Here is a 72089-nt window from a genome sequence, read left to right on the forward strand (position 1 = left end):
ATTTAGGATACAGTATCGATTAGGAAAAGTATAAATGATTTTACAAGATTGTTTTAAGGATACTGTATCGGTTATTTTTAAATTGATGTACCATGTAATGCCACTATCTTGGATCAGTATTATATTATATTATATTACATCACGTTGGGTTGTCATGGTATTGTGAGGTTGGGCTCAGCCTACAGGATAATATTGCCACAGACCGTAAGGTCGGGTTTATCCGACGGTTTATTGTTATTGCCACGGTACCGTGAGGTTGGGCTTAGCCCATGGGAGATTATTGCCACGGACCGTGAGGTTGGGTTTATCCCACAAGTTATTATTGTCAAGATACCGTGAGGTTGGGCTCGGCCCACAGGATATTATTGCCACGGACCGTAAGGTTGGGTATATCCTGACGATTTACTATTCCCACGATAGGTTTCGGATATTAAGGGTCATGAGGTGGGGGTATCCCACGGTTTACAGATTGGTACATCATATGATACATTGTATACATTTGAATATATTGTTGATTTACAAATATGTGGTGATTTCTACATTTTCATATTTATCTTATGGAACTGTGGTTATAAAATTTTATGCTCGTAAATTACATCATATTCATGGTATTTTGTAATATTGTATTGATCGTTTATTTTGTTCCTTTGAGCATCAAATTTTTGTGAGATTAAATTAGGATACAAGTTTGGGTTTTGTAAAATAATTTTTAAATGGGAAACTTTTCAAAAGAGCGGAACAAGAGGTCTTGAGAGAAAGATTTTTGCAGAAATAAATTATTATTTTCATATTATACTATGCCACTCATTGAGATTTCTTTATCTCACGTTTTATTGTTTTAAATTCGTTCCCCTAGGCCTAGACACCTAGTAGCAGTCTACCTCGCACATAGCTTATCATTTTATCCTTCCACGACAACAGTCGTATTTATCCTTTCTTTATCTATTGTTATCTTCTAGGCTTATTTATTACTTATTTATACTTCTAGACTTCATTGACACTCTTAGAATGCTCTGATTTTAATTATGGGACTCAGTAGAGACCATGGTACTTATATGCATAGCTATAGTCTGTAGTACAGTAGACCGATTGTGGACTTTATGCTATTGTGGATTTATTTTTATATTTATATTTTGAGGTATTATTGTTAATGCTAGTGTTTGGTTGTCCATGTTTTAAGTTGAGGTTCCATTAGATATTCTCTAGGGATTATCCAGTGGGATTTCACTAGGCGGGACCATCCGGGAGATCTTGGGAGGGTTCCCAAGGCAGGTCCTGTTAGCTTGGTATCAGAGCTCATATTTGGATCGGTGTGCCAGCGAGGACGCTGGGCCCCAAAAGGGGTAGATTGTGAGGTCCCACATCGGTTGGAAAGGGGAACGAAGCATGCCTTATAAGAGGGTGTGGATACCTTTCCCTTGAGAGGCCTTTTAAAACTGTACGGGCGGGGCCCAAAACGGAAAATATCTCATGTGGATGGACTGGGCTGTTATAGCTTGGTATCAGAGCTTTAAGTTTTAAATTCCTAGGGGTTGTGTATTGCTGAACGACTCACCCTGTGTTTTGCCTTCCATACCTACCCTTTTGTTGGTGTTGATTATATTTTTAATGATTTTATCATATAAAACATTTTCTTGATGTCGCGAGAAGGTAGACATGGTCACCAGCATGCTACAGCTGGAAGTACAGATGCATCCACTTATGAGAAGTATCTTGTCGAGTGCCTGGTTCCATCACTCAAGAGGAGTGGGTTTAATAGGTATTCTATTAATTAGGCTCGTAACTTAGAGCATTGGGTTGTAATGGCTCCACGGATCCTATACAATGTTTGGGCGAGGACAAGACCTCATTAGCTAGCTTTATGCTAAAGGGAAACTCGAGGAGGTGGTAGACGTATGAAAGAACTAGGAGACGTCACCCTTGGACATAGTTTAAGACTACATTTCACACAGAATTTGGTCCTCCAACCTTTGTTAAGATTAAGAGGTTAAAGTTGAGACACCCACTTAGGATTCAAGATAGTGGACAATGAATAACAATAGTGACCAATTTCAGAGATCTACTGTTCGAGATAGTTTATGTGGTAAGTTTCATGATGGACACTGTGAGGGGGATGAATCACATTTTCATTAGGTAGTTAGAATACTTTACATAGGATTGCCTCTATCAAGGACATAGTCATGCTAGAGCTTTAAGATCAGGTGCACAATTTCAGCAGATTGCTGGATACAAAGTACATGATACATAAACAGGCCAGACTTTAGGAGATTCTACCAACATTAGACAACGGTCTTCGTCCACAGCCAAAGCAGAGGTCAAAAGGGACGACAACTTACCAGAGGTAAGGTATATGCTATGATCAGTTAGAAAGCACAGGTCACCCCGATGTTGTGACAGATACATTATCTATGCATGGTAGTGATGGATATATTTTAATGGCTCAAGGACTACACGCTCTTTTATTTTACGTGAATATGTTACACAAGTTGGGATGGCTCTAGTTCCTTTGCATTGTTACCTAAAAAGTTCCACATCCTCAGGAAGATTCTTTTGACCTCGTCAGATGTTTAAGAGTAGTTATCTTTGTTGCATGGAAATTAAGATCTTAATATTAGAATCTGGTATAGACAAAGTTTGGTTGATGCATTTTGGTGATCTTGTGTGGGACAACTTGCTGATAATTAAGCGGTAAGTTCCATAAGTTGGTTTTGTGGCATCTGCTTTTGGGTGATAATTTTAGATCTTGGTTTTGATATTTTATTTTCTTGAAGATTGAGGGCTTTATGCCAATGATATTTTATGGATCTAAGGTGATTAATATTCTTGATGATAACTTAATCTCCTAAGGAATATGATTTTTGGGGCATAGCTAAAATATAAAAAAGTGATGAATGTTTCCTTATAGTTTGAGGATCTAGCAACTAGTTTTTAGTACTTGGTTGTGATATTAGAATTAAGATTTAAATTTCTTTATTGCTCGAGGCATGTATTCTTGGAGTCTGTTTGGAATTGGAAGAATTTGAAATTTCTTCAAGAATGATATTTGAGATGACGAGAGGACTTGGACTTGATCTTTTGGTTTCATATTCTTGGTGTTGACAATCTTAAGGATTTTGTTAGACTTTATAAGCAATCTAAGGCTCTTCATTAGAATAAGTATGAAATTTTTTTTGTTTTATGACTTTGATAAAGTTGGTTAAAAGAAATATGTTTGTCAAGGTTAAAAAAAAAAATTGGATAATCAATAAGAATATGGATCTTGTAATTACAAGCATTAGAGTGTAATTGGAGGCCAAAAAAGAAAACAAATAAATAAATAAAAAAAGAAAAAGAAAAATCTCAGTTTTAACTTTGTGATACTGGTATTTGGTTTGAAGAAATCAGATTTAAGTTTTAAACTTTTTTTTTGAATTAAGGGACAGATTTTTTTGAGAAAATCATGAGTTGTTACTTATGCTTCTAGGCAGTTGAAGAAGCACGAGTTAAATTACTCGACTCATGATTTAGGGCTTCCTGCAGCAATTTTTATATCAAAGTCTTGGGGGCACTACTTGTATGGATTTGCTTATCGGACCTTCACCGATCGTAAGAGCAGTAAGTATTTGTTTACTTAGAAAGAGTTGAACTTCAGGTAAAGGAGATGGATGAGGTTGCTTAATGATTATGATCATATTATTCCTTTGATGTTTGAGTTGTAACAGTTGGGTGTTAGTTCTTGGATGCATACCTCATGAGAACTCTTTACTAGCTTCTGATTATGACCGATACTTATGGATTGTGTTCTTGAGGTCCAATTTGAAGACCCTTACTTGATGAGCATGAGAGGGAAAATTAAACAAGGGAGAAGTCAGATTTCGCTATTAAAGGCAAGGGAGTCTTGGTAATTGGTTCTAGACATTGTTTTCCAGCTAATGAAGAGCTAAAAAAGGATGAAAAGAGAAGTTGTTGAATATGTATCCAAATGTTTCTTTTGCCAACAAGTGAAGATAGAGAGACAAAGCCTGGAAAGGGAGAAGTAGGGCTCGAAGAACAAGCCGAGCTGTGCAAGAATGCGGGGATATCCTGAAGAAAGCTAAAAAACGTTGTTTGATGAGCCTGCGTAGTATTAGGTAGTTGGTCAGGTAAAGGCTGACCAAGCCAATGATGCTTAGCTGGTCTTTCCGGATGATCAGCCACACTGGGACTGAGACATAGCCCAGACTCCCACGGGGGGCAGCAGAGTCTAACACCTGCCCGGTGCTGGAAGGTCGGAAGGAAAAGTGTTATAAGCTTTGAATGGAAGCCCCGGTAAATGGCAGCAGTAACTCTAACTGTCCTAAGGTAGCGAAATACCACCTTCTTCTTTTGGGATTCCATCATCCAGTGACGGTGACTCTTGCTCCACTCCTGGCTCCTCTATCATTGGTTCCTCAACTATGGCTGAAGTGGATGGCTTCTCCCCTACTTCACTCCCACCTTCTTCACTAGTAATATCCACAACCTCTGGAGTGGTATCTTGTGTTTGGAGAGAGATGGGACCGGTTATATAATAAGGGGAGCGGATGCAAGCTTTTTCTTTCAATAGCCGGCCAAATGACTACAGGATCATCGGTCTACTCTACCTCAATTCACCATTTCGAACCTTATACAGAAGCCTGGGAATTGGTTTTGCCCGAAGCATCGGACCAATGATCACCCATGACTTCTGTGTACCACTAGTGCCACAAAGATTTCTACAGCCTTTACCCATCCCAGAATGGAAATGGGAGCGCATTACGATGGATTTTGTATTCAAACTTCCCCCCACAATTCAGAGGCATGATGGTATTTGGTTGATCGTGGATCGACTCACTACATTTCCTACCCATTCATGAGAAGTTTTCTCCTCAGAAGTTAGTGGAACTCTTTATGAATCATATAGTGAGCTTACATGGGATAACAATATCGATTATATCTGACAGAGATCCATGGTTCACTTCGAGGTTTTGGCGGAGATTAATGCATAAACTTGTTATCAAGTTGAATTTGAGTACCACTTTTCACCCTCAGACCGATGGGAAATCTGAGAGGACTACTCAGACCTTGGAGGATATGTTGAGTTCATGTGTCCTACAATTCAAGGGAAATTGGAATGAGTATTTACCTTTGGCAGAGTTCACCTGCAACAATAGCTAGCACTCTAGCATTGAGATGTCACCTTATGAGGCATTGTATAGTAGACAATATCGAGCTCCATTATGTTGGAATGAGATGGGTGAAAGGAAACTTCTAGGCCCTGAGATTATACAGGTGACAGTGGACAAGGTTAATATTATACGGGCCAGGTTGAAAGCAGCACAAGACAGGCAAAAGAGGTTTGCGGACGTGCGTAGGAAGGATCTCGAGTTTAAGGTTGGCGATCGAGTATTCTTGGAGCTCTCTCATTGGAAAGGTGTAGTACGTTTTGAAAAATGAGAGAAGCTAAGTACTCACTATATTGAACAGTATGAGATAGTTGAGAGGATAGGTCCAGTGTCTTATAAGTTAGACTTGCCGGAGGAGTTTTCTCGAGTCCATGATGTGTTCCACATCTCCATGCTCCGCAAGTATATCTCAGACCCATCACATGTGTTGGAAACACCAGAGTTTGAGTTGAGAGACGACTTATCTTATGAGGAGCAGCTAGGATAGCTTCTGAGCAGGGAAGAAAAAAAGTTTCTAAACAAGACCATACCCTTAGTGAAGGTTCCTTGGAGAAATCACCTAGTCTAGTAGGTTACTTGAGAGCTAGAGGATCAAATGCAGAGTTAGTATCCTCACCTTTTCCAAAACTAAAGGAGGAAATTTCTTTAAAGGGGGTAGATTGTAACACCCTGTATCGGAAAATATACATGATTAAACAAGTTTGACCAAGTTGACTAAGTTTGATCGAGTTTGACAAAGTGAACAATATGCAGTTCCAAGTTGACTTTTTCAATGGCCAATATTTTTTTGTTTGACTAAGATACCATTGTGTAGATCTCGTTAATACAAGTTCATAGACTGGTGGCACGTCAAATTTTGAGTTATGGATAAAAAGTTATGGTTCCAAGAAATTTTAAGCATAAATTTTATATCGGTGTCCAAACCAGTCTCCACTTTTTGTCTGTTAGTGATCCAAGGCTCTATATAAGCCTCAGTAAGTGTTCCAAACAGGAAGCAAAGCCTAAAATACCCATTTCATCTCCAAAACCCGATATATTCTCTCCCTAGACCCGTGGGTTCGAACTGGATAATTTTAACCCGTTTACAGTCGAACCGGGTCACCACCATTTTGCCCATTTCCGGCCAATCACCACTTACACATGCCAGCCAAGTAGAAAGGTCACTTGAAGACGAGCTCAGCCATGAAATTTCATCATGAGCGGTGGCGGGACACGCCAATATCGGGCCGGTGAAGTCCGCGGCGACTGGTGAGGTGGGTAGCCGGATTTTCTCAATTTTTGGCCATTGCAGGCCAACCCATACACTTTTTCTACTATTTTCAAACCTTATGAACTCATTCCCGTGGTTATTTTTTCCAGATTCCTCACCGTTTGGGAGATACGATGACTTGAAATTCGATCGAAGCTTTAACTGAGTTTTTGGGCCATCGGAGAAATCTTTGGACCAAGGTGAGCATACTGGTGGGTTCCTTGTCTCTTGGGCTTTCCATCAATATAAATTTTCTAAATTTTGGAGGTTGTTTGATAATTTTTCCATTTATGGATCAATTAGTTAATTTTCGAATAAATTCGGATTGTATTTGGACAAGATTGGTCAAATTGGTTAAAATTGGAGTTGGATTAGTGAAATTGGATACTATTAGGACCCATTAGGAGGTTCAATTTTGAAAGATTAGGCTTTGGGTGAGAATCCCTAATTTTAGGTACCAGGTCCTAAGGGTATGCGGTATAATTGGACTATTCGGTGTCCAATTTATGTAATTTTATAGTACTATAAATTATTTTGAGACATTTGGGTTATACAAGTGTCTCTGGTTTAGTTGTTTGGAGCCTAAAGAATATTTTATTATATTACAAGTACTCGAGTTAAGCTTGGAAGCAAACCTGTAGAGGAGTATGAGTGAGCGTGGCAATATTGTGAGTGGTTATAATTTTAAAAATGTTTTGGGTATATAGTATAATATATATGTGGTTTGAGTATTTTACTTATACCTATCGTTTGATTTGAATGTTCATTTTATGGATATAGGAGGATCTGCTTTTACCTATATGTGTTATCATTTTATATGACTTTTGTCAATATTTTAAATGTTTGGCGATTCTAATGAGTTCATGAATGAACTTGTGGTATTTAAATATTTTGGTATTTGAATTGAGGTTTTAAATCACTTTGGAAAATAATTGAATTGAGAAAACATATTAAAAATTATATGATTTTAAGCATGTTCAAATATTTTATAAATTTTTAGGTGCTTAAAATCGGTTTATGATAAATATATTTCACTGTGGTATTTCTGATTTTCGTATGAAATAATGATTTGAGATTTTTGAATATTTGAATAAGCGGTGGAATTTAAATATTGAATTATGATTTAGGATACAGTATCGATTGAAAAAAGTATAAATGATCTTACAAGATTGTTTTAAGGATACTGTATCGGTTATTTTTAAATTGATGTACCATGTAATACTACTATCTTTGATCAGTATTATATTATATTATATTACATCGCGCTGGGTTTTTGCCACGGTATTGTAAGGTTGGGCTCAGCCTATAGAATATTATTGTCACGGACTGTGAGGTCGAGTTTATTCGATGGTTTATTATTATTGCCACGGTACTGTGAGGTTGGGCTCAACTCACAGGATATTATTACCACGGACCGTGAGGTTGGGTACGTCTAGACGGTTTACTATTCCCACGATACCTTTCGGATATTGAGGGTCATGAGGTGGGGGTATGCCACGGTTTACAGATTGGTACATCGTATGGTACATTGTATATGTTTGAATATATTGTTGATTTATAAATATTGTGGTGATTTCTGCATTTTTATATTTATCTCGTGGAACTATGGTTATAAAATTTTATGCTCGTAAATTACATCATATTCATGGTATTTTGTAATATTGTATTGATCGTTCATTTTGTTCCTTTGAGCATCGAAATTTTTTGAGATTAAATTGAGATACAAGTTTGGGTTTTATGAAATGATTTTTAAATGGAGAACTTATCAAAAGAGCAGAACAAGAGGTTTTGAGAGAAAAATTTTTGCGAAAATAAATTATTATTTTCATATTATACTATGTCATTCACTGAGATTCTTTATCTCACATTTTATTGTTTTAAATTCGTTCTCCTACGCCCAAGCAGCTAGGAGCAGTCTACCTCGAGCACAGCTTGTCACGTTGTTCTTCCACGATAGCAGCCGTATTTATCATTCCTTTATCTATTGTTATCTTTTGAATTTATTTATTACTTATTTGTACTTCTAGACTTTATTGACACTCTTAGAATGCTCTGATTTTAATTATGGGACTCAGTAGAGAACATGATACTTATGTGTGTAGCTATGGTTTGTAGTACAGTAGGCCGATTGTGGATTTATTTTTTTATTTATATTTTGAGGTATTATTGTTAATGTTTGTGTTCGGTTATGCACGTTTTAAGTTAAGGTTTCATTGGATATTCTCTAGGAATTGTCTAGTGAGACTTCACTAGATGGGACCACCGGAGAGATCCTAGGAAGGTTCTCAAGGCGAATCCTATCAGCTTGGTATCAGAGCCAGTATCTGGATTGGTGTGCCAGCGAGGACGCTGGGCTCCAAGGAGGGTGTATTGTGAGATCCCACATCGGTTGGAAAGAGGAACGAAGCATGCCTTATAAGAGGGTGTGGATACCTTTCTCTTGATAGACCTTTTAAAACCGTACAGGTGGAGTCCAAAACGGACAATATCTCATGCGAGTAGACTGGACTGTTACAATTGTTTTTTTGTATGATATGGAATTTACTATGTTTAATTATTATTATTATTATTATTATTATTATTATTATTTTTGAAGCCTTACTAAGTTTAATTATTATACTATTCAGCTTATTTATTTATTTGTTTTATGATTTCAGCTGAGAATGCTAGAATTGATGCAAATGGTTAGAATGCTTGGAGACGTGGTGGAGATCATGGTCATGGGCTCATGACTGGGAACAATAATTTAGACTTCTTTTGGCAATATTTTGAGAACTCTTTAATCTTGTTTCATCGTTTCATTGATGTTTTAGTGTGTATAAATACATGATATAATATTGAGATGCAATTTCTATTCAAGAGACCTAATTTTATGCAACAGAATATACAGTATTTCTAATATATTACCAAATATACATCTAGGAAATCAATCTATGATTGTTTCCTTTCAATCTAAATTATGTTTTGAAGTTCCTCACAATTTAGAGATATTATTTTATGAGGTTAAAATAAAGTGGAGTTTTGGCTTGGTGGAATCCCTTATTGGAAACTACAAAGTTTACCACCCGAAATTAAAAATTAAAAAAAAACTCAGATTGAGATGTGAAAAGGAACCGTTGAAAAGTTTAGAAGGCCTCCTTATTGCTAATATGGGCCTGATGGGCCAAAATTGTCTTCTTGGTATGACGATCCACCCGTTTCCTCTTCATTATCTCAATTCTCAAAACTAGAACCTGTGAAAAAAGCGACTGAAACACCCCCTCCAACAATGAAGGTGCTGACAATCGGTTAACAATGGTAGGAGTTGGACTTGGTCTACTCGGTTCTTCATTGACCCACCCATTTCCTTCTTCTTCCGCTTGTTCTTCCCTTTTTCCACAGCAACCACCACCTCCAACAACATCATCAAGTGCTAATTTCTTGGTATCTTCATCTTCGATTGCAATTTTCCATCGCCACCAAGAATGTATACCTTTCTTGAAGTTCAATGGAACCCCAAGAAATGAACTGAAACCGCTTTTGTCCCAAGAATCTTTTCGACCCAGTAGACAGCTTTCTGTAGCATGCAGTTGCATCAGCTCGCTTCCCAATTCTCGCATTGATTTGGGTGAGTAAATCTCTGGGACATATCCTCAAACACCCTATACTCTATTATACGAAATTGACGATTTTTCTTTCTAAAATGCATTGCTTTTTTATATGTTCCAGCAATGTTCTTCTCCTTCTTTCGCGAAGTTGGGCTTGACGAGAAAGAGATGGGAATTCTTCTGGACAAGAACCCTTCTCTTTCATTGGTTTCGTTGGATTCAATACGTAATCGAATACTTTCTTTACAGTCGGTTGGGATTGATGGGCTTGCACTATCTTATTTGATTACCAAAAATCCATATTTATTAACAAGTGAGGAAATTGGCCCGTTCTTATGTTTTGTGCGTGATGGTTTGGAAGGAAAGATTGAGGCTTCACGACTCAAACGCCTTTTGAGTAGCGCAGAACCAAGATTCTTGGTGGGTTTTGATCAAAAGGTCAGATTGCTTCTTCAGAGAGGGATTCCCCAAGAAAAGATTATTCATGTTCTCAACAATGTGAATTTGTACAAGGCATTATGTCGTAAGCCAGTTGAAGAGATTGACATTACCATCACTTTCTTGAGCCGCTTTGGTGGGATTGATTTGATAGTAAGGCGTCCTGTGATTCTCGACTATAATTTGGAAACCCAGTTGATTCCAAGAGTTGGTTTTCTCACAAAGCTTGCTGCTGGAGATGAGCGTGCCGCAGGGAGCGTATTGCGTAAGCTACCGGCGATTTTGAGTTACAGTGTTGAGCATATGGAAGGCCATGCTGAGTTATTGAGGTCGTTTGCTGGCCTAAGCGACGAGGAAATATTCAAGATTGTGCTTGTTTTTCCAAATGTGATTAGTGCTAGCAGGGAGAGGAAATTACATCCTAGAATAGAGTTTCTCAAGCAGTGTGGTTTGAATTCCAATGAGATCTTTAAGTTCTTGATTAAAGCACCCTTATTTCTAGGCCTTTCATTTGAAGAGAACCTTGCATACAAACTTGTGTTCTTGGTGAAGATTGGATATAGATATAGAACTAAAGACTTGGCACTGGCAATGGGATCTGTAACCAGAACAAGCTGTGAGAATATGCAAAAGGTGATTGGGCTATTCTTGAGTTATGGGCTGTCTTGTGAAGACATTATTTCCATGAGCAGGAAGCACCCTCAGATACTGCAATATAATCATAGTTCTCTAGAGAAGAAGATGGAGTACTTGATAGAGGACATGGGTCGAGAAATCAGAGAATTAATGGCTTTTCCGGCCTTCCTTGGTTATAAACTTGATGATAGAATTAAGGCCAGGTATGAATTAAAGAGGGAGACTCTAGGGGAAGGAATGTCACTCAATAAGCTATTAACTGTTTCAGCTGATAGATTTTCAAGAAAGAAGAATGAGGAAAGGTCGGTAGTGACTGGGGACTGATAGGTTGACTAAGTTGGATAATAACTATGATGTTCATTTCAATGAGTAATTGAATTCGATTACTCTATTAAATTGTTAAAAGCTTGGTAGAAGCTGCTTCCTTAGCAAGATGATGTACACAAACTTCATGATTATTAACTACCTCAGTTGGGTCTTAGAGAGATTGATTTGTTCAGATGAATGAAGATAGCTTCTCTCATAATGACTGAAGCTTGTATGATAGGAATCTGCTATCAAGTATGTCAAAACTGGGTACATTAATGAGTCCTCTTTGTCAGATACAAATAGTTTTAAATCCACAACTTTGTTCATTATGTACACTTTGAATGATTTTGGCAAATTGAGTTTATAGAAATTCTTGAGATAATAAAATTTCAAAGTGCAGGTCTGCAAATTTCAGTCCATGTGAAGCATGACCACCAACACTGTCCCCTTGCATCGTCTCATTGAGAAGATGGGAGGGCCCATATGAGCAATTCTCAAATGAATTTAGACACTCTTGACATTATTATTTGTTCTCATTTTGGGTGGGTCTGGGCATAAATCAATTGGAATATGGTTTGCTGACCTTGTTTACCTGCAGTCCATATTGTATAGCAAAACAAAGTGGGAGGGTAAATGGTGGAGCCAATGCTTGAATCTGGTCAGCCATTTTTATTGTTTTTATCCCTTTTTGTGGCCCTTTTATACAACACCCACAATATTTCAAAAATGGGTGGAAAGTGCAAGAATGATCTCCAAAATGAAGACCCAACAACAGTTCTTTTGTGAGAGTGAAGCTTAGCACTTCTATGATCAGCACAAGAGAGCAAATTCCAAAGCACGGTAGGTTTTACCTCAACTTAGGCCAAAGATGATCCATTCCTTTCCAGTCAAGCTAACTAAAAACCCAAAAATTATAAATAAAAAGTAAAATTATATACAATAAAATTCAAAGATACCCACTTGACAGGACAACCTAATTGACTAACTGAAGATGGTGCTTTATCAGTCAGAGAGGAATCAGTCAAAAGAAGCCTTTTAAGGGAGTAGAATATTGAGAGTCTTCGTTTAAGGAATTCCTACATCAATTAGGAAAAGTTGTCAATCAGATTAAGGCATGTGGCACCAGTTCATTGGCTTAACTATAAGTTATCAGAACTTAATTCTTGCCTACCTGGCTAATTTTCTATTAATCTTTTTTTTTTTTTTTTTTTTCTTTTTGGGTAGAAGAGAAGTAGGTATCCCAAGTTCTCTATTTGAAAGGAGCAGTTCTATAAGTTGGCAAAACTCCTTGCAAATTACTGGAGAAGAAAACTGACTTTGGCCAGCTATCAGAATTCAGAAGGAATTTGGTTGACTTCACAGTACTGATAATCCCCATGGTTCTACCCCATAGTGTAGAATCTGTACATCAAACAATATTTTATTGAGATAAATTTGAGCCCTTAAAACATATTTTCCCCATATATCTGTTTTGGCCGATAAGAATCTGATCTGACTTATGCCAAAGGATCTATATGGCCGCTGCAATGGATTGTCTTCTGTACTGATATGGTTTCTGATATTAAAGCTTTCACGTTGTGACCCATAAACTGTTTAATCTTTTATTATCATGTTTATCTCCATTTCAATATAAGAAACTTCTATACGTGTTTTGTTGCTTAAAAGAATAAGGAAAAAGTAATAGTATGATCTTTCTGATCTTTCTACATTTCCTTTTGTCCTTTTTGTTATTAATCAGACAGAAGTTGAAAATCACACTACTAACTTAGAAAGACAAATTGTATTGGAGGACTTGATCTAGTGAAAGATCTTTGTCCATTATTATGTCACAGATTTGGAGTTCTGTTTCACACTTCTTTTGGAAAATTCTTACTCAAGACTTTATTATTCACAGTTTTGAAATGAATAAATACATATTATTTTTCACAAGTAAAATATAAAAAGAAATTAATGGCCATATAGCCAATTGTCATATGTTCATATGTACTTATTAAGTTATTATTCTATGACAATTTGAGTCTTTTTTGGATGCTACAAGAATAATAGTCAATTGAAAAAGTAGCACTGGGGTTATGCACCAATTTCACTTTATACATTCTTTTTCCTTTCAATTAAAAGATTAAAATAGTTTCACTTTATACCATTTTCCTTAAGTGAAAAAACTATAGTATACCAAAATGGGGTCAATTCAAAGGATAAACAAATCTAAGTGGAGTGTGGACTCCAGAAACCTGCACTAAAATCTTTGGAACCTTATTAAGAAGGCACTTAAAAACAATATAATAATTTCCTTCACAAAACATTTCTTTCTTGATGCTTGCTTCCTAAAGCACATACCAAATTCAGCTCAGGACAAAGTCTCTGCTTTTTTACCATCCATAGCCACTAAATGCAGAAGCATATAACAAATCTTTATAGGGATAGGAAAGAAAAGCAAGACGTGCAGTAAGTATACTGTCATTAATTGGGACCTCAGAAAGTAAGTGTTATAAAGATTATTCTATTCTCACTAGTGCTAGTTTTTTCTTTTATCTCGTTTTCATCATTACACAATTGATGAATTACATATATATATAAATAAATAAAAGTAGAAAATACAATCATAACATTGAGAAGAAAAGAGTAGAAAGTATACTACGACTGAGTGCTTTGAACAATGAGTATAACGTGTGTTCAATATGCACCGCTGATTCATGATAGGCTTTGTATGAGACCTTTCACTTAAATACTGGTTAACTAATAAAACAGTGAAAAATTGGTACTCACTGTAAGAATTTGTTGAGCAAAATTTTTCTGAAATGATGAATTTGGCACTGAAAGATAAACTTTTTTAAGGTAAAAAATGACATAAGGAGTTATGGCATATAGGTGTTGCAGAGTGAGGTAATCACATTATTTATCATTACAGTGAAAACCCACATGGAAGGGACAGGCAAGCAAAGCATCATTCGTTCTTTTTTTTTTGTTTTTTTGGTCCATTTGTTTATAAAAGTTCCATTTGTTTTCTTTATTTTTTAGATGCTTCTTAATTTTCTGAATCAAAGTCTAAAACCACCAGCAATATTTCTTTTTTTGTCTATATAAAGAGAGGTGGTATACAAGGGAGAGAACCACACAAATCTTCCTCTGTCTCTCTCACACAACTTATCTTCGCTTGCCCCATCAGCACCACGTGCTGAGAGACACAAAACAATGAACTTTTTTCCACAAATTAGAAGCAAAGCAAGACTCTTACTTGTATTCCTTTCTCTTTTCTCATTCGTAAATAAACACTTGCTCAGTAGTATTGCTGCAGATGTTAAAAGCAATGTAATAAAGCTGATTTCTTTGGTCTTTCAAACCGATTTCTTTATTTTTTCTTCTTAAAACCTTTTCCATATTGGGCACTAAATGTACTAACTAAGTGAATAATATAGCAGGTTTATATAGTTCATATGGGGAAAAGACAACATGATGAAGATATACAGCTGCTCAAGAAAACCCATCACCAAGTGCTTGCTACAGTTCTTGGAAGGTACATATACTTGATGGAAAACTGAAATGGTTTATTGAATTGATTAATTTACAAAGTTGCTAATTCCTACATGCTTAATCTTATGTGATACACAGTAAAGAAGCATCTGCAGATGCCATGATCTACAGCTACAAACATGGCTTCTCTGGTTTTGCAGCCAGGCTAACAGCAACTCAAGCCAAAACAATTTCAGGTACTACAGGAGCCTCATTGTATGTAACATGTGCATAATTATAGACTAACTAAACATTTTTTTGTTTCATACCGAACTAAATTCCAAGCTTAATTAAGTGATATGCATGTAAAAAAGGCTTCTAATGTATGAAATGGAACTTCATTTGTTACTTCTTTATTTTTAATCGGTTTGATAAAAGTATCCTTCCCTTTGATGGCCGCATGTATGAGCTCAGTTCCATTCATGCAATGAAAGGAAATTAGTAGATAGTAAACCAATAACTTGAAGATGAGAGGCACAAAATCCCCTGAAATATTTCAACCTTATATTTATATATCAGTATGTGTACAAGCTGCAGTATATATCCTAACTACAAATTTCTTACAGAGTTATCTGGTGTGGTTCATGTCATACCCAATCAACTTTATAAGGTCCAAACTACCAGAAGCTGGGACTACCTTCGACTCTCGTCACATTATCCCACTGAGTTCGTCCAAAAATCCAAACTGGGTGATGGTGTCATCATCGGTCTTATTGATACAGGTTCGTCTCTCTCTCTCTCTCTCTCTCGCTATATATATATATATGTGTGTGTGTGTGTGTGTGCGTATATATATATATGTGTGTGTGTGTGTGTGTGTGTGTGTAGACATACAATTTCTGCATGTTTTCTCACCAATATAAGCACTTAATGACAAGCAGGGATATGGCCAGAATCCGATGTTTTCAGCGATGAAGGACTCGGACCAATCCCCTCTCGTTGGAAGGGAGTCTGTGAGTCAGGAGAGCAATTCAGTGGCGAAAAACACTGCAACAAGAAACTAATAGGAGCTCGTTACTTTGCCAAGGCACTAGAAGCTGAATATGGACAGACATTGCCATTCAACACTACAGAAAACCCTGAGTATCTCTCTGCAAGGGATGCAATAGGACATGGCACACACACCTCCACAACCGCCGCTGGTTCCTTGACAACCAACAAGAGCTACAACGGCTTAGGTGTTGGAACCGTGAGGGGTGGTGCCCCACAGGCAAGGCTTGCCATGTATAAAGTTTGCTGGAACCTGGATGGAGGAGTGTGTTCAGGAGCTGACATACTGAAAGCCTTTGATGAAGCAATACATGATGGTGTGGATGTCATCTCAGTGTCCATTGCAGCCGACATGCCTCCGAACCCCGAGTTCGATGCTAAGAATGGGATTGCTGTTGGTGCCTTCCATGCAGTGGAAAAGGGGATTGTGGTGGTCTGTTCAGCAGCAAATACAGGACCAAGTGCTCAAACGGTCCAAAACGCATCACCATGGATTTTGACTGTTGCAGCAAGTACTGTGGATAGGTCATTTCCTACACTCATCGCGCTTGGAAACAACTGGACAACAATGGTAAAAGTTATATATTCTTCCTTCAACTTCATCATTTGCCGCATAAATGGAAGACATTAAAAGTAATTAGTATGAAAGAAGTGGGTTTTGATGGAGCAGCAATATGGGTTATTGTCAATAAAAGAAAAAAGAGTACATTTTTCATTAGTTTAGTGAATATAAAGTTATATTGTATTATGGCATTCCATGACTCATTCTTAGTGGTTACTGTAGGGTCAAGCTATGTTTACAGGAAAGGATACAGGATTTGTTAGTTTGGTGTACCCTGAGGTCTCAGATCTTGACTATCCCCGGTAAGTATATTTATTCCGCAACTTACAGATCATCAGCTTTGGTCCTATACTTTTCCTTTCCTATTTCCTGAAGCTAATAACAAGGTGTTTATATATATATATATAGTGATTGCAAAGGACTTGCAGCAAATAGCAGTGCTTGGGCTGTCGGGAAGGTGGTTCTTTGCTTCACTTCTGAGTTCTCTCATGGTCCGTCAATAGATGACGTTGCTTGGTCTTTAAGAAAGACAGGTATTCTGGCGCTGATTGTTGCTGAAAATCCAAGCAGATCCTTGCATTCCTGCCCTGATAATCTCCCATGTGTTCAAGTAAGCTATGAAATTGGCATGAAGATCCTCGCCTACTTTCGTTCTACTAGGTACAACATTTTTTCTAGCCTTTTCCATCAGAGAAGGTGAAATTTTGATCACCATACTTGCTGATATAGACATGATCATATGTTGATATTGCAGTAGTGATGCACAAGTGAGGATTAGCCCTACCAAGACACATGATGGCAGACCTGTATCGACCACCCTTGCATACTTCTCTTCTCGAGGGCCTAATTCCTTCTCCCCTGCTGTACTGAAGGTATTTTCTTTATAGTTCAAGGCTGAAAAAGAAAACCACGATAAAATGGTTTCTGCAGTTACGATGTATAATCTCATTTCTTTCTGTTTGGCACAGCCCGATATAGCAGCCCCTGGTGTCAACATTTTAGCAGCAGTTTCTCCATCTGAACTAGAATTGAAGAATGCATTTGCTTTTATGTCTGGAACATCCATGGCAACTCCTCATGTATCAGGGATCGTTGCACTGCTGAAATCCTTGCATTGGGATTGGTCTCCTGCTGCTATCAAGTCAGCAATTGTCACAACAGGTACTTACAAATTTCTTCCAATCCGTAGCTATCTATTTCTTTAAAGATATGCAGTTTTGCACATTATATTGAGGCAGTCTATTATTTATGTCCATGATTAACAGCATGGACCACTGATCCCTCCGGCGAGCCAATATTTGCAGAGGGAGAGCCAATGAAGCTCGCGGATGCATTTGATTATGGAGGTGGAATTGTGAACTTCAACAGGGCAGCAGATCCTGGTCTTGTCTACGACATGGGATCGGAGGATTATGTCAAATACCTCTGTGCCATGGGATACAATAACTCTGCCATTTCCCTGCTTAGAGAACATTCAACATCTTGCCCAAGCAAAACACCCTCAGTGCTGGACATAAACCTTCCTTCTATAACTATCCCAAACCTTAGAAACGTGACCACTATAACCAGAACTGTCAAAAATGTTGGAGCTGTTGACGCCCAGTATAAGGTGGTGGTTGATCCTCCGTTTGGTATACAAGTATCGGTACAACCAGATATTTTGAAATTCAACTCAACAACCAACACCATCTCCTTCTCTGTAAGTGTTTTCTCGACTCATAAGGTGACAACAGGCTACTATTTTGGGAGCTTGACTTGGACAGATGGTGTGCATGAAGTGAGAAGTCCTATGTCTGTGAGAACTGTGGTTACACTCTCTCATGATGGCTAACAGTTATTGCAGAAGGATCAACCATGTCCATGCAAAATCTGTATACTAATCTAATGTGAATAACTTATTGTGGCGGTCTCTAGGATTTTGATTAATGCTAAGTAGAGCCTTTTCTGGTTTTTCCCCATAAAGGTTTACTCTTATGCTTCTTCTTTTTTTTTTTTTCTTTCTTTTTGGTGGCAATAAAAAGGTTTACTTATATGAACAATCTGATTGGTTTACTTGTATGACCAATCTGATTGATCCAATTATGCTCCTTAGCACTACGTTAGCAGACTGCGCAGGCAATTAATGGCAAAGCAATTCCACTCTCAAGCAAAACAAACGGCTTATGGATATAACAGAATTGACTTTTAAGTCGTAAAAGTGGATTTGGGGGGGAGGGAATGAAGAAGAAGAAGACTATACAGTAATTAAACCAGACAAACCAAAACACAAATATATTACTCGGGTAAATAATTTGTACGTATAAGAGATAATAGGCACAGTACATTACATTTGATCTCTGTGTTAGACACTATATAATCATCTGCATAACATTTCTTCCGACATTTTAAAAGTTTGCCTTTCTTATGAGCTCACTAAAATTGGAATTGTCCTGAGTCTCCTGACAAGCCTTTGCTTTTAAACGCTGCCATTAAGATTCTGGAAATGTGATTTGTAATAAGAGTTATACAAGAGGAATTTGGCTAGGCCCATCTATTCCGCCAAGGAGTGTTCTCTAACTGGTTCTACCACCAGAGTCTCTAAATTAGCAGATTCACCATTACCTTTGGGAATAATAAGCCCATAACCTCCTGCCTTTCTCTTGTAAATGATGTTAATCTCACCTGAAGCGCAACAAGAAAAGATATATCAACCACTGGATGACAGATTGTTGATATTAGAAGAATGATAGCAATATTGTTAGTTCTTACCAGTCTCTTCATTTCGGAAACCATAAAAGTCATGATCAACATTTTCCAGTTGTTCAATTGCTTCAAGGACAGTCAATGGTGGCATGTCAAAGTATTTTGTGCGAACAATCTAGAAAGACAATGAAATAGTGAGTGAAGTGCTGATGAGAATGACGTATCAAGGTAAGCATTCAAATAAATTATCAGCAGAAATCCAACAGCTTAAATCAAAACGAGGCTATGAAATCCAATAAGACAATGATTCATGGTAGAAAAGTCAAGTGACCACCTCGTTGATAAGGTCCCCTTCCTCTTGTTTAGGAACTGTTTCTTTATCTTCCACTTGTTGAGGAACTGGTCCTTCATCTTCCACCAATACTCCTACTGAAGGTTCCCTGAACTTCAACCTGTTAAATCCCTTCATGTGTCGGCCATGGTCTGATTCCTTCTCCTTGATTTTCCTTAACTTCCTCTGAATAAGGGAGGATGCAAGATCTATGCTTGCATAGAGTGTCTCACCTTCTTCCTCAGCCCGAACTACTCCATGCTTCTTTGTGAACAAAGTCACCTTAAACAAGCACAAGCCTTTAAACAATGATAAATTCTAGAAAACCTACAACCAGTGCAAAAATCTTGTATGGCATCATGGCCAGCAATACCTCACATCTCCTAGTCCTTGGACCTTTTCCAAACTCTCCACCACGAACTGACAACCAAACATCGACTTCCCTCACTAGGTGGCTATGCTTTAGAACAGCCTTGCCAACTTTATCTTCGACATGCTTCTTAACTGTATCTGTCAACTGAATTCATAAACTGAACTTTATCAATTCAAATGCCATACACGATTGATTAAAGAGAAAAGCATTTTGAATATGCACATAAGAAAGAGAAAAAGAGAATTATATCCCAGTACATTGACTCAAGAAATTAAAACGTAGGATCATTGGAATTTAGTAAAGGATGTTCTGGCAGAATCCTGGAGATTAAAGAAGAGCTCAAACTTGAAAATATTCAAATTTGGTCGCATATTCTAACTGCAAATACTGTTCCACACTATGTGGGACCACAGATTCAATAGAGTTAGGAGCATACTAAATAAAAGGAATTGAAACTCCTTGGTAGGTGAAAAGGATGGTTAAGACAAGTGTAGAATGCTCATTCCCTTTTTTTTTTTTTTTTTTTTTTTTTTTTGGGGTAATGACTTTGGCAGTAAGATTTAGGAATACAACCGTTTACATTCAAATCCTTCCAAACAAAAGGTATACAGCAAAATAATTGGAAGGGATTAAGCTTTGCAAAATGACTTGGCTTTTGTCCATTTCAGACAATGTCGTTTATTTTTGTTCTTACGCAATATACCTTGGACAAATCACGTTAAGCCAACTAATTTACCATTTGTTTCAATAACAAAATAAAATGTTATATTATCCTTATCCTAATCAATGCTGCTTTTTCAAATGCCAAAATAAAATAAAACAAAATTAAGAAGACAATAAGCATCACAAGGACGGAAACTTTTCCACTATATACTAATAGTAAACAGCCATTTAGAAGAAACCCAGTAATGGGTAAAGCATTTTTAAAGCACAAAGCATTTTTAAAGTACCTCCAAATTCTTGCCCTGTATTATCAGCTTGACCGCACTCAGCGGACCGTCCCACGACATCCGAACAGACAGTGAGCTGCCATGGAACTTCTTCTGTCTGGGTTTTATCTCAATCGAAATGGGTACCCGAAAGTTACACGGGTTCAAGAAAGTGGAAGCCTTTGATGGTAAATTGAGGGTTTGAAGCTTCACGAAAGGTCTGGTTGAACAACTAGCAACTGAAGAAGAAGAAGAAGAAGAAGAAGAAGAAGAAGAAGGATGGTAAAGGGGGTGAAGAAAGTTTGCCTGTAATGAAGATAAGAGCCTAGCCATCAACAATATTCAAAAGAAGTAGAATTTCTGAAAGCTTTGGAACTGTTTGGATTGAGGAGAAATCGGGAAGGAAAGTAACGGAAAATCTAGGATTCTCGGGGTTTTCACTGTAGACATAAATGGGGATATACTGAAGCGTCTGACGTGTCAATCTTTCATACCATTATCCAAACAGGTCACATTCTGGAAAATCCGAGGATTCCGATTGTATGCAACTTTGAGTATAAAAGGTGCATAAATCATAAATCTGGACCCTCTATATCAATGAAGAAAAAATGTAGGGTACAGATTTCGGTACAGCCTGTCTGTACATGTATGACCAAATTGGCCTTGTCCTGAATGGGTGTGACAAGACAAGGATGCCCCTATTCTCTTTATGATATTCCTTGTCCTGGCTAGTGGCTAGTGCCTAGTGGCTCGTGGCTAGTGCCCAATGGCTGGCAATTAGCTATTGGTTATTGCTTCTAGGCTAATGAGTGGCTGATAGTTTGTGGAGCCCAACCATTCTGTTCAGTGCCCTCCACAATTTTTACTTTATTTTGACATTAAGGGCTTTGGTACACTTGGCGGAATTTCATACACTGAATCTTGAAATAATTGAACTTTTGTTGTTAGTGTCACCACTCCAACCCGAAGATCTTTTTTGATATTTTTGCCTTTCTATCTTACCAGTCTCTTCTCTTGGAGAAAAATTGTGTGATTCTTTCTAACAAAGTAACTATATATATATATATATATATATATATTTATTTATTTATAAAAAAGTAAGGGTGATTTACTATCCAAAAAAAACAAAAAAAAAAAAAGAAAAATCAAAACATGTTAAAAATAGAAAATATTAAAAAGATTAAAGTTGCGAAATTTTTTTTAACAAAAAGAAATATTTTGCAATGCAATCTGCAAGAATGGAATGAAAGCATTAATGGAACTACCAGCCACTTGTCAAATTTTTAATAAAAAATCTTTATAGAACTAAATGGTCCCAGAGCCAAAGGATTTTTTCTTTTTTCCCCTTTTTTGTTTGAGTTTGATTTACGAAAGTCTACACACCACTGAATGCGATTTTCTTTTTCTTTGTTCTAATTTGTTGAATTACGTGTGGAAGTTGTTTTCCAATCACAAAGTAACATCAAACTCTTTGTGATCATGCTTTTCTCATTTATTTTTCTCTTCATTAATTTTTTTTTTTCCTTTTGAGTTCTTTTTTAGTTATAAATCAATCACGGAGTAGGAAGTTTTTTGAAAAAAAAAAAAAAAGGGGATAGACCCAAACTCACCATCAATTATTAATATAATAAAACTTTAGTGCCATGCCCCACTATTGAATGAGAAGAAAAAAAAATGCACTAATAAGAAAAAGAGAAAAAAAAAAAATTTCAAGTGGATGTTAGGTGGCAGGGACGGTTTGAGGTATTTAAATTGGCATATTTATTATTTTAAATTTTTTTTTTTTTTTATGGGGTGAATTTTTAAAAGAGATGTTATTGTACTTGTATGTTGGAAAGCTGTGGAACATGCCAAACAAAAACGAGGGTTTGCTAGTCCCAAACTCGTTATTCAAGAAATGTTAATGTTTGGTAATAGATTCTAGTTTAATTGAGCTTATTATCTATTATGTGAACAACTTTTGTCCCAATTGCAAGCAAAAAGTTGTACAAAGAGCTTTTTGGTAATAGTTGTACACAGAGTTTTGTATATAATATTCCAACCACCTTATTAGCCATTATTATGAAGCCATTAATTGTTTTGATAATAAACATGAAACCATTAATCCTTGTTGGAAAAGTTAGCTTTGTCCACTACATCAATAATTTAAAATAAAAAAATAAAAAAAAAAGAAAAGAAAAGAATATCTTTAAAGCTTCTTTTTACATCCAAATATTTTTCTATGCAGAAATTTGAAAATCAATTGGATCAATATCACATAACAAAAAGGAGAATCCATACTATATGCTATGGCATTATTCTGTGGGAATATAAAAGAAAATATTGGTTTTTTCTTTTATTATTATTATTATTATTATTAACCTTAATCAAGGCTAAACATCTAACCCCACTCGCTGATATTAAGGTTTGAATCCACCACCTTACAACAGGCTTCAAGAGCCGCCGCGTATGACGAAAGAATTGCCCTGAGCCAATGGGTGGGTAGCCAGCGCATATCAATGTGGAAACTTCATCCAATAGAAAAGCGATTAGAGTACACCTCCAACGAATAGAGCGAGTAAGATATGAAACTCAGAGGAAAAAAAATAAAAAAAAGATAGCATTTGACTAATTCCAGACCACAAAATAAGACCATGCCCCTACGAAATGCACACGTGTCAAGATATTATCCATGAGATGTATCGGTCTGGCTCAAAGCACTGACACAAAATATCTGGGTATAATATCTACTATTATATCAAGGGAGGTGGGACCCAAGAGCCAAAGTAGACCCCACAAAGAGAAAAATATCCCGAATAAAATATTACCAGATGGTCTCCTATATTTTTCACTGGCTCTTCTCTACAGCCTCTAAGCAGCTACCAACCACAGAAACCAATGACGCTTTCCCTTTAGATTCATCATATGGGCTCTGTGTGTCCTCTAGATTGGTTCGCTTACGTGGCATCAATGGGGTCCACTAAGAAGTGGGATTGAGATATTTTGCTTCCGCAAACGTTGAGGTGGAGGTATTTCTTACCGTAGGATTTTAGGCGGTTGGCGGTGGACTCGGTATCTCCGCCGTCAGATATTTTGTTTAAAGAAATGGGATTTCCAGATATTTTTATCTTTTGGTATTTGGGAAAGAAGAAGAAGATTTTTTTCAGTAATATCAGAGGATGAGATTTCCAGCTCTGTTGAGCTTCTTCTTCACTGAAACATAAAAAGACTTTGTTTTTTTTTTATTTTTTTTATTTTTTTTTTGGGTTCTTGGTTACAGAGAGAGTGAGATAGAGAAATGGGAGAGGTGGTTCTGAGCAGTGAAGATATGGAAGTGAAGGGTTGGAATGAAATAGAGAAGGAGAACACAGAGACAGAAAGCGGGACAACAATGAAGATGAAGAAAGATGGTTGCGGTTCAAGTGGTGTGGTTGTGAGGTGGGAAAAATTCTTGCCCAGAAGGATGATGAGGGTTTTGTTGGTTGAAGCCGACGACTCTACAAGGCAAATTATCTCTGCGCTTCTCAGGAAATGCAGCTATAGAGGTTAATGGATCTTCTTCTCTATCTTTTTTTCGCTTAGATTGTTTGTTTCCTCAATCTTTTTGAGCTTCTTTTTTTAAATGGTGAACTGGACTTCAAATAGCTTTTTGTTTTAGTAGTCATTTTTTTGAAGTTGCCAACTTTTTAATGGTTCATTGGGTTCTGGCTACCTAGTCACCTTTTAAGAGCAAAGTTAGAGTTTCATGTCTTTTGTTTTTGGATTCTTCTTTATGTAAAGCTTTAAGATAAAAGAACGACAGTAATTGAGGAATTAAGTGTAAGATCGATTCCTTATGGTTCGTTTACCTGGAACCTGGTTTCTTCTTATCCAGTTTGATGGATAATTAGTTATTCCAAAAGCTGAAGCTAGAACAAACGGTGAGTTTTAATAATTTGATAGAACACCAAGCTGAGATCTAGTTTAAATTACAATGATAGAATGTCTCTCTGCTACTTTCAGCTAGTCCAACTACGATTAATAAAGGAAGTTATAACTCAAAGTCACTTTTTTTTGGGTTCCTTTTTTTGCTTTTATCTGGGCCTTACCTGAGCGTACTGCTATTTTTTATACAAGCCCCAAAAATTTTCATCTGTCAAAGAGGCATATATATTTTTTTGGTTAAAGCATTAGTTTGTTAAGACTATTACTACAAAGGTTTCTGTGGATTATTTTGTAAAACATTTTGTTTCCATTTCCAACATAGAGAATGAGGCAAAATCAGTATGGCAACAGGACTGAAACTTAATCAGTAGATGGATTTGAAGTACTCTTTTTGTTGATTTGACCACTAGATAAGAGTTTAGCTTTTTTATTTTATTTATTTAATTTTTTTTTTCTCTCCCTTCTTTAATTCTATATATTGAATTTATGTCGTACAAACTTTTTGGCTTGTTAACCCTATAACTGAAAAAAAATTTGTTTCTGGTTTCGACCAGTTGCTGCTGTACCTGATGGCTTAAAGGCATGGGAATTACTGAAGGGAAGACCCAATAATGTTGACCTCATATTAACAGAAGTGGATCTCCCATCGATTTCTGGATTTGCCTTGCTCACGTTGATTATGGAGCATGAAGTTTGCAAAAACATCCCAGTCATAAGTATGATTCTTGGAACAAATTCATATAGATTTGTGTATCAGTGATTTTCATTATGTTAATATTTAATTCTTTTATTATCATGCAGTGATGTCTTCTCAGGATTCAATTAGCACAGTCTATAAATGTATGATGAGAGGTGCCGCTGACTATCTTGTCAAGCCAATTAGGAGGAATGAGCTGAGCAATCTGTGGCAGCATGTATGGAGAAGACAATCCGTATGTCTAATCCTTTAGCTTTCTGAATTTTTGCTTTTCTTTTAGACAGCTTGAAAAATTTTTCAATCAAGTCTTGATTTAATTGTATTGTTCTTCAGTCGGCTGTAAATGGCCCCAAAGGTGACAGTGTTGCGCAAGAAAAGGTTGAAGCCACTTCTGAAAACGATGCTGCAAGTAATCACTCAAATGGATATGTGGCATGTGTTCAGAGAAATGATGAAAATATTGATAAAGGGAGTGATGCTCAGGTTAGTGTTTTCATATAATTAGTCTGCATTCAGTCTTTGGTGAAATAATGTAATAATATCCAGTTGAAGGTCAGAATTGATGAAACATACCTTTTGAAGAAAATCTAATTCCAAAATCTACTTTGCTTGCTGAAATTGCTTAATGTGTTTTATCCAAGGAAAATGTATTAATGTGTTGAAGGCTGCTTATGGTTAGAAGAAATTTCCTTTCAGTTTAGGTTGATTTGATGAAATTTTACATAGAGACTGCATGTTTGATGTCTCTTGCAGAGCTCTTGTACAAAGCCAGAAATGGAAGCTGAGAGTGTTCACATGGAAAATATGCAGGAATTGTCGCAAGCAGTACAAGGAAAATCTTTTCTGGATGACTTTAGAGTACAGAAAGACGAACCAAACATCAATATGAGCAGGAAATTGCTTGTCCATGGAAGTGAAACTGGAGGTAAAACATCTATACATTTTTTAAGTTGGCATACTTTGTCTGTAGAGTTCTGCAGAAGAAAACTAACATGTATATATGTGCCTATCATAAATTTAGGATTAATGGCAACCACTTATGGGGATACTGGAGCAGAAATGACCCCAACCAAGGGTTTCAATCCAGAAAGCTTGAGGGATAGTAATATGTCTAGTGCAGCTGGTGACAATAATGATGTCTCTGTCAACTGTTCTAGAAATGTCATCGACTTAATTGGAGCTTTTGATAATCACCCACCTCACAATTATAAAATTGCTTCTAGTAATGTAACTGGCAAGTTTGATTGTGATCCACAATTGGATCTTTCATTAAGAAGATCACGTTCCAGTAGCTTAGAGAATGGTGAGAAAAAGCAGAAGCTTGGGCATTCTAACTCCTCAGCCTTTACACGGTGAGTCTCCTGTTTGAACATTCATACTTATGATCAGCCAGTGGCTTCGTATTTATCTTTCATGGTCATTCTTTATTATTATTGTTCTTATTTAGCAACATCTGAACCTAAAATTTTTACCGTGGATGCCCAATTACTACCTGAGCGGAGACCAAAAAACCCAAATATTTCATTATTCAACTTTTATATGTTTTTGGAGAATGGAATGGATTTGTTTACTCCTGATGAATTATATGAAAAAATGTGGAACTTTGTTGTTTTTCCACTCCTTCACTGCTTTGGATTCTAAATGCTAATCAGTTCATTGATTCTTCTTGCAGATACACCAACAGGCCAGTGCAGTTGCTAAATCCAACATCAGCCAGTACTTATGATCAAGGAAAAGAATGTGCAACAACATCTGAGAATCATAGATTGAATGTCGGTACTGGTTACAGTTATAATTCTGATACTGTGGCTCCCACATTAAGTACTCCAAAAAGTGTTATCACACGGGCTACGGGTCAATCTAACAATTCTGAAATTGCATCTTTGTGTCCTCAACGGAGAGTATATCCTGTCCCGGTTCCTGTGAAAGGTGTAAGGTTTAGTAACCTACGCACAGGTTATGGTTCTGTACTTCCTCCGGTATTTTGTTCCCAATCAGGTCAATCATCCATGCTCAGTCCAGGTTCTACAGCCCGACAGGAATCCTCATTTCTAATTAATTCATTTTATCAGAAGAATCTTGAAATAAATAAATCTGAGCAGGTGTATGATTCACAATGCCAAAACACCAACATCGCTACCGACCAAAATATGCACAGGCAGGAACACAAATTGGATTCTTTGGAGGATAGGGGGCACATTTCTCCTACCACTGATCAGAGTGCTACCAGTAGTTTCTGTAATGGCAATGCAAGTCATCTTAATAGCATGGGCTATGGAAGTGCTTGTGGAAGTAACAGCAATGTGGATCAGGTTTCTATCATTAGAACTGCTTCAGATGCAAAGAATGATGAATGTTTTCTTACACAAAATGGAAACTCTCATCGATCCACACAAAGAGAAGCAGCTCTAACTAAATTCCGCTTGAAGCGAAAAGATAGATGCTATGACAAGAAGGTAACTTCATTGTAGTTCTTCTTCTATTTAACTTTAATCCAACCTCTGAAAAAGGAAGTGTTCCTCTCTAATGGGAAATTTTTATTTCAGGTTCGTTATGAGAGCAGAAAAAAACTTGCAGAGCAGAGACCAAGAGTTAAGGGACAGTTTGTCCGGCAAGTGCAAAATGAAAATCCACTTGCAGAAACTGATGGGAATTTCTATGATGGTTGACTATTTAGCTTCAGACAGTTAGGAAGAGGAGGGTAGGAAAATCTGGAGACCTCAGAAATCAGAATGGTGAATATATATATATATATATGTATATGTAGCTAAGCTTTTTCTTCAGAGACAAGAGGAAGCCTGAAGGCCTTGACATGCTTTCTAACAGCACTTCCTATTCATCCTATTTGTGAATAGTCACTCACTCGCATGAAATTTTTATTGTAGGGTAGCATTTGTAATTTTATTCGTTTTCTGAAGAGCTTTTTTTTTTTGTTTTTTTGGGTTGTATGTAGATTCGTTGAAATACAATCTATAGAGGTCCTCATATTGGTCCACCTATTTTATTTATACATGTATATCTATGTTCTTGTTTAACAAGAATTTCGTTGGTACTTTCAAAATTTGTTACTCCAAAAGCACGCAAAGAGGTATCTAATCCATAGAAGAAACCCAAAACCTGTGATTATACTGCATAATTTTAGTTTGTGCATACAAATATTCCATTCCAACGATAACGACATAGAAAGGGCAATAAAAATTTCTTATTATGCTTTACGCCCCATGTTATTAGAATCCATAGCAAGTGTAGACAATGAAACCATTAGAAATCTTTTCTCTTGTAGCTAAGAAAATGGACACCAAACTTTCTGCCTCATGGTCAAGGATCTCGTTGCCCCGGCCACAACAAGTTTCACAAAGTTATTATGATGGTAAATATCTTTTTTCACCACTATTTATGGTGTGGGTATTTCCCCATTTCATGCAGAATATCTCCCACTTATTTTCTAGTATATACAAGGTGATGATGACTTCTAGTCAAATTCAAAAAGCTTCAAAAAAAGGTGTCTTATTTACGGGCCATTGTCGGGAGTCTCATTTGTACAAAATGGCTTTAGAACAAAAGTGATACCGTGCCATATTTGCTATCAAAGTGTGCCACTCAATCAAGCATTATGACAATAATGTCGGTACTCGGTTGGGTTTTACATTCCCACAGACAGAAACAAACAAATGCATGAAAACAAACGATGAAAATCCCTCTCCATCATTGATCACTACCATTAAGTTTGTCCTTATATTAGAGTTTGATTGACATTTTCGTCTTGAACTTTGATACTCATACTTCGTTCTCTTACTGAAATTTAGGTTTGTGATTATCCGGCAGATGAATATATCTTCATTTTTTTTTTTTTTCCCCTGTTATCCATAATCAAACAAACTCTTCCATCCCTTAACGTCTTCAACCTGTTCTCTACCTTTTTTACTTAGATTTAAAGATGGTTACATAAAAGTCTGTATCATGGGGTGTACTTGGTCATATACATAGATGACTTGTACAAGTTTAACTCCCTCCTCTTAGCAATGTGAACTCTAATCAGAACAAAAAAAGTGTAAAAGGAATGAAGAATGTATAAATAAAAATTTATTAATGTCTGAATTTATGGAAAAACAAAAATGAAATTCGACATTATTTTATAACTTAGAAACTTCAAAACATGATAACTTGTGTGGTCCAATTTTAGCTATTACTTTAGGTAGGACTTTGGAGTTTGGATCAAACCCACTTCAAGATTGTGCGTGAAAGAATTGTACACGGTATTTTAATGTTATGCTAGCTAATTTTCTTGTAGCTTAATTTTATCCATACATACAGTGGTAGTTTCAAAAATTTGGGTCCATGTCAAAGTCAGTGGAACCGATGGAGGTGCTACTATCATGAACCCCATCACCACATTCCTTTGCTTATCTCTTAAAAAACCCATAATGCAAATGAAAAGCTTAACATGTTTTTATTTCCTTTGTAATCAAAGACAATAAGGATCAGAATTTGGTCCCGGACAAAGTAAAAATTAACCCAAAAAAAAAAAAAAAAAAAGGACCCTAATTGCAAAAGCAAAAGCCGGATGAGAAGTCACTAATAAGTTGGCATTGGGTCCTCCCTTCTGCTGATTGAAGGGCTCAATAGCTGAAAAAGCCTTCGAAAAGCAAAAGAAAAGAAAAACAACAGCCACTCATTATTTTCGAACTCTCTGCCTTTTACTCTGCTGGGGCTTTGTAATATTCTCTTGCACATCCAAGGGGTGAGGGTCCCAAGTCCCAACCAATGCCTCTTTCATCAAATACAACACCAACATGGCTGTGAGGCTGTTATCAACCAAGAACAGTGGTCCACGTGGCACGCATCCAAGATGGATGGCCCATTAAATTTTTACTCAACTTTGAAAGTGTAAGCAAATCAAATGGCTGAGATTGTGTGTTTCTAATGTTTTTCCCAACTAAGAGTTTTTGACTTAAAAATAACCCTTTTCTTAACTTAAAAGTAACGGCCATATAAGACATACTAGGATGATTCCCGGTGGTTTCCTAAAAGCTGTTTTTTTTTTTTTAACAGATTCTCCATGCTCTCTCTCGTTTTGTACCCCTTTTGTTGCAGAGCTCAATAAATTCAAGGCCCAGCCCAACAAAACTTGAAAAATTGCATCTTTTTATATAATAAATTAAACCACGATTAAACATTTTTTAATGTCTAATCACTGTTAAATTACCATTTAGCATTTACAATAAACAAGGCAGAGACATACCGAAGATGGGAGTTTCCACAATTTCACTTGGCCATTGTGCACCATATTTTTTTGACTAATCACTCTATCTCCTTTGGACCTTTTAAAAGCTTACTTTTCCGTTAAATTATTCCATAAAAATCTCGCCCAATCTCTAATTCAGGCTAAGAAAGAAAATATCCCGCAGATCCTCTCTTTCTCTATACTTCAATCATCATGGTTTTGCATAATTCAATTTTGTTCTTTTATACCATAAAAGCATTTTTGAAACACCCAGTTGCGTGTATAAAACTACTATTTTAAAGCTATTTCGTTTTATGGCTCTTTCCTTGTATAAAAGATACATGAAAGTGCATGCATATTAAAGATTTTGGAAAGAGGCTTATTAAAATAATAGTATTGGACCTTGGGACCCACTGAATGATGGTTGACCCTACATGTTTTCCGTCTGTAACAATTTCCATGGTAACAGCTGGAAACACAGGCGGTACCACCATGCACATCAGGCCTTTTGATAGCATTTGCTTCTTGATTGATCTATTATTAACCCACTATGCTATTTGTCTTTGTCTGTTCTGAATAGTAATGAAAATAGAACTGAAGTCTCTTCCTCCCTTGTAAACCACCACCACCACCCCACCCCCCCCCCCCCCCCCCCCCCAAAAAAAAAAAAAAAAAAAAAAAAAGAAGAACTGAAAGTGAAAGTGAAAGAACATGAGCAACAATCTCAAATTATATCCACACACGCACACCAAAAAAAAAAAAAAAATCTCAAATTATATCCATTCCTGGCTTATAATTTTCATTCTTTATGTTGCTACAAAGAGTTGGTGCATAACCACACGCTGCTTGAAGATTAACAAAACATTCGGAAAAGGAAATAAAAACTTTGGAATTTTGTACAGATTGGAAATGAAATTTCTACTACTTGTAAATTTTATCACACACCTATAGTACTATTGATCATAATCTCTGAAATGAAATTAACCAAGTTACAGTTAGAAGTGAAAGTGCTATGATCAAAGCAAAGAAACCGAATAGTTTTTGAAATCAACATAAGGGCTCGTTGTTATTACCAAAAAAACATAAGGGCCTGTTGAAATAGTTTGGAAGCATGACATCAACATCTTAAATGAAAGAAAGCAATTTGATTTTATTAGCTATCTTTGTGGACTTTAACAACAAATCAGATCCTCATCGATCTCTTTGTATGTTTTGACGTCCTTGCAACTCTTTTTAACTATTCATGCATGAAAAAACTTATTTATTTATTTATTTATTTTATAAATGCTAGTCAATTTATTATTAAGAAGGAGTAGCAAGCTCATTTGCTTTTGAAAAAAAGGCTAAACTCGTCCCGCACCAACTCGCCACTTTTATCTATCTTTTTCCACAAGGCACATAACCCTATGTGATGCGCTGGATCAACAACAATGTGGAGCATATGAGACTTAGTCAATATCAAGAGATGGTCTACCAATCTAACGGCTTATATGCATGATTTACTCAGAACAAGTAATTTGGTTTACACCCTCGTGAATTAAAAGTGAATTCCACAAGCTTACAATCAAATATCTTAAGAACCCACTTCCTTTTCAAAAGCACATAATAGAAGGGAAATAATTGCTGCTTTCTCTGCTCCTTGTATATAACCCCCTATCAACCTCCTTTCTTTCATAGCCTTGTAAACCTCCTTTCTCTTCTCTTCTCTCTTCTCCTCTTCCTCTCTCTCTCTCTCTCTCTCTCTCTCTCTCTCTCTGTGCAAATGTCTCAATTCTATACAAAATCTCCAAAACACTGTGGCAAACAAGGTTTCAACGTTGACAAGCTCTACAAGAAGCTCTTCTTTGGCTTCTCTGTACTCTTAACCTCAATTCTAGCATTGATATTCCTAATTTGGCTTATCCTACACCCTTCAAAACCCCAATTCTCTCTGAAAGAAGTTGACATCTACCAGCTTAACCTCTCAGGCTCTCACCTGCTCAACTCCTCCATCCAACTCACTCTTCTTTCAAAGAACCCGAATCAGAAAGTAGGCATTTACTATGACGACCTGCAAGTCTATGCAGCTTACAAAGGACAGCAGATTACTATGTATAGCTCGCTGCCTCCATTTTACCAAGGCCATCAAGATAGCAATCTGTTAACAGCTTCTTTGGTTGGTTCCGGTTTGCCTGTTGCTCCTTCTTTTGGTTATGAAGTGGGTCGTGATCAGACTGCTGGTAGACTGGTTTTGAATCTCAGAGTTAATGGAAGGATTAGATGGAAGGTTGGAACTTGGGTCTCTGGAAGATACAGATTGAATGTGAACTGTGTTGCTGTTATGGCTTTCGGTCCTACCATTCCAACTGGACCTCTGATTTCCAGGCAAGGGACTGAATGTTCTACCTCCATTTGAAAGCGCTAAGATATTTAATACTTGAATGGGTTTCTTTCTTTGGTTTTGGATTGGATGGTAGCAGAGTAAGTGTTTTTGTAAATTAATTTTATATATAGGTCATAAAGTATCAATTGTAAGTGGTAATGGAAAAAAAGAGGGGGCCAAAAAAAAAAAAAAAAGAAAAAAAGAAAAAAAAGGAAAGCTTGTTTGGATATTGATTTTGATCCTATACATATCTTTGTTTCCTTTGTTCGAATTTTTATATCATTCTGACTTGGAATTTTGCTTTGCATGTGATGGTGTGTAGATTAGATACTAGGAAAAGAGAAAAAGATGAGAGGGTTTTCTTGTTCCTTTCTTTAGTGGGTTTAATTTTGAGAGTGTTGGAGGATTTATTTTGATGGGCAAGGAAGAGAAAAGAAAAGATTTTTTTAACTGACAGAGAGGTAATCATGAGTTAAGATTCCAAAGAGAGAAGAAAGAGAAAAAAAGGAAGGAAAAATCGGCTGCTTTTCCTGGCTAAGGAATCTTCAAATTTACAGTTGAATCCTTTGCATGCCTTTAATAATGATGGACTTAATGGAGTATTGTCCCCTATGTACAGTCTCAGTCGCTGATTATAAGCTTTTGTTATTATATATGATGAATCTTTATTCTTCTTTTTATCTTTTGCCTGCTTTAAGCCATACCGAGAATGAAATTGAATATGCAAAGAATATTGTTGGGAATGAAATTGAATATACAAAGAAAATTGTTCTGATTTTCGGAAAATCTGGATTCTGTAATGGAGGGAATGATTCAGAATAAGATATATTTTCTATTGGAAAATTTTCAGATCATCCATGATTGTTAACCAAGTTCTACTCATGGCCGTACAGCCTATTTTGGTACAGCCTATTTTAATTCAAAATTAATCTTAAAGTTTCCTTGCAAACAAAATTTGCAGGGTTCTAAGGGGAATCAAGGCAAGAAAATAAACAACATAACAACCAAGGACCTCCTGTTTGATTTATCTTATTTACTTAACTTGATGCTTCTTTCAAATAGCAAACAATTTTAGTAATTTGGTTTGGAGATTGTGACTACCACTTCCTGTTGGTTAACGCAGCCTTTTTTTCAAATGAAAAAGAAAAAAGAAAAAAAGAAAATACATCTATTAAAATTTTTTTATGAGAAAAGACAAAAAATGCTTTCAATTATCTCCTTAAAAAGCAAAAGGGCAAAAAAGAAAGAGATAGGAAAATCTACTGCCACAAATTTCAAAAGCAAGTTCACTTTATGAGGATTTGAAAACTGTTTCCTAACCCGAAATGTCCCCACAAACTTAGTAGCTGAGAGCCAGAGAAAACCACAAGGTTTTCAAGTTTACGGTATATTCAGCCCCACATTCAATAAACCTCTTCATCGGTGAAATCCAAGACTTGTAATTTCAAATCAATTAAACACTCGAAGAACATGATTTTGCGAATGAAGGTTAGCTACATTCAGTCTCGGACCACAGCATAACCCAAGAAAGAAGAGTCTCTTCGATTTCCAAAGCTTACCCAAAACAAAAGCCTCCATATTTTTTCATTCCCGATACTTAGTTTAGTCCAAATTAACTTCCCTTTATTCAAAAAGTAACAGTTGGGTAGAAGGAACCCCACTATCAAGAATAGAGTGCCTTAAAAAATTCCAACCAACATAAACAAAGGCCGATTCACCAAAAATAACATAACAAAGTCCAAGTTAGACAAGTGAAGCCAAATTCAATTTCAAACCGTTAAAAGGTTCTTTTCCTACAAGAAAAAAATGAATAAATAAATAAATAAATAAAACTAAAACACTTTTTACAAGTTAAAAAACTCCTGATTTAGTTCTAAAAACAACTAAAGAAACTAAAAGAATTACAAACATGTCAAGGACGAACTTCCAAATGGTTTGCAGTGTTGAAAAGCAGGCAATAAGTGCTGTAATAAAATGCTAAACAGACTTTTAATTCAGTCAAAACCTTCTTAGCCAAGCAAGTTCTAAAGGTGCTATTGATTGTCAATCAATTAAGCAACCCAATTGTCCTTGTTTGTGTGTCTCAACTTACATAACACATTACAAATGTTTTAAAAACTCAAGGAATCAAGGGGTAGAAATTATTAGTATCTAGTTTGGTAAGTCTAAACGGCCAGCAGGAGCCACAACTACTAGTCTCACTTTTGATAAAGCAAGGAAGGGCTTTTTCAGCCAAACTTTTTCCATGTCTCCCTCTTTCACAAGCCAAACAAACTTTTAGAAACTGAACCGTCTAAACCCAAACGGGATCAACATGAGAGAAAAATAAGGCTTTATTGTAGTATTCTTTCCATTTTCATCAGGCTATTCAACTTTATATAAAACTTTCAATTAGCTAAAATGAATATAAAATAAAAGGGTATCGGTTTTTCCTCAATACTGCTGCTTCGATGTGACACAACAAAAGAGCAAGAACATGGGTCAGGGTCACGCGTCTGGAATATCCAAGAAATGATAAAATAGATACGTTCCTGAGGTTAAGGCTGCACACTATAACAGGATTAAAGATTGCACATCCAATAAAAACATGAAAAAAATTGTTAGCAGTGGAAAAGAAAGCTAAACTTAATTTTAAATGTTGAGGGAGAATCAAAAAGATGTACAAAGAAGGATCCAAGTCACAAACATTAGGAACACATTAGGGTATTCGTGGACTTCATTAACTAGAAAAGCAAAAGCATAAATAAAGCACCTACGATGCCAAATATTTCTTCATGATTTTCCATATTGCACTTTGAGCTTCTAAATCATCCGAAGCAAAAGGAAATATATCAAGCAGACCCCGCAAGAAATTCAAATCTGGATGGATCCAAAATGCTCAATCGCTATATCGAAGATAATATTTGCAATTAGAACTGCAACAATAACACAAGATTTTGCAGCCAACAGAACAGAAATTGCCATAATATAAATGTCCAGAACTTCTCAGCGCTTTCTAATTATTCATGATCCATTCAATCAGATGGTAATGAAACTGCATGAAAAATAATATTAACACATAGTCCTTTACTTCTAGTTCAGAATTTAACCATGATGTCCTTCACATTTATTCTTATATTCTTCCTCACTCTGAGAAGAAGCCCAATACCATGGTTTATAATTTCACTTCCTTCAATCAAAGTATTAATATCTTGATATATATTTTAGACAATCATGCCAAAGGGGCATAAAACCCATATAGCTTTCAGAATAAACTTTTTTCTCTATGCATCAATTGATGTATCCTTGATGAATTGCAGCTGCTTAAACAAATAAAGCTACTACATAATCAATAATACATTTGACATTTAAGAAAATTCACAGATTAATATCAATCTACTTGAAGATGCCATTCAAACTTTGAAGTTTGAACCATTAAGTCATTTAAATATTCTCAATCTACTTGAAGAGACTTCATCCAAACTCTGAAACATTACGTTATGTAAAATTCTCTTTTTACTGGATTAATTCAAATGTGGCTAATTTTGAACCGTCAATCTTGTCATATAATTTGGTTCTGGTCTGATCAATCCAAAATATATTTTCTACTGTATGAGAATGTGAAACTCAATTAAACTTTTTAGATTCAATATAACCACGTGTGACAAAAATGAATTATCTAATAAATCACATCTAACACCCTCGAAACCGGGGGCAGAACTGCATGAAGACTAGCCTCCATTTCCTTAATATTATAGTATAATTTTTTATAAAAATAATAATAAAAAAGGATTTACTCCTCAAAAATAAATATATCCAAAAAAATTTTGAATAAACATTTAAAAATTAATTATATTTAACAAATTTTATATTTACTTTAAAGCTATAATTCAGGAATTTATTTCTATAGAATGAGTTTTCTATCTTAATTAAATTTATAATTGATTAAGTTAATAATTTATGTAATTTCAAATTTTAATAATCAATATGTCCAAAAACAAAACAAGTTTAAAGTTATTAACAATATGATAGTTTTATTCCCAACTTTAGTTTTATTTATCAAAATAATAATGTAAATATATTATTTACATTATTATTACACAAAATCATTAATCTAATATGAAGTTTTCTCATAGATAATTTGCTAGTATAATCTCATGAATTTTTGGTTAAAATGTTAGAATTAATTAAAAATAACTATATAGAGAGAGAAAGAGACATTTGTTTAATGTTATTATGTCTCATTATTATTATTGTTGTTGTTGTTAGAATTAATTAAAAATAACAAATATAGATATATAGATATATAGATAGTTGTTCAATGTTATTATGTCAGTTTTTTTTATTGTCAAAGATAAATAATATTGATAATTTGTTTAACCAATCTTACTATGCATTATTTTTATAATATATTTGTATTATTCTATTTTAAAATTTTCCATATCATAATAAATTATTATTCACAAAATATAAAAAAACATTTTTATATGTATTTTTTTAATTTATTATACATAATTTTGTCATATACTACAAAAAAAAAATGCATATATTTTACTTCTAGTTTTATATATTATAATTTTAGTTTTATTTATTTTTTTAAACTTTGATTTCTAAAGTACACTCCTAGTAAAATCTCCAACTGATCTTTTAAGCAAAAAATTAATTTTTCCGCACACCAGAGAATCCTCTTATAGATGTTCCATCTCACCATCCTAAAATTATAATATTTTCTTGCTTGATCCAGCACAGTTCTTTTTTTTTAAACAAAAAAAAAAATATATATATATATATATATAGTTATTGCACACAGTTCAAACCCTATTTTTATTATCATCCATCATTATTTTAGGATAAATATGGATAAATAGAATCGGAATAATGCTTTAAAATTTGATTTCCTCATTACATAATGATAAATGGACGATGCTAAATGCATAAAGTATTCCATAACTTGTTACCAACCGGTAAGATTAGGGGTGTACATTTTAATGAGAAAATTGGCAAACTAATCATCCACACCTAACTGAACCGAAAACAGATGACAACCGATTGGTTAAGAGAATCGATAAAAATGGAGGTATACCGGTGTCGATGGTTAATCGAACTCACAGAATAATTATAAATATAGATTTTTATATATTATGTATTTATTATTATTTTACAAATAATATCGGAAAAAATGAAAATTGAATAACCGAACAAACCAAACAAAAAAACATCTCCCAAATAAATTGAATTTATTACTATTATTATTATATTATTATTTTTACTTTGTTGGTCCAAAGCCAGAACCGACCAAGCAATACCCCTTCAATTTCGATTGGGTTTCAAAAGCCACAAAATGCTTTTCTATCATATAACCAGATGACCAACTAAGTTTTGTTAAGTGAACGAAACCTACTTATGAATAGTATGACTAGTCATTATAAAGATAAATATAATAAAAATATGAATTAAGTGGACATTTAAATGAAATTTAATGCAAATCAATAAGTTAATTATTACATGTTATCATTCGGCAAAAGTGTAAAAAAAAAAAAAAAAAAAAAAAAAACTCTAATTCAATATTTACCCCAAAAAAAAAAAATTATAATTCAATAGCAAAATCCCTAATTTCATTTAACAACTTTAATTCAATTCCAAAACCCATAATTCCCTAATTTAATTATCTAATGAAGAATTGATGGATTTGGATTTTGGCATAACAAAAAAACAAAAAACTAGTTTGCCTTGCTACTTGCTTTTTGACTAGCACCTTCTTCTCTGGCAAAAAGCAATACACATACATCTTTCTTTGTTCAAGCAACCCAATCTGTCTCCCTAAAACTGGAACTCAAAAGAACGAAGCAAAAACACCATACCACAATTTAATAAAACTTGAAAACAATAAAGGGCCAAACCTATCCTTCGAAAAGGCTTATCCAAAATATACACAAGCTTCATCAATAACTCACAACCACAAGTGTCATGTCCAGAAATACAAACATAATTTGAATAACCAAAAACATAAAAACAAAGCATCTAAGTATGAAATATGAATCAAGACAACTTCAAATGGCTCCATTATTGAGAAGGTTCATCAATTTGGACAACCAAGGTCACCAACATTTCAACACAAGAAATTTACATATTTTCCCACTCAAATGCTACCTATATAACTGCCCCATCTTAATCTTCAATATAAAAATCATGACTAAGTGTAAGAATGACCAGAAACAGAGTCTCTAAATATTTACTTTATCTGAAAGCAAGTAAAACCCACATTTATATAACTAACACACAATTACAAAATTGAACCCGCCAAAAAAGAGAAAAAAAAAAAAAAAAAAGCATCAATAATCTTTCTCGTATGCTCTAAAATTAACAGCAGCTCAAAACTGAAAATATATATATATATATATATATATATATATAACCGACCCACATCATCATGATTCAAGCGAATCGGCACTAACCCATTTCCAAAAATGCTTCTTTACAGACACAGCTTCATTGGCAACCCCAGAAGTTTCACAATTTCTATACTCCTCCTCCTCCTCCGTGCAAAAATCTCCGTCCGGCAAACCCTCCACGCAAGCGTCCACCGAATGCAATATATAACAAGCCGGAAGACCCGGATACGACACCGAATTCCGCTCCTCCACTTTCTTTCTATACGATCCCTGAACCACCTTCACAATGTCAACATCACCGGAATCATCGAAACCCGAACCCTTCATTATGGAACCTAGCTCTTCCCGAACCGCCCGAATCACCGCCGATTCAAGGTCTTCAACGGGCTTCATCTTCTCCGATAAAGGTCGGCCCCGATTCCTCACACTACCATCCGATAGCTCTTGGTGGGATTCGATCAAAACCCGATTATCTTTCCCGATTATTCGGACGGTGACGACTTGGACCGTTCGAACCGGAGGGGCTGAATCGGCGAGAGAGGTTTCACCTTCCGATAGCTCAAGCCAGAGATTGTGGACGTTTTTGGTGCCGGGTTTGACACCCCAAGAGGCAAAAGAATCGGAGGGCAATCGGGGTTTGAGCCATTCGGAGAGAGACTGCGGCGAAGCGAATTGACGGTGGGGATTGCGGCGGGACATGGTGGGGATTTTGAGAAATCGACGAGGGCAGAGAGGGAAAGAGATCAAATTAGTCCTGGAGAGGAAAGGTCTGGTGGATGAAGAGAAGAGGAAGCATACGGAGATGGCCGTGATGAAGAGATCAGGCAGGGTTGAGAAACTGTCGTGGCCGTTGATGATTGGGTGGTGGTGTGGCGGCGTTGGTGACATGTCAATGGCGAAAAGGAATCTTTTTGCTGCTGCAAATAGTCTCATGCTGCCAAATCAAAGTTGGGTCTTTGAGAGGGATGTCCATTGTGAATATAAATCAAGGAAAAATTGGAGAACGAAGAAGCAGAATAAAGTTTTGATTTTGTGGGCTAGGGTTTTCTTTTCTTTTTTTTTCCTTTTTTTTTTTTTTATTTGGGGGGAAGATTTCGAGAAATAAGATGTGGGAATTTGAGGCTTGTTTGGGATTAGATTTTCATTGAAAGTTTGTTTGGGGTCAGATATTCTGTATTTTATTCCAAGGCATGGTTCTTGAGGATGCCAAGATTTTTGGGCTCCAAATAATGGGCTAGGTTTCAAAGGTCCAGAATGTTGGGCGTGGATCCTTTTTTTTTTTTTTTTTTTTTTTTTTTTTAAAGTTATTTTTTGAAGAAAAAGGAATTGCTTTACATTATGAATATAAGAAGAATTACCAAGGAAAAATAAATTAACTTGGATGGTAATATATATCTTTGTCTTTAAGCTTATCTAATCCTATACATTTGGTTGAAATGTATGTACAACTTGGCAATGAAATACCATACAAGTTTATTACCAAAAAAAAGAATAATAATAACGTACAATTTTTTTTATTTTTTATTTTTTGTTGGTGAATGAACAGTAACAAACGTACAAGTTCAAGGGCAAAGCCACCAAAAAGTCTTATCACATTGACAATAACATTAGTACTAATTCAAATCCATTTTATCAAGAAAAGTAATAATTCAAATTGATAAGACAAATAACAAACTCTTGTAGACTACAAATGAATAACAATTAAAGAATTAAGAAAATTAAAGATATTACAAAATAATTTTGTATATTTTGAGGATGGAAAAAAATTATGATGTTTCATCTTCAACCACTGTTTAATCGATTATATAGGATATTTACAAACTTATTATATTGTCAAACTTATAGCTCTTAGTTAAGTCGTGGAACAGTTACTTAAAATTAAATTGGGTCATTGAAGTGGCTAGTGCTTGTATTAAATATAAGTGTTTTTAAAATATCTCTAATAATTTTATTTATTACTAGATTTTTTTTTGCTATATTAAAATAAATACATAATCATTTAATCAAAATATTTTTCAATGAATCTGTTTAAATATACTATTAAGCTAACATGGCAAGAAAAAAAATAAATATTACACTGTCAAAGTTATTCTCTATTTTTGGAGATTTTGTAAGAGATTGTGAAATTTTTTTAAAAGAAAATTTTTCCTTAAAAAGTCATTTTTTTTAAAAAACAAAAAAATTTAATAAAATTATGTAATTTTTTTTGCTTAAATAAAATTATATAATTAATTAATAGACTTATAGTCTTCTATATATTATCATTAAAAAAAATAAAATAAAATCAATTTTTATACTACACAAACAATAATCTACAATTATTGTTAAAGATACTTACATAGTTTGCCTTTTCGGTGGGGCTTACATAGAAGCTTACTTTTTTTTTTTTTTTTCCCGTTTTAGAAAAAATATCATATATTATGTTATCAAAAAAAATCCATATAAAAAGAGGAGAAGAGAGCGAAATTAACACAAGTCTGTTTTTTTTCCAGTTAATTTTTAGTTTGAGATTTTGGTTCCTTAAAGGGACTCATTTGAATTGGATCGTGGACACGTAGCCAGCAAAAACATAAAGTATTAATTAGTAGCGCTGTTAATCCATGCATTTGTTTTTGCTTGAACGAAAATAATATGATACAGTATTAAGCCCTTCTTTATTGTGAGGTCAATCACGCCAGCATAGGCCACTAAGGCCTATGCCCATCGCCAAGTGAGGTTTTTGGAAACAAAAAATATAAAAAAATGCTATGTTGAAATTTAAAAATATTATATATTAGCTTACATACATATTTAACAATTTTAATTTAATAAATAAGATAGAATAACTTTTCTTCGTGGAAACATATTAAGCTTGATAGAATAACTTTTCTTCGTGGAAACATATTAATCTTGACTTTCATATACTGCTTATAACCATAATTATGTTTTATTTTGTGGAAATAACATCAATTAATTATTAATTTCTTTAAAAGAACTATTAAATTCGTTAATTATTTTCTATATCTATATTAAGTTTTAATATTTTATTAATATAAAAGGAAATGTTAAACTTTTTTGTTCAAGAGTTTTCTCATGCACCTCTAGTCTCTTTTTATTTCACTAACATTTATATGTAAATTATTAGCCCAAAAAAAAAAATTTATATGTAAATTTTTTTAATCTTGCTCACGCATTCTATAAAATTTATAAAATTTAAATCCAAACCCTCTAAGAGCAATTAATTTTATTAGTTATTAGTTTTTGTTTCGATTTATATTTTGCTCATATTAATTAATTTAGTTATTATTTATTTAATAAATTTATATGCTTCGTTGTTATAGCATACATTTTTTATTTTCTAGAATTCATGTTTATGAATTTCCCATTATACTACAGTTCATTATATAAAAATAAACTATCTGTGTGTTTTAATTGATGTGCAATCTCTAATGTATTTAAAAATTTATTTGATTAAATTGATTTGTATACATAAATGATTAATTATGAGTCTAGAGCAATATTTGATAAAAGACTTTAGAATAATTTTTGCCTTGAACCTCAGTAATGGTTGAGATTGTCCTGAGATCAATATTTTGCTATCTGAAAAAGGGCAAATGAAAAGACAAAAAGAAACATAGTCGTGGCCAGTGAAGAAAATATTAATGTCGATGAAAATTTTGAAGGTTTGATTTTACAAAAATATCGATGGAAATATCGATAAAGTTACGGAAACTATAAATTTTTAATTTCAAATATAATTTTTTATATATGAGATAATTAATATAATAAACCATTAAAAAATATAAACCCCTAATTTGCTATACACTTATTTTTATACTACACTCATTTTCTTACCTCTTCAAAATTATAAACTACTAAAAAATAAGTTGTCTCGTGAATGTTTGTACTTTTAAAATTCAAAAAAAAAAAAAAAAAGACAGCAACGTACTTGCTTGTAATAATTTTATTTTATTATTTCTCCCCGCAATTCTCTCATTGTATTATTTGTTTCTGTAATTTTCTCGTGATTTTTTTCTTTCCATCACTTTACTTTTTCAGTCAAACATGTGAATTCACAGCTGTAAACTTATTATTTTTTTCATTTCAAATTTTTTTCCTATACTTTCAATATCCTACTCGATTAATATTTTGAAAAAAAATCAAAACAATCAATCATTTCTGCACTGCACATTCATTCATGCATTATCATTCACATTTTATTTCCTCAATTTTGGCCCTCACACTTTCATTCACTTTTTTTTTTTTTTAAAAGCCAATAACAACCCAAAAAAAAAAAAAAAACAAAATTCTCAATTTTGGCCCTCTCCCTTCTCTTCTCTTCTCTTTTCTCTATGTATCCCCCCATCTCTTCTCCCCTTCAGTTCTCCCTACCGGTCGGCCCTCTCTTTCCCCTATTCTCTCTTCTCGGCCGGCCATCTTTTCAAACTTCTCCATTCTCAGCCGATCTCAACCCTTACATCATAGTTTTTTTTTTTTAAAGCCAATAACACAAAAAAAAAAAAAAAAAAAACAAACAAACAACAAAATTCCCAACGGCACTCTCCTCTTTCTCTTCTCTTCTCTTCTCTTCTCTTTGTGTATCCTCCCATCTCTTCCCCCCTTCAGTTCTTTTCCCTTCCGGCTGATTACCACAAACCAAAAACACACAAATCAACACAAACACACTCAACCAGTCCGGCCGACATATCCTAGAAATTTCCACCTTCTCCCGTCGACAACCGGCCGGTCTTTCCACGTTATCCACCCAAAACCTGAAATCTTCACTGACAATGGATGATTCCGTCGACTTCCATTGATTCCGGTGACAAGTCGATGACACGCGTGCAAGAAACTTCCCCCCCTCCCCCCCCGGGTCGGTGTCGAACGCAGTCGATAACGGAAACTGTCGCCAACATTTCCACCGTCTAGACGATATTTGCTTCCCTGGTCGTGGCCAATGCTGGCTGTAAGGATGCAGTGGCCTCAAGCCCAAGATAGCCAGGGTCCCTCTTAAATATTTATATATATTAAACATGCCAAAAATAATTATATGTACTAATTAAAATGCCCTTTTAAAATTAAAAATAATGTGGTAATTGATATTTAAGGTTAAATTTGTTTTGTAATTTATCAAAAGTTTCTAATCTAAATAGAGAAGTCTAAAAATCAAGGAAATATCATTATTTTAAATTTATAATCATTTTATTATTAACAAGTTGATAAATCCTATTTTTATATTACATATCTTCCTAACTTTTAGGTAAATAAATTTTCTAAAACAAACTCTTCAACATCCATTAATTATTCTTCATTTAAAAATATCAAAAAACAAAAGTTCTTCTTCATCCATTTTGACATTATTATTAATGAGAGTTGCTGCAGAGAGGACCGGTGTGCATGTATTGGAGTGCACCATCAATTGCCATTTCTTTTCTCTGTTAGGTGTGTTGGCACCTTTTCTAAATTAAAAAAAAAAAAAAAAAGAGGTAAAACATTTACCGAACCTGCACCACCACATGGGCTTCACAAATTAAAAGCAGGATCCATTTTCAAGAAAAAATAAATAAATAAACAAAAACAGCAATTTCTGACAGCGATTTCTCTCTCTCTTCCGCCCATCATTCTACCATTTCAATTAAACGGTGATTGAAGAACTATGAAAATAAAAAAACATTGAACTCAAACACAGTTATTCCATAGAATTAAATACTACATATGTTGAGGATAACAATCTTATACTGCGGAGTGTCTGCCAATAAAGGAAGAAAAGAAAAGCTCCTTTTATTACCATAAAAAAAGAGTAAAAGCACATTAGAGTAGAATATTTTCAATTCTTCAATCTTCTCCCAATCTGCATCACTTCCTTTTTGGCAGCGTTGCAATAAGAGGGGAGAATCCTCAATCTCCAGTGTCTCTAAGTTGAGGTACTTTATTGCATTAGGCAGTGATGTCAAATGAGGGCACACTGAAATTCCAAGTCTTTTAAGGTGTCCAAATTTGTCAATATGCTGAAGACTCTCTATGGCACAATGCCAAATCTTGAGTTCTTCAAAGGGGGTAACATGTTGAAGCCCCTCGGGAAGCACCTTTAGTTCTGGAAGATTATCAAACCTCATAAACCGAAGGCTTTTGAGACTTTTCCACTCAATCTGATCATATTCAGAGCCAATGGTAAAATGATGGGTGGGAGAGAGAGAGAAATTGTTGTGGCAAATTGCTGTTTTTGTTTATTTATTTATTTTTTCTCGAAAACGGATCTTGCTTTTAGCGCTTTTAATTTGTGAAGCCCACGTGGTGGTGCAGATTCAGTAAATGTTTTGCCTTTTTTTTTTTTTTTTTTTAAAAGGTGCCAATGCATGTAACAGAGAAAAGAAACGGTAGTTGATGGTGCACTCCAAGATATGTGCACCAATCCTTTTTGCAGCAACTCTCTATTATTAATAACATATATATATATATACACACTTCTTTTTTTTCTTTTCTTCCTTTTTGAGAAATATATCAAATAAAAACTTGTATATATTGATCAGCTGCCACCAATTAAGTAGCATACAGAGAAATTCAAAGATACATATGAAATCTGAAAAAGCTAATTAATTTAACTGCATTTGTTGAATGCACAGATTGGATGAATGTTGGCAGTTTTCACCAACTAATAATTAATAAATAAATAGCTTGTTAGTTCAATGACCCATGAGAAAATCATCACCAAACAGGGAAAGCATCTCTTCCATTCTCCATAAATCGCCTCCAAATCCAACCTGATCATTTTTATGATCATCTTCTTCTTCTCCATGGAGCAACAACTTTGATCTGCAAAGAGGACATGTTCTTTTGCCCTCACCAATCCAGCCATCTATACACTCCTTATGAAACACATGGCTACAATTACAGAGCATTCTAACTTCATGATTTCTCTTTATGCAATTCATGCAAACTATGCAAACGCACTTCTCCTCTTGATCGTTATCCATGCCTGTTTTCTCGAGAAACAAACAGTAAGTCATCGCCGGAATTTGCTTCTCCAACTCCAAGGAATCAATATTTGTGGGGAAAACCGGAAGTGACAGCAGCGACAGAGTGGAAACAGGAACTCGCTCCTGATCAGGCAGATCATCATAATTATCATGGATACTTTCAAGTTTGGATGAATAATAACATGTACATGATTTGATGAGTAGATGGAGATGATGGTAGAGAACGAAGATGATGGTGTTGTCTTTTGCATGTTCTAGCATGAGGTTTTGAAAGGTAAGTTTGAAGAATCTGAGCAATATTCTAAAGCTACTACTAAACAGGGGAAAACCCATGGACCAAATTAAATTTAAAATGGGACCAGTTAGAAACAAATTATGGGAAAGAGACCCAAATGAATGATATTTATAGAGAAACCTCTAATTTGCAATTTGAGTATGCTAGCTACCAATAGGTAGTGGTTTGGTAATACTTGCAATGGAAAAAAAAAATTGACCAAGTCGACAAAGTACTAACACCTCTTAATTAATGATTACTTTTTTCGCATGGGGTACATTTTTTAAGGTCTTGTAAACAAGTTGTGCAACTACGTACTCGAAAACCAAGCAAATTAATATGCAAAATATACCAGGTAGGTATAGGTTGGCAATGTACAGAACCGTGTTTCTTTATACCCACAAGTGATTGTCTCATTGACTTTGTATTTTGTTACCTTTAAAAATGATGAATAATCCTCGTTATTTCAACTTTAATTTTCAATACCAAAGCTAACCTTTTTTTTTTTTTCAATTTTTTTTATGAAATACCAAAGCTAACTTTATTGATCAATTAAACTTTCAAACTTAATGAGTTAGAGGACTGGATTTTAGATGAGTAAATTAAAGAATGAAAAGGATTTTTCCAATTTAAGCAAATTTGTGTGATATCAATTAATAATACTTTTTTGCCCAAGTGTTTTGAGAGATTGGCTTGGCTGTCCATTGACTTAGGCAGGCATGTTTCATTGACCTTGGCTATTGAATTCGACTTTTTCACGTTACATGTTTTGAATTAGCATATTGCTCCTTTGCAAAATTCAATTAAAACCAATTCTTTGAAGAGAAAAGATATATTTAACAACATGATTCCGAATTATATAAAATACATTAGAAAGTCAACCACCATAGATATTACGTTACAAGGTTAGATCTACGTGCAAGACTATTATTAATATCCATAAACATTAGATAAAACATTGCAAGGTAGAAATTCATGGTATATGGGCTGTGTTGATGTAGGTGCTAGAGTCAGCATATTAAATCTACATACATATGTGTCAGGACCCATCCAAAATTCTTTTTCAGAATCCTAGACAAATCCTGATCCCATGGAGATCCTACCGAACCGTTCTATGGAAAATCTGACAGCATCTCCTCTAAGGGTAAAACATGCCCAAAATTTACCTGCACGAAAATGCACTCCTATATACTACTACCTTATCCATCACACCTTACTACAAATAAATTCCACAAATGGCAGCACTTTGATAACAAATTAGATATAAAATATATATATACAACAGAAATAATTTACTAAGTAAGCAACCAAAATATACCATCATAAGTTCATGACCGCCCACATCACCCACTTAGTGCTGCAAATCTCAAATACATTTCACATCGTTTTAAAAATATACCAATGTGTAATATAGAAAGAAAGATAAATTAACCGCTATATCAACAATAATAATAATATCAACCATTTAATACTAATAATGATATTAACATAACTTGTCCGAGGCTATCAATAGTCATCCCACGTGCCCAAAGACTATCATATAACCACACCTATCCAAGGGCTGTCATACTCACCCGGTGACTATCACTTGCCAAAAGACTATCATACTTGCCTGATAGCCATATTGCTCAACCGTTGGTTGTGATCCTTGTTCAACGCTACAGTATAAAAATCACAATAATAATAATAAAATGAAAATAAATAATGACAATAATAAAAATAATAATAATGATGATGATGATGATGATGATGATGATGATGATAATATTAATAATAATGAAAATAATTGTAAACATAATTCTGATAAATAATAATTGTACTATTAATAACGAGAATAATATTAATAATAGTAATAACAATAAAAGCAATTAAGTATAATGTTAGAAGATAGAATAGTATGAGGTCAAATAATATTTTAAATTCAAAATATATTATGAAATATACACTCGTATCAGGGGTATAAACGATATCCTTCAACATGCTATGCAATCCATGATTCTAGCTGTTGCCGACACGCTGCTACCAATACAGTCCGGGATGGTTGTCTAGATTGGCAGTCCAATCCCCTGGACTCGTAGGCAACATAGCTACAAGGCTAGCTTTTCATGGATCACATCGGATCGCTGTGCCTGTACGGTATGATCTATACAAATATAATATATATATATATATATACAAAAGATACTTGATGCACATACTATATACCAGTGGTGTCCTACAGTTTCCAGAGTCTCAAAGCACCGTCTGACGGAGAGGTTAAAGAAAGAAACCAGCATATGATCGCGTGGCGTCCCACCGGACAGCTGCTTAAACCGTCATCCGGCTATGGAGGGGGGCGGCTATGGCCAATATCAAACTTATCTGCCCTCGGTCTGATGGCAACTCACGGGAGACATTACAACTTGCACGCTAATCACATCCACAACTACAAAACACCGGTACGTATATGGTGCATCGAAAACCGATAAAAATATTTTATAATATTATAAAATATAGAATTTTGATAAAATATAATAAAATCGTACACTCTTACCAGTTTTATAAAATTTCATGTTCTCTTGTAATCCATCATCAAATACATTAGATTAAATATTTCAATTCCTATCACCAGAGTACCAAATCCTAGTATACATAATTATTAAACACATAAATACATTTTAATTATCTTTTAATTAAATATTTCCTTCAAATCCATAAAATTAATTTACACCAAATTAATAATAAAAGATGCATAAAAATTCATATGGAATTTAAATCACATAATGCATTATTTACATATTAAAATCTCAACATTTAAATCAACAATAGATTTAGTAAATATTAAACAATAATCTCATAAAATTAATCTCTTCCACAACAATTCAATTTCATAAATAATTAAATAATTAAACATATATATATATATATATATTATCCTAGTAATTTAATATAATTAATTCCTTAACCTACAAATCAATTCATACTAAGTATGGTTCAAACCACATTTATTCAATTCAGCACAATTTAACATATACAATATAAATAATAATTATTTAAATATTAAATAGACATTTTTCAGACTAGTCTATTAAAATAATAATATTTTGTTTAAAAATGACATCTTTCAAAATACTGTATCATAATTTGCAAATGAGATACCAATAGAAAGTTAAAGAAGCAAGAAATACGTTACCAACTTTCGTTGGGCTCAAATCAACCGGTGGTGTTCAGAAAATGGATGGAAAGTTTTGGTCAAAGTTCAACATCTCATATCTCTCAAACAACAAGGAATTGAGCTGAATGGACCTCAAAATTGAGCTCAGAGGGTCCGAAAATATTAGAAAGGAGTATCAATTTGGCCGGATGATGTTCGGATCGCCGAAAAAGCCAAATTTACTGTCATCAATGACGGAGGCCCGATCTGGGTGCATCACTGGCCGATCGGCTACCAAATTTGGTGGCCGAGCTCACCGGCGACTGGAATTCACCGGTGTCAGTGTGTGTCTCTTAATGGTGGCTGGAAAAATTTAAATAGGTAGTGACAGAGAAGGTCGACGAAGGGGAAGGAAGGAGAGGAAGAAGGACGAAGAAAGGAGGAGCCCCCGCGGTGTTTTCCCACATGGGGAAAGAAAGAAAAGTAAAGAAAAAGAAAAAAAAAGAATTAAAAATAAATAAATAATAATATTAAAATAATAAAATTTTATCATAATAATATAATATATAAAATAATATAATATAACATTTACTTGTGGCTGACAGGTGGTATTTTCTCATTGTGACACATGGCACCATTAACTAAGTTACACATGGTATATACGGTTTATATGTTTAAAAATAATATTAAAATAATACGGTATTTAAAAAATTTTGCAGTTCCATAACTTTAAAACCACATGTTCGAATCGGACGTGCCGTTAGTTTACAAACTCATATCAACGAGTACTTCACAACCATGTATGAGTCAAAACTCAATTTCACAAAAATAAAAAATCAACTCCGGCACTTTTGGACAGTTCGAACATCAATTTGTTTTACTCATAACTTTCAAACCGGAGCTCTGTTTTTTATGTGCTACTAGTCTACAGACTCGTATCGATGCGTACTTCATAATGGTGCCTCGATTAACCTAGAATTCTTGCCGAATCAAAAAGTCAAAAGTTTGACTTTTATTAGTCAACGACAGTCAAACCTAGTTAACCTTGGTCAATATGAAAAAAATTCCAGCATACTTCGGGACGGAATGTTACATATGTATATACATGCTTATGCCATATGTCATATAAATACTAAAACTAAAATTGAGGATAATTTTGTTTTATTTGATTTTTTTTTTCTAGGAAGTGATGAAATATTAACAAAATATCTCTAAAGAACAGATAAAATATTACATCTATACAGTTGTTATAATGTTATATTCATGTTTTAAAACTGAAGTGTGAAATAAAATTGGTTCAATTGGTATATCACTCATCTTTATATCTAAAAATCATGGGTTCATCTAAAAACTAAAATGCATGGCTTACTAAGAAAGCATCAATAGCCTCCAAATTTAAAGCAGAGCATAAAAATAGATTGAGCATTATCTATCGTTATTTATTTATTGGTAAAATACATTCTCTATTATCATTGTTCTATATATGAGGTAACCTTATAGAGGAGTAATGCAAATCTTTTTACCCAGCTAATATGGGACATTCTACAATCATGGTTGGCACCCTCTTAAATCGACAACCATTATTTTGTCAACCGTCAATCATGGGGTTTAAATTCACCATTACGATCAACCATCCTATTTTGTCCCCATCACGATTTGTCTCCACCATAACCACCTCACCATATTACTATGGAATTTTAACAGTAGATCATGGTGTTTAAATTTACCATCATGGTTTACCATCCAAGAGTCATCGAATTTGTCAATCCTATTTTGTCCCCATCACAATCTGTCTCCACCACAACCCAACCCACCATCGATCATGGGGCTTAAATTCACCATCATGATCTACTATCCAAGTGTCATCAAATTTGGTGATTACAGTAGATCATGCTGTTTAAATTTAACATCATGGTTTACCATTCAGGTGTCATCAAACTTGTCAATCTTATGTTGTCCCCATCACAATCTGTCTCGACCACAACCCAATCCACCATCGATCATGGGGTTTAAATTCACAGTCATGATCTACTATCCAAGTGTCATCAAACTTGGCGATTAGGGTTTAAAATCACCATTACAATCTACCATCCTATTTTGTTCCATCACGATTTGTCTCCACCATAACCTCGTATTGCTATGGAACTTCAACCTTCAACATCGATCATGGGGTTTAAATTCACCATCACGGTCTACCATCCAAGTGTCATCAAATTTGTCAATCACGAGGTTTAAATTACCATCACGATCTACCACCCAAGGGCCACCACTGTCCAAGTGTTATCAAACTTGTCAATCATGGGGTTTAAATTCACCATCACAATCTACCATCAAAAGGCCACCACAGTTTGATCACCTTAGGTTTTTATCTCATGCATAAATATAACTCTATCTAGGCTGACTCTAATACCACTTGCGGAGCCTTGAGATTTCACTTTGAAATATTAATCCTGTAAGGATAGTAATTCAAACCTTTTGGGGGCGTTTGGTACGCCGGATAGGTCCGGATCGGATAGGATCGGACAGGATAATTAGTGCAGTACTATGTTTGGCATAGTTCCAGACTGAATGATGGACTAATTGTACCATGTTTGGTGCCAAATCGGACTAGATAGGACTATTTTGTAATTATATTTTTAATTTAAAAAAATAAAAATTTTAAAAGTTAAATTTATATTAAAAAAAATTATTACATCTAATTAAAGTTGTACATTTATATATTTATATATTTATATATACATGCAAAATATACAAAATTTGTTGTATACATCCACAAATAATATTAATATGTAACTTTAGACAAGATTGATCTAGAGGGTATGTTATGGATTGACACTTGCTGAATAAGAGGAGGACATATTAGACACCATCATATGTATAGGTCATATTCTATAGCTGGGAATAATTTTCCTTTTTATGATAAGATTTGAACCAGAGGACATGTTAAATTTAATGAATTGTCAGTTGCTGAATAGAGAGGAGGATTAGTAGATTTACCAAAATATCAATTGGTATTTTGGTTTAGTCTCTTTCATTGGTTAGCTATTTTATACTGACCTTTAAGTTTCAAATTTTAATTCTCTTCCCCACCTACAATGAAATACTGTTTTTTACACTTATACATTCAAACACAATTTGCTCTCTCTCATTTACCCTCCCAAAAAAAAAAAAAAAAAACCAAACAATATTCTCTCTCTCTTACACATATTTATATATGTATATTTTGGGGAAACCAATATACATGATAGTAAATAATGAATAAATAAATTAATTTAGTTATATATACAAGGATCAAGATCTTCTGTCAAGACCCTCTTATTGCTCAAGAAGCTGGCAAATTCACAATTTGGCTTGTTCCTGCTCTCTTTGCCTATGCTCCTCTTCAACCACTTATTAGATACTTTCAGATGCAAAGCCTGATAATTCCAATGCTCATAAGCTCTTGTGCCACTCTTCTTTTCCATATTCCCCTCTGTTGGATCCTGGTTTTCAAGTCAGGATTGAATAGCCATGGAGGTGCATTGGCAATCGGTATTTCGAATTGGTTGAACGTGATTTTGCTCGGATTGTACATGAATTTCTCTTCTGCTTGTGAAAGAACCCGTAGTCCAGTTTCCGTGGAACTCTTCCATGGCGTTGGACAGTTTTTTCGCCTCGCCATCCCTTCTGCATTAATGGTTTGGTAATGTTTCTCTAGTAGTATAAAGTTTGCAGTGGTTTTCTCCAATTCCATTTGGGCTTGGTGCTGCAGCAAGGTATGCATATGCTCAAACACAGATATATATATATATATATATATATATATATATATATATATATATATATATATATATATATATATATATATATATATATGTGTATAATGCGTTTATCCTGTTAAAAAAAGAAAAAAAGAAAGTAATTTTAGCCAATTTGTGTGTTTTTGTTTGTGGTTTTTTATAGCACAAGAGTTTCGAATGAATTAGGAGCTGGATCTGGGCAGAGGCACGCGAGAGACACCACCAATGCCTTCGATGAGCTCCGGACAGAAATTTGACCCAGGGGGAAGGCCGGGTTAGCTTAATCCCCCTCTCGGGGGATTATTTCACTGTAGCGGCTAACTTATCCGCTCCTTCATTTGTTCCTTCCAAACACCGGATTGGGACACAATCCTGTCCAATCCGGTGAAACAAACACGGCCTTTATAATATATCCTTTAGGATATCCATGTCCAACAAAAGTGGAAATTATGTTTGCACACTTTACAATCACCCTTTGGAACAAGGACCACTATCTTTTTCCTGATTACCAAAGGCACTTTTTTTTTTCTTTTTTTTTTTTTTTTTTGGTCGTGGCCCACCTCAAATCCCCTTTTGTCAAGAGGTTTTTCTTATATATATATATATTTTACTTGGCTGACACCCCCTCCTCAAATCGACAACTACTATTTTGTCCCCGTTCGTTGAGATGTCTCCACCATGCCCTAACCTACTGTATTATTATGGAACTTTATAGCATGACCTCTTTCATGTGACCTTTACTATAGAGGTCCCCATTACTACACTACCTCAACCCCCGAAATTTTGTGTCATTAGATTTTGTAACTAACTTATCACATACTTATGTAGGTGGTAATAAACAATTCACAATTACACAATCAAAAAGTGTTCTTTTTAATAATAATAAAAATAAAATTAATCAAACATGGCTAAAAATAGAACTCAATTGTAGGTCCTATTAGGTCGATTCGATAGTTTTAGTACAAGGTCATTTTTTATTAATTCTTTAATAATATGAAAAGGTAAAATTTAAAAATCAATTAGTGATCATGAAATTTATTAACATATACCAGAAACTCTATCCCAACAAAGTGAACCCTCTAGCCTCTAGGTATTCGGGAAACCATAAACCATAAACAAAGTTTCAAATATTAGCTTTCAAATTGGTTTAAAAGCCTATAAAAAAGTTCTAATGGTTTTGCCATCACATTATACTAATTGTATATGATAATTTCAAATTTACATTTCTCAACATAGGGGAGTATAGGGTGTAGAAATTCCTATAGCGGAGGAAATTTCAAATTACAAACAATCCTGATTTTTATTTCTCCTCCTTTGCTCCTTAATTTTGTAAGGATACACAACCTAATGATGTATTTGGGGATTTTTTTGTGCCGCTTCTGAGTACTCTTTTTGCACGTTGAGTCGATTTATTGCCCTTAAATGATAAGAATTCCTAATTACAACTTAATTTTTAACTGATAAAATTAGTAAAAATTACCTTCTTTTTTTATAATAATCTTTTAGTAAAGCTCATTTTTTTAAAAATATTAATTAAAGCTTTATATATATATATATATATATATAAAGACATTATAATTGAGATAATTTTTTGACGAATATAGGCAGAATATTAATTAAGAATATCTTTTTTATGATAGTTTGAGTTTAATTATAACAATTCATTTAGAAATTATATACATTTTGAGTACTTATTTACACTTATTTATTTATTTGGATAAGATATGAGAATTTCATTAAGAAAGATGAGACAAAGCAGAATGCAAATAAGCAAGAAGCCACGTAAGGCCATCTTCAAGCCAAATCTGATAAGAATCACAGCCTAAAGCAAATTTGGCTAATTGATTAGTCACCGAAGTATTCACCAAATTAATACTTCTTGGGGCAAAAAGGTAAAGAAAAATAGGCGTGGTTAAGAACATTATGACTAGAAGAAGAATTATATAATACATATTTCTATTTCTATGTTATATGTGGTTTTCTATATATATACATGTATATAAAATTGTTTCTGTAGTACATATAGAAACATTAGACAGCATTATTACTACAATTTGGTTTTGTACCTACTTTCATATAAAATAACGACGTTTCTGTTCTACTGTTGTTCCATCTATTAAAAAAAAAAGAAAAAAAAAAGAGGAAATTAATTAATTATGACCTTTCTCTACCAACATAATAAAAAAATTAAAAACCAAACAAGAAACATATCAAAATATCCCCTAGTAACATGGAAGCTTGAATAATCTTGTCAATGCAACAAAGTTTGATCTACAAAGAGGACAAGTTATCTGGCCCACAGAAATTAATCCAACCATCTAAGTTTCTTAAATCTTCTTTCACAAAATTTTAATATATAAAAGACTTTGTTGTTACAACTTTATTTTCTTTTTCTTTTTTTTGGATTGTTTACAACAAATCCCAATTAGTTCCTCAGAAAAATGTATCCATCAGTTGTAATGGGCCATCACAGATGCAGAAGCTTTATTATTTTAAGCTTTATAATTCTGTCTCTGTCTCTTTATATATACAAATCCTATAAATATATTCCTCTTTCTCTAAATCTATAAGATTAATTGTGTTTTGGTACTTTCAATTTTTAAAATTTCATAATTTGGACCATTAATTTTTCAACTTATTAATTTAAAATTTTTATTTTTTTAAATTTGTTATAATTTGGACCTTATTTAAAACATTGACTTTTGACTACCTTTTTTAAATATATCAAGTGATAGATTTTAAATTGTATTAATTTTCAAATGAAAAAGGTACAAAACTGCAGAATATTAAAAGTATTTTTAAAATTTTACACTTTAATATGCTTTATTTTCCATTCAGTGCTTTCTCAATTAATTTCTAAAGGAAAAAGAAATTAACTTGGTGAAGAGTTAATCCTGGATGGTATAATATATAGCTTCACCTTTAAGCTTATAATGTTATTGAATTGGTACTATACAAAATACATGTACAACTTGACTCTCCACCATGAAAATGACATACAAGTTGAATAGCAATACCACCAAAAAGTCAATGAGATGGAAAATAATACTAGCATTAATTCAAATCCGTAATAAACACAACAAGCTACGAATGAAGAAAATTAAGGATATTACAAGAGAATGAGATTATGACGTATTGTCTTTAACTTATTTATCGATTATGAAAGGACATTTATAAACTTATTATATTGTCAAACTTGTGGAGCTGCTAGCTATATAACTAGCCATGAGTAACAATATTACCAAAATTAAGGAAGTTCTAAATTAGTAATAACTAAAAGAACGTCTGTAAGACTGTAAAATGAATGAGATGATATAGCTATATATCCAGCCAACTATACATCCCATGTATTTAATTGTGAGAGATAAATAACAATATCAGAGCTTTACTCTTGTATCTCTTTTTCTAGAAAAAAAAAAAAAATCTTATATTATATATAAAAAAAAAAATCCATATAATGAAAGAAGAAGAGGACGAAATTGCATTGCATGTCTGTGTTTATTATAGTCGAGGTTAGAGTTAAAGGGATTGCCCTTTTTCTTTTTTCTTTTTTTAATCTTTGTAATAAAGTAAATCGTTGTCCATTATGGGAAGTGTAGTCGTTTTCTACGTGATAGATACTTTCAAACATGTGGGGCTTAGAAAACTAATTACGAGGTATTTTGCCAATTGACTTCAAAGTAGCTCTCATTTTCAAATACTTATGAATACGTTGGATGTACAAAACTAAATACTAGGTATCTTTCCAATTGACTTCAAAAAATAGCTTTGATTTACAAAAAAAAATTTGGTATTTCGAAATATGACCTCTCTCAATCATGAATATAAATAATTTAGCCAACTTCATTAAACAAAAAAACAGCTTGCAGTTTGAATTCAAAAAAGGAGCTATCAGCTTTCATGGGGGCCCAGCATTATGGGGGCCCATCAATTCGAACCAAGAAAGTCGACCATGAATGTGACCACTCAGTTCAAAATATTGAAAAGTGAGGTTTTTTTTCAACGTGAAGGGAATTGCTATTCACACTGCGTTTTTCTATAAAATTACCATTTCTATTCCCACCTCAAATTTTCTGTCTCATTTACCTTCAGTTCCGCAGGCCAAAAAAGTTGAAAAATAATAAAGCTTTCCAAACAGGACTTCCATCCATCGGTAGCGAGATATTTTTGAATCTCCGTTTTCTTCTCTCTTTGCCATAATATTTGCTATTTTCTTACTTAATTTCCAAACATCCATCTCTGTTTTCTCTATACTAAATTCATAAAAAAGGTGAGAGATATGGACATGGATCCTCATTTCCCTTTTCTGTCCCTTCAATTAAAAGTGGATATGTGTCATCTAAAATGTAAAAGGAAACAGAAGTTTTATTGCCGTTGGTTTCTCCTCCATTATGCCGTTTGCCTTTTGGTTTCAACAATTTTAAATCTGCTTACAATATTATTGGTTTCAACAATCTTAAATTTGCTTACAATATTCGTGTGCCGATCCCAAGAATGGCTCCCAATCAATAAGCATCCATATCTGAAAAATTACAAAAGAAATGGAAACAGAGAAATAAAGGGGAAGAAAAATCTACCATACAGACCATTGGTACAGTAACTAAGAGGGTCATGCCACTAAATGTTCTAAAATTATGTAATTGATTTAGTTTTTAACCATGACCCATGAATGTAAATTGTATGATTAAAAAAAAAAATATGGGTGTACAATACAGAAAAAACATAAACGGTTTGTAAATATAATTAGAAAGTAACTTGTAGATTTAATTGTGTGAAATCAAAAAGTTAGGAGTTAGATGTAATTTATTGTGGGTTGATAGAGAAATAATGCAGAGGTTAAACGGAAGAGAAAATAGAGAAAACGACAGTGAAAGAATACTATTCTCTGAAAAATTTTTAATGAGGTGGCAATCTGTGTCATTGAGGAGACAGAAAAAGAGACAGGAAGAGGGACAGAAGATCCGCATTCGAGAAGATCTGCATCCACGAATGCCTCTAAAATCCTCAGAATCCCATTCTTTTCAAACTTCTAAAGCTCTCTGCAACTCTCTGCACGGCATTCATTCCAATCCATTCTTTTCTTGGCACTCTTTTTTTATTTTCTTGTCTCTCTTTCTGATTTTACCATTTGTTTTTTTCAATAATCTGGGCAGTTTTTCTTGGGAAAATTTTTATTCGTATATCTCGATAGATTTGTAGAGATGAAGTTGATGAAGCTTTTGATTAGCCATAAAAGCCCAGTAAATATGTAGTACTTTCAACGAATCAAGAAGATGATTATGAGGTGGTTGAGGTACTCAAAAGAGAAGCAAGAGAGCGTGGAGTAGTATCCTAACTAAATTCCAAGTTTCCATGAAACCGATAATAATGAAGGAAGAGGGAAAAAGCAAACGAAATAAATAAATAAAGACTTTTTAGAAATTTAAATAATTTTGTAGCGCAAGAGGATGTTTTAGTAGTGTAAATAGCAGCACTTCATTGAAAATTACGATCATAGCAAGCTAGCTAAGCCTAAGGTCAATAATTATTAAGCACCTAAATATGTAAATGTAGTTTTAAATTAGAACTATTGCTTTGAGAGGCTACATTTTTCTGTGAGAGGTATACTCTACTGCTGTTAAAAAAAAAAAAAAGAAAACAAAAGGGCCAATCCCATGAACAATTGGAACCATGCAAGATGAACACGAAGATGACCACTAAGATTAAAATATTTCAACATTATTAACATCATAAGTAACTGAATTGTACTTTCAGGAACGATAGATAAGCGCCTGAAATGTACTTAATTTCATTTGAGGATTATATATAAAAAGTAATTCCACAACCATGTATATGATATTTGAAGTTCACAACTAACAAGTAATCAATTAGAGAAATTTTTGAGAATTATATCAAATAAAAACTTATAGATAGATCAGCAGTCCCCGGTAGCATACAGAGAATTCCATACATATATGAAACCTGAAAAAAAGAAAAAAGCTAATTGATTTAGCTACTTTTGAGGAATAGTGTAATTTGGTGTTTGTTGAACCAACTACCAATTAATAACTAAATAGCCTGTTAATTTAATGACCCGTGAGAAAATCATCACCAAACAGGGCAAGTATATCTTCCACTCTCCATAAATTGCCTCCAAATCGACTGTTCAATTTTATGATCATCTTCTTCTTCTCCATGGAGCAACAACTTTGACCTGCAAAGAGGACATGTTCCTTTTGCCCTCACCGATCCAACCATCCATACACTCCTTGTGAAACACATGAAAACAATCACATCGCATTCTAACTTCATGCTTCCTCTCTATGCGATTCATGCAAATTATGCAAACGCACTCCTTCTCTTGATCATTATCCTTGCCTGTTTTCTCGAGAAACAAACAGTATACGCCATCGCCGGAATGTGCTTCTCCAACTCCGAGGACTCAATATTCATGGGCAAAACCGGAAGTGGCAGCAGCGACAGAGTAGAAACAGTAACTTGCTCCTGATCAGGCAGATCATCATCATGACCATGGGTAGTACTTTCAAGTTTAGAGGAAAAACAATAATCAGTACATGATTTGATGAGCCGGTGGAGATGATGGTAGAGCATGTAGATGAAGATGAAGATGATGTCTTTTGCATATTGTAGCTTGAAATTTTGAAACGTAGAGAGCTTCAAGATTCTGGGTATAAATACCATGAAGCTAAACAGGGAGATACCCATGAAGCAAATCAATTAAAAATGGGAAGGACTAGTTGTAAACAAAGGGAAAGCACCGATTTAAAATTTGTACGATGAGTCATAAATTTCAGTTTGCTAGCTACCAAGTGAACGCTACCTCGGTAATCCCATGCGCAGGGGCTCTCGAGTGGAACAAAAAACACATTGACAACGTCAACAAAGTAATAACACTGACTGTCTCTAGATTTCCGTACGAGGTAAATCTTTGGTTCTAATAAGCATCCCAGAAAAAGAATAGTAATAATTAATTCTTTTATCTTTTTATTTAGCTTTGGCTTGTAAACCAATCATGCTATATCATTTTTATTTTTTACTTTTTTACTTTCTGTAATACCTAAGAAAATAAAAATTGAAGGTGTTAAAAATGAACGTCTTTGATTCTGTCAAAACAAAAATTAAATTAAATCAACCTGAGCCTTATCCATTGTCTCGGTTTTACGTGTAAGCCTTTGAGCCACTACCTCATCACATACATGGTGTACACGGTAATAAACAATACACAATCAAAATTGATTTTTAAAAAAAAAAAATAAAATTAGAAGAAAGCAAATATGGCCAAAAATAAAATTTAATTATTATCAAATTATTTTTTTATTAATCTTTCAATCACATCAAAATTTAAAATTTTAAAATTAATTTGTAATCAAATATGAGTTTATTACTATAAAAAAATTTATATATGTAAAATGAACTTATAAGATTAATTTGGAAATCGTAAATTATAAATATAGTTTCAAATTTTAATTTTTATATTTTAAAAGTTCATAAAATTAGTTTTTATAGTTTTACAATTAGATCGATCTAATAATTAGATTGATCTAATGTGAGATTTATTGTACATAGATATTTCTAAATTTACATATAAATACAGGGAGAGCATGAGATTCCTCTAGCAAAATGATACTATCTTAACATATATTGATTGGAAAATAAAATCCATATAAATCATTAAATCATTTTCTAGTAGTTATAGCTTTTATGATATATTATGATTTAACATAATATTGAGACTTTAGTGCCTAATAAGTTTTTGTTTGATCCTTACCTATTTCTCTTTTTTTTTTCTTTTTTTTTCTTTTTTTTGGATATTGGATGATGCTGTTATGGTGATGATGTCAATGGCAACAAGGAGGCTTTTTTTCTGCTTCAAATAAACGCACGGTGCTTAATAAATTTGGGTTTTTATGAGTGATGTCCATTGTGAATAAATCAAGAAAAACTAGAAGAAGAAGAAAAAGAAGAATAAAGTTTCGATTTTGTGAATTTTCTTTTTACTTTTTGATTTGGAGAAATAAGAGGTGGGAATATTTTGAGGTTTGTTTTGGATCGGATTTTCACTGAAAATTTGTTTAGGATAAGATATTTTGCATCCTGTTCAAATTCATTACGTCAAGAAAAGTAAGAATTCAATTTCGTAATAAAAGTAGCAACTTAGAATTCAATTTTCTAAAAAAAACAGCAACTTTTTACCAAATAAAATTGATTTATTTGGTAAACTATTTATATCTATATTCGAGAAATCATAGATTGAAGATAATTTTTTATAGAGTACGCGCGAATGTGAATACCGATAAGAGAATGAAAAAAATTAAGAATATTACAAAAAAAAAATTTCTATATTTTGAGGGAAAGAGGTCATGATGCATCATTCTTGAGGTCTCTTTTTTTACATAGAAAAGGGCAAATAAATAGTTGTTGCCACTTCAAATATGTGGGGCCAGGCAAGGAAGAAAAAATATGCAAATTTACCGAAATATCGTCGAAATTATTGGATGTCACCATCTATCAACTCCGATAGAAGAGGAAGAAATTTCCATCAGTCGTGTCATGGAAACATCATCGATGCCGTATAATATCACCGTTGTCGGAAAAAATCGATTGAAATTTCAAAAAACTTGTGAAAATTCGATGAATGTCGGTGGAAACTAATGGAAATACAATGTATATTGGTGGAAAACTAAAATGTTCTTCAGGGGTTGAAAATGTGATTATTTTCTTCTGGTTTTCATGTTTTTGTGCCCTAGACACACGGACAGAACAAGAACAAAGCTCCTTTTTTTTTTCATATATATTTTGTTTATTTTCTATTTTTGAGCTTGTATAACGGGCCATTTTGTCACTTGGGTTAGAGTATGTGTTGGGTCTCTACTCGGTCCATTAATGCTTTTCTGCATTTCCCAATTCATATCCCTCTATTAAAAACAAAAACAAAGAGTCAAAATTCAAACCTTCACGTGGAAGGAAAATGCTAAAAAAATATTTCTTTAAATTTGCTTTAAGGGACGATTTATGTTGTAGGTGTAGGTTAAATTTACTTGAATTATTTTAAATTTAGATCAATTAAATTAAAATATTTTAAATTTAGTTTAATATGATTGGATAAAAATTTTAATAGTCTAGTTCAGTAAAATCCAATCCAATTTCATAATACAAAATGATTCTTAAATTTTTCACAGGAGTGGATTGAACGTAAGTAAAACCACTTTTAATAAATTCACATTACCTTTGACTTGGAGAGTTGATTGGAATTGATAGATAAAAATATGCTGGCATATTCATAATTACATAGAAAATTATTTTAATATGATAAGTTTAAATACCTATTATTATATTTTCAAAACATTTGATATGATCATTGATTTGAAACATCAAAAAGTTCCTTTTGGTATTGATGATATATTTTTAATTGTATTTGAGAATTTCATGTATTTAAGTGTTATTTGTTAAATTTTTTATATTTTAGTGCTAATAAACAATGTATTTTCTTTACCTATAATGATTTTTAATATTTATGAACTATTTTATTATCATTATATTCTAATTATTGTATTTTTTTTTTTTTTACTATATTAATGATCTCATATGTAAAAAATTGTATTCTAAATTAAATATTTACAGTTTCTGTAATTTTATCGACATTTCTGTCGATATCAACATTTTAATTGATATTTTCATAAAATTATATCTTCGATATTTCCGACGATATCAATATTTTTATCATTGAACCCAGGTACTAATCAAAGGTCGGCCATCACATTACATGGTATCGTGCAAATTGACTTTAAACTAACTCCCTGCTTCACACGCATCCAAAATCAAAGAGATAGATTTTATGGGTGCTTTAGGAGGTTATTCTTCGAAGAGACGTGAACCAAACTACTCCTTCAATAATAATGCAATAGAAGAAAGATCACCACTTGGTTCAAAGTATTGAAATTCAGATCATAGCAAGCTAGCTAAGCCTAAGACCAATAATTAAGCACCTAAATGTACTTCTTAATGAGAATTATTGTTTTGCGAGGTTAGTTTTTACAGTGAGAGGAAAACTATGCTCTTCTGCAGTTAAAAGGAAAAAAAAAAAGGGCAATCCCATGAATATGAGAACCGAGCAAGAAGAACAAGAATATGATTACATGACCACCAAAATTAACATTATTAACATCAAGTATATACCTAGGAACAACAGTTGAGCACTAAAATGTACTTTCATACGATGATTATATATAAAATGTAATTTCACAACCATGCATATGACATTTGAAGTTCACAACTTATAAGTAATTGGAAAATTTTTGAGAATGATATATATCAAATGAAAATTTATACATTGATCAACTGCCACCAAGTAGTATACAGAGAAATTCGTACATATATGAATTAACTATAGTTTGTTAGTTCAATGACCCATAAGAAAATAACCACCAAACAGGGCAAGCATATCTTCCTCTCTCCATAAATTGCCTCCAAATCCAACCTGTTCATTTTTATGATCATCTTCTTCTTCTCCAAGGAGCAAAAACTTTGATCTGCCAAGAGGACATGTTCTTTTGCGCTGACCGATCCAACCATCCATATACTCCTTGTGGAACGCATGACAACAATTACAGGGCATTCTAACTTCAAGCTTTCTCTCTATGCGATTCATCCAAGCTATGCAAACGCACTCCTTCTCTTGATCATTATCCTTGCCTGTTTTCTCGAGAAACAAACAGTACGCCATTGCCGGAATTTGCTTCTCCAATTCCGAGGACTCAATATTCGTGGGCAAAACCGGAAGTGGCAGCAGCGACAGTGTAGAAACAGTAACTTGGTCCTGATCAGGCAGACCATCATCATGATCATGGGTAGTACCTTCAAGTTTAGAGGAATAACAATAATCTGTGCATGATTTGATGAGTATATAGAGATGGTGGTAGAGCATGAAGATGAAGATGCTGTCTTTTGCATGTTTTAGCTTGAAATTTTGAAAAGTAGTGGGCTTCAGATTCTGGGCGTAAATACCGTAAAACTAAACAGGGAGAAACCATGAAGAAAATTAATTAAAAACGGGAAAGAGGATAATATGAGGGACTAGATGGAAACGAAGGGAAAGCACCAATTTCAAATTTGAGCCACATCCACCCAATAAAAGGAAATATATATATATATAATTTGTGTGTGTATGCTAGTTTGCTAGGTACCAAGAGAAACTATGTTGCTAATCCCACTTGCAGGGAAAATTCTCTAATAGTCCCGGAGTATCCACAGGTCATTACGCCTTCTCTTGTCGTGTATTAATTTTTCCAGGTGATAAAACGGTTCTTTTCTTCTCCAAAAGCATGTTATGTTAGTCCGTTTCTCTCGATTTTCACGCCTTCTCCTTCCCTAAAACATGGCTTCTGACCTTTGCAAGTCCGAACTCACACAACAAATTTTGTCAAGGAAAATAAAGAAGTCTATGTGTATGTGGTTGAGGTGGGGAAGAGAAGAGAGAAAAGGGAAAGAGCCTCCGATTGCAAGCTGTTTAGCGAGATTTGCCAAAATAAAAAAATAAAAAATAAAAAATAATAATAATAATAAATAAATAAATAAATTGGAGATAGTATAAGGGCTGATGCAAAGAGAGAAGGGATTTTGGTGAGAGTAACGTTGTTGCGTTGCTGGGTTTATGTAAGAGTTCGCCTTGAAATCATGACTTGGACGTTTAAAATGAGAAATTCTTTTGTGATCTAAATTCTAAAAGTTTTTTTTTTTTTTTATAATTACTTTGGGATATGTAATTAGATGTGTGACGAATAAATAATTTTGGAAATTCTTTTATGGAAGTGAAGGTTATGATACTTTGGTACAAAAATTGCAGAAAGTGCAATAATTTATGGGTGATATGGTTGTTTGTAACTTGAGGCAAACTAGAAAATTAGAGTTGCAAGCATTTTCTTGACAAAATTATCAATTCATCACCCACCTCCAATTTCTACAATTTGCACAAACTCTTTTTTTTTTTTTTTGGTCTGTTATCAAATCGTTATCCAACTCCGATCTCTGCAAAACCACAATCTTGACTTTCTTTCTTTCTTTCTTTCTTTTTTTTTTTCTCCTGGAAAAAATTTGAGTTTGATTAGTGACTTTGAAAGTTGGTGTAGTAAAACTGTAGTTGTATTAGAGAAGGAGAAAGGCGTAAAAAAGGAGGAAAACAATAAAAAAAAAAAGTGCATAAAAAGGAAAAAGGCTCCATTTTATGACCGGGAATATGACTTGGGAAGAAAATACACGTTTCAAATAGTTAAGAGAACAGTACTGAGCTATAAGTATTCCAGAGCGTTAAATAATTTTCTTGTCACTTGGCGGGGGTTGGTCGGTGTTTTAAAAAAAAAATAAAAAAAAATGACAAAGTCAATAAAGTACTACCACCAAGGTCGGTGTTAAAAAATAAAAAAATAAAAAAAGGGACAAAGTCAATAAAGTACCATCACCAATTGTTACAACATTTTCCGTACGATGTAAATTTTTAAGGTTCTGAACAAGTTGTGCAACTATATGTGAAGTAAGAAAATTAATTCTATTATCTGTTTATTAATTAAGCTTTTTGATTTATCGATTTAATTTGCACACTCGGTCCATCTAAGCATTTTTCAACAACCAATCATGAAAGGGTTTGCAGAAGGAATTATTGACAAGCCAGCTACTACATTGAAGTAATTAATTTTATAAGAATGAGTTTTTTGATAATTAGCACTAGTTTTGGTTTTTAACCTATTAAACAAACTATTGATTTTTAACCAATTAAACAAACCAAGTCAACTAGAGTAAAGAACGTTATTGTTGAGGTAGAGTGTAACAGCCAACTCTGTTAATGTCATGTACTGTAACTTTTTTTTTTTTTTTTTTTACACTTTTCATTTTTTATTATCATTATTATTATTATTTTTTGGGCTTTCTGTGATATCTAAAGGTGTTAAAAATAAACGTCTTTGGTCGTATCAAAACAAAAATTAAATTAAATGAAATTAGCTTGAGCCTTCTCCATTGTATCGTTTCTACATGTGAGGCATTTTGCCACTACCTCATCACATACTTGGTGTACACGGTAATAAACAATTCCCAATTACACAATTGAAAATGTTTTTTTTTTTAAAAAAAAAATATATAGAAGAAAGCAAACATGGTCCAAAATAAAACTCAATTAGTATCAAATTATTTTTGTATTAATCTTTCAATTATATTAAAAGCTTATATTTAAACATTAATTAGTGATCAAATATAAATTTATTAATATATTAAAAAAAATTTAGACAAAGTGAATCTCTAAGATTAATCTGAAACCATAGATCATGAATATAATTTTAAATCTCAATTTTTATATTGTAAAAGCTTATAAAATAAAACCTTATAGTTTTATAATTAGATCAATCTAATATGAAACTTATCATATATTATATATATATATAATCTTAAATTTATATATAAATACATGGGGAGATGAAATTCCCCTAGCAAGAAAAAAGTATGAAAATGGCATCACCTCGATATATATCTATTGGAGAATAAGATTTATATATATTATTGAATCATTGTCTATTAATTATAGCTTTTAGGATAGACTATGATGTAATATGATATTCCAAAACTTCGTAGTGATAAAGAAGTTTTGTGTTTGATCCTTACTCTTTTATTATTATTATTATTATTATGTACATTATTAGGTGGTAGTGTAACAGATGAAATTCAATGGCAACAAGGAAGATTTTTGCTGCTGGAAATAGTCTCATGGTGCTCAATCAAAATTGGATTTTTAAGAGTAATGTCCATGGTGAATAAATATACAAAATTGGAAGAGGAGGAAGAAGAATAAAGTTTTGATTTTTGTGAACTAAGTTTTTATTTTTACTTTCCGGAATGGAGAAATAAGAGGTGGGAATATTTTGAGGTTTGCTTAAGATCGGATTTTCATTGAAAGGCTGTTTGGGATCAGATATTTTGTATCCTATTCTCTAGCATAGGTGCTGGGGAGCTTAAAAGTTTATCATATTGACAATAATACTAGTAATAATTTTAATTTATTTTGTCAAGAAAAGTAATAATTTAAATCCGTAAGACAAAGAATAATTTTTTATCAAGTACAATTAGTTTAATAGTTAACAATTTACATCCATATTTAAGAGGTCATGGTTAATAATCTGTTGTAGACTATAAGTGATACTAATTAAAGAATGAAAAAGTTTAAGAATATTACAAAATAATTTTCTATATTTTGAGGAAGGAAAGAAATCATGATTTATAATTATGAAGGTTATTTTGCCACCTAGAAAACGGCTAATATATAGTTGTCTGCTTTTAAACATGTGGGGTTTAGAAAACTGATCAAAGGTTGGCCTTGACATTATGCAAATTGACTTTAAAATAGCCCTCTGCTTCACACAAACCCAAAAACAAAGACGTAAACTTTATAGGGGCTTTGTGAGGTTATTTTTCTAAAAGACATGAACTATACTACTGCTTCAGTAATAATGCAATAGTCCCTCATCAATTCGCACCAAGAAAGATCACCACTCTGTTGAAAATATTGAAATTAAGATCATAGCAAGCTAGCTAAACCTAAGACTAATAATTAAGCAACTAAATGTACTTTTTAATGAGAATTATTGCTTTGTGGGGTTAGTTTTTACAGTGAGAGGAAAACTCTACTCTTCTGCCGTTTTTTCATTTTTTTTTTATTTTTTATTTTTTAAAGGCCAGTCCCATGAATATGAGAACCAAGCAAGAAGAACATGAATATGATTATATGACCACTAAGATTAACATTATTAACATCAAATATATACCTAGGAACAACAGTTGAGCAGCTAAAATGTACTTTCATACGATGATCATATATAAAATGTAATTTCTCAACCATGCATATGACATTTGAATTCATAAAAGTAGCTATCAGCTTTCATAAGTACCCAACAACCAAGAGATGGACGTTATGTTATGGGGGCCCACCAATTCCAACCAAGAAAGTCGACCATGGATATGACCACCCAGTTCAAATTATTGAAAAGTGAGGTTTTTGTTTCAACACGACAGGAATTGCTATTCACACAGCATTTCTACTCCCACTGCAAAATTTCTATCTCATTTACCTTCAGTTTTGCAGGCCAAAAAATTTGAAAAAGAAAATTATTCCAAACAAGACTACCATCCCTAGGTAACGAGATATATTTTAATTTCGTTTTCTTCCAAATTATCTTCTCTCTCTGCCATAATCTCTGCTATTTTCTTGCTTAATTTCCAAACATCCATCTCTGTTTTCTCTATATCAAATTGATAAAGAAGGTGAGAGAGATAGGGGGGAAAGAAAAAACAAGTGAACAACTTTCAAATCTTCAAAACGATCTTGAATAGAAATTATAACGAAAACCCATCTCCACAAATGCCTCTAAATCCTTAGAATCCCATTCTTTCCAAACTTCTAAAGCTCTCTGCAACTCTCTGTACAGCATTCATTTCCCATCCGTGCTTTTCTTGGCACTCGCTTCTTTCATTTTCTTGTCTCTCTTTCTGGTTTTGCCATTTGTTTTTTTCAATAATCTGGGCAGTTTTTCTTCGGAAAATTTCTATTCGTATACCTCAATAGATTTGTAGAGATGAAGTTGATGAGGCTTTTGATTAGCCAAAAAAGCCCAATAAATATGTAGTACTTTCAACGAATCAAGAAGATGATCATAAGGTGGTTGAGGTACTCAAAGAGAAGCAAGAGAGCGTGGAGTAGGATCCTAACGAAATTCCAAGTTTCTATGAAACCGGTGATGATGAAGGAAAAGGGAAAAATCAAACGAAATAAATAATAAAAGACTTTTTAGTAATTTAAATAATTTTATATTGTGAGAGGATATTTAAGTAGTGTAAATAGCAGCACTCCATTGAAAATTAAGATCATAGCAAGCTGGCTAAGCCTAAGGCCAATAATTATTAAGCACATAACTATGTAAATGTAGTTTTTAATGAGAACTATTGCTTCGAGAGATTAGATTTTTCAGTGAGAGGTACAGTCCACTGCTGTTAAAAAAAAAAAAGGCCAATCCCATGAACAATTGGAACCATGTGAGAAGAACATGAAGATGGCCACTAAGATTAAAATATTTCAACATCATTAACATAATAAGTACTTGAAATGTACTTAACATCTTGTGAGGATTATATATAAAAAATAATTCCACAACCATGTACATGATATTTGAAGTTCAAGACTAATAAGCAATTAATTGGAGAAATTTTTTAGAATTCTATCAAATGAAAACTTATATATTGATCAGCTGTCCCCAAGTAGCATACAGAGAATTTCATACATATATGAAATCTTAAAAAAAAAAAAAAAAAAAAAAAGGCTAATTGATTTAGCTACTTTTGAGGAATACTGTAATATTGGCATTTGTTGAACCAACTACCAATTAATAACTAAATCGCCTGTTAATTTAATGACCCATGAAAAAATCATCATCAAACAGGGCAAACATCTCTTCCACTCTCCATAAATCGCCTCCAAACCCAACCTGTTCATGATCATCTTCTTCTTGACCTCCATGGCCCAACAACTTTGATCTGCAAAGAGGACATGTTCTTTTGCCCTCACCGATCCAACTATCCATACACGCCCTCTGAAACACATGACAACAATTACAGAGCATTCTAACTTCGTGCTTTCTCTCAATGCGATTCATGCAAACTATGCAAACACACTCCTTCTCTTGATCATTATCCTTGCCTGTTTTCTTGAGAAACAAACAATACTCCATCGCCGGAATTTGCTTCTCCAACTCCAAGGACTGAAGTGGCAGCTGCGACAGAGTAGAAACAGTAACTTGCTCCTGATCAGGCAGATGATCATCATGATCATTGGTAGTACTTTCAAGTTTAGAGGAATAACAGTAATCTGTACAGGATTTGATGAGTAGATGGAGATGATGGTAGAGCATGAAGATGGAGATGAGGACAATATCTTTTGCATGTTGTAGCCTGAAATTTTGAAAAGTAGAGAGCTTCAAGAGTCTGGGTATAAATACCATAAAGCTAAACAGGGACAAACCCATGAAGCAAAACCCATGAAGCAAATTAATTAAAAATGGGAGACAGAAGTATATCATGGACTAGATGGAAACAAATGGAAAGCACCAATTTGAAATTTGAGCCGCATCCACCTAATAGACGATGATTTATACGTGCCCTTTTGCCAGCTATCAAGCAAATACTACGTGGGTAATCCAACTCGCTGGGGTTTTCGTATGGAACAAATAAAGCCTAGACAAAGTCAACAAAGTACTACCACCAATTATTACTAGATTTCCGTACGAGGTAAATTTTTTAAGGTTCTAATTAAAAAAGTTGTGAAGTTTATCCCCAAAAAAAAAAGAATAAAGTTTCGATTTTGTGGGTTAGGGTTTTCTTTTTTACTTTTTGATTTGGAGAAATAAGAGATGGGAATATTTTGAGGTTTGTTTTGGATCAGATTTTCACTGAAAATTTGTTTGAGATCAGATATTTTGTCCTATTCCATGGCATGGTTGTTGGAGACACTTAAAAGTCTATCAAATTGACAATAACACTAGCCATAATTCAAATCCATTATGATAGAAAAAGTAATATTTCAATTCCACAAGACAAACAACAAGCTTTTATTAAGTAAAGTTGATTTAATTGGTTAGTCACTTATATTACTTAATTGGTAAATTACTTATATCTACATTGAAGAGATCATGAGTTCAAGAAAATCTCTTTGAGACTACAAGTGAATAATAATTAAAGAACGAAGAAAATCATGATGTATCGTTGGGGAGGTCTATTTTGTCACTTTGAAAAGGCAAAAATATAGTCGTCTCTCTTTTTAAATATGTGGGGCCTAGAAAACTAATGAAAGGTTGGCTTTGACATTACAAGGTATCGTGTAAATTGACCTTAAAGTAGCTCTCTGCTCCACACACCCAAAAACAAAGGGATAGACTTTATGGGTGCTTTGGGAGGTTATTTTTCAAAGAGGCGTGAACTATACTACTGCTTCAATAATAATGCAATAGAAGAAAGATCACCACTCAGTTCAAAATATTGAAACTAGGATCATAGCAAGCTATCTAAGCCTAGGACCAATAATTAAGCACCTAAATGTACTTTTTTAATGAGAGTTATTGCTTTCTACTCTTCTGCTGCTTTTAAAAAAAGAAAAAAGAAAAAAGAAAAAGGCCAATCCCATGAATATGAGAAGCAAGCAAGCAAGAACATGAATATGATTATATGACCTCTAAGATTAACATTATTAATATCAAATATATGTTAAATAAATTAATTAAATGTGGACTTTGCATAATCAATTTCTCACTTACGGGGCCTATTTATGCTATTAATGGGACTGGTTTATTTTATTATTTGTAGTAGGATCCTTGGTCACATACTCTCTATAAAACTTCAGTTGGCCCATTGGACTGGAGGACCAACTTTCATTATAAGCCCATTGACTTGCACAGACTATAAAAGGGTCTAGGGCAAGCAAACAACATATACTGTATTTTATTATTGAGATTAGGGTTATCAGAGATCTGAGAGTGGTTTTGAGAGTAGTGTGCCCATAGACACTACTTTACATTGTTTTCTGTTTTGCAGATAGTAGATTGATAGTT

The 72089-nt window shown here is 33.8% G+C and overlaps 7 protein-coding genes across 8 annotated transcripts; 4 read left to right on the forward strand and 3 right to left on the reverse strand.

Annotated features, from left to right (window-relative positions):
* Positions 1-9616: 9616 nt before the first annotated feature.
* LOC107414938 (transcription termination factor MTERF8, chloroplastic) lies at positions 9617-11800 on the forward strand. The gene is made up of 2 exons (XM_016023154.4): positions 9617-10018; positions 10120-11800. The coding sequence occupies exons 1-2, from the start codon at positions 9706-9708 to the stop codon at positions 11394-11396; spliced, it is 1590 nt and encodes a 529-aa protein (XP_015878640.3). The 5' UTR covers positions 9617-9705; the 3' UTR covers positions 11397-11800.
* Positions 11801-14472: 2672 nt separating this feature from the next.
* On the forward strand, positions 14473-19061 carry LOC107414990 (subtilisin-like protease SBT3.10). 2 transcript variants are annotated; one of them, XM_016023224.4, is made up of 10 exons: positions 14473-14690; positions 14798-14895; positions 14991-15088; positions 15458-15613; positions 15773-16452; positions 16666-16745; positions 16852-17103; positions 17198-17315; positions 17412-17604; positions 17709-19061. In XM_016023224.4, the coding sequence occupies exons 1-10, from the start codon at positions 14574-14576 to the stop codon at positions 18272-18274; spliced, it is 2358 nt and encodes a 785-aa protein (XP_015878710.1). In that variant the 5' UTR covers positions 14473-14573; the 3' UTR covers positions 18275-19061. The 2 variants fall into 2 exon arrangements, with proteins under 2 accessions (XP_015878710.1, XP_015878711.1); XM_016023225.4 differs by having other exon boundaries at positions 14801-14895.
* Positions 18688-21595, reverse strand: LOC107414991 (ribosome-binding factor PSRP1, chloroplastic). The gene is made up of 5 exons (XM_016023226.4): positions 20780-21595; positions 19830-19973; positions 19460-19738; positions 19192-19300; positions 18688-19104 (listed from the first exon to the last, which is right to left on the reverse strand). Exons 1-5 carry the CDS (start codon positions 21089-21091, stop codon positions 18974-18976), a joined length of 975 nt encoding a protein of 324 aa, XP_015878712.3. The 5' UTR covers positions 21092-21595; the 3' UTR covers positions 18688-18973.
* A 2038-nt stretch (positions 21596-23633) lies between these two features.
* LOC107414998 (two-component response regulator-like APRR5) lies at positions 23634-28368 on the forward strand. The gene is made up of 8 exons (XM_016023239.4): positions 23634-24282; positions 25216-25377; positions 25463-25593; positions 25692-25841; positions 26112-26283; positions 26380-26710; positions 27031-27814; positions 27905-28368. The coding sequence occupies exons 1-8, from the start codon at positions 24036-24038 to the stop codon at positions 28025-28027; spliced, it is 2100 nt and encodes a 699-aa protein (XP_015878725.3). The 5' UTR covers positions 23634-24035; the 3' UTR covers positions 28028-28368.
* Positions 28369-32199: 3831 nt separating this feature from the next.
* Positions 32200-33624, forward strand: LOC107414922 (NDR1/HIN1-like protein 26). Its single transcript, XM_016023130.4, has one exon. The coding sequence runs from the start codon at positions 32345-32347 to the stop codon at positions 32975-32977; it is 633 nt and encodes a 210-aa protein (XP_015878616.2). The 5' UTR covers positions 32200-32344; the 3' UTR covers positions 32978-33624.
* A 5334-nt stretch (positions 33625-38958) lies between these two features.
* On the reverse strand, positions 38959-40462 carry LOC107414919 (uncharacterized). The gene has a single exon (XM_048470666.2). The coding sequence runs from the start codon at positions 40246-40248 to the stop codon at positions 39352-39354; it is 897 nt and encodes a 298-aa protein (XP_048326623.1). The 5' UTR covers positions 40249-40462; the 3' UTR covers positions 38959-39351.
* A 29434-nt stretch (positions 40463-69896) lies between these two features.
* LOC107414907 (probable E3 ubiquitin-protein ligase RHA1A) lies at positions 69897-70487 on the reverse strand. Its single transcript, XM_016023118.3, has one exon. The coding sequence runs from the start codon at positions 70485-70487 to the stop codon at positions 69897-69899; it is 591 nt and encodes a 196-aa protein (XP_015878604.2).
* Between the last annotated feature and the right edge of the window lie 1602 nt (positions 70488-72089).

The sequence above is a fragment of the Ziziphus jujuba genome, chromosome 8 (assembly GCF_031755915.1).
Source record: "Ziziphus jujuba cultivar Dongzao chromosome 8, ASM3175591v1".
In the NCBI taxonomy this organism is placed as follows: domain Eukaryota; kingdom Viridiplantae; phylum Streptophyta; class Magnoliopsida; order Rosales; family Rhamnaceae; genus Ziziphus; species Ziziphus jujuba.

Coding starts and splice junctions, on each gene's coding strand:
- LOC107414938 (XM_016023154.4), top strand. CDS start 9,706: ATGGTAGGAGTTGGACTTGGTCTACTCGGTTCTTCATTGACCCACCCA. Junction 10,019..10,119: donor CAATTCTCGCATTGATTTGG/GTGAGTAAATCT, acceptor TATATGTTCCAG/CAATGTTCTTCTCCTTCTTT.
- LOC107414990 (XM_016023224.4), top strand. CDS start 14,574: ATGAACTTTTTTCCACAAATTAGAAGCAAAGCAAGACTCTTACTTGTA. Junction 16,453..16,665: donor GAAACAACTGGACAACAATG/GTAAAAGTTATA, acceptor TGGTTACTGTAG/GGTCAAGCTATGTTTACAGG. Junction 17,605..17,708: donor GTCAGCAATTGTCACAACAG/GTACTTACAAAT, acceptor CATGATTAACAG/CATGGACCACTGATCCCTCC.
- LOC107414991 (XM_016023226.4), bottom strand. CDS start 21,091: ATGGCTAGGCTCTTATCTTCATTACAGGCAAACTTTCTTCACCCCCTT. Junction 19,974..20,779: donor TACAGGGCAAGAATTTGGAG/GTACTTTAAAAA, acceptor TTATGAATTCAG/TTGACAGATACAGTTAAGAA. Junction 19,105..19,191: donor TTTCCGAAATGAAGAGACTG/GTAAGAACTAAC, acceptor GTTGCGCTTCAG/GTGAGATTAACATCATTTAC.
- LOC107414998 (XM_016023239.4), top strand. CDS start 24,036: ATGGGAGAGGTGGTTCTGAGCAGTGAAGATATGGAAGTGAAGGGTTGG. Junction 25,842..26,111: donor ATAAAGGGAGTGATGCTCAG/GTTAGTGTTTTC, acceptor TGTCTCTTGCAG/AGCTCTTGTACAAAGCCAGA. Junction 27,815..27,904: donor ATAGATGCTATGACAAGAAG/GTAACTTCATTG, acceptor TTTTTATTTCAG/GTTCGTTATGAGAGCAGAAA.
- LOC107414922 (XM_016023130.4), top strand. CDS start 32,345: ATGTCTCAATTCTATACAAAATCTCCAAAACACTGTGGCAAACAAGGT.
- LOC107414919 (XM_048470666.2), bottom strand. CDS start 40,248: ATGAGACTATTTGCAGCAGCAAAAAGATTCCTTTTCGCCATTGACATG.
- LOC107414907 (XM_016023118.3), bottom strand. CDS start 70,487: ATGGTATTTATACCCAGACTCTTGAAGCTCTCTACTTTTCAAAATTTC.